At 33.2% G+C, this 61,442-nt stretch overlaps 8 protein-coding genes across 10 annotated transcripts; 4 read left to right on the top strand and 4 right to left on the bottom strand.

The window, feature by feature from the left end:
- Window positions 1–10,191: 10,191 nt before the first annotated feature.
- Window positions 10,192–14,588, bottom strand: LOC124541236. Of its 2 annotated transcripts, none has more exons than XM_047119117.1 (6): window positions 14,202–14,588; window positions 13,934–14,113; window positions 13,294–13,381; window positions 11,782–12,116; window positions 10,915–11,370; window positions 10,192–10,363 (listed from the first exon to the last, which is right to left on the bottom strand). In XM_047119117.1, exons 1-6 carry the CDS (start codon window positions 14,483–14,485, stop codon window positions 10,306–10,308), a joined length of 1,401 nt encoding a protein of 466 aa, XP_046975073.1. In that variant the 5' UTR covers window positions 14,486–14,588; the 3' UTR covers window positions 10,192–10,305. The 2 variants fall into 2 exon arrangements, with proteins under 2 accessions (XP_046975073.1, XP_046975072.1); XM_047119116.1 differs by having other exon boundaries at window positions 10,194–10,363; window positions 13,934–14,122; window positions 14,202–14,573.
- Window positions 14,589–17,935: 3,347 nt separating this feature from the next.
- Window positions 17,936–20,968, bottom strand: LOC124541235 (NADH dehydrogenase [ubiquinone] 1 alpha subcomplex subunit 8). Its single transcript, XM_047119115.1, has 4 exons — window positions 20,669–20,968; window positions 19,819–19,994; window positions 18,696–18,803; window positions 17,936–18,304 (listed from the first exon to the last, which is right to left on the bottom strand). The coding sequence occupies exons 1-4, from the start codon at window positions 20,795–20,797 to the stop codon at window positions 18,187–18,189; spliced, it is 531 nt and encodes a 176-aa protein (XP_046975071.1). The 5' UTR covers window positions 20,798–20,968; the 3' UTR covers window positions 17,936–18,186.
- A 245-nt stretch (window positions 20,969–21,213) lies between these two features.
- On the bottom strand, window positions 21,214–21,970 carry LOC124541233. Its single transcript, XM_047119113.1, has 3 exons — window positions 21,566–21,970; window positions 21,431–21,494; window positions 21,214–21,290 (listed from the first exon to the last, which is right to left on the bottom strand). Exons 1-3 carry the CDS (start codon window positions 21,770–21,772, stop codon window positions 21,235–21,237), a joined length of 327 nt encoding a protein of 108 aa, XP_046975069.1. The 5' UTR covers window positions 21,773–21,970; the 3' UTR covers window positions 21,214–21,234.
- A 1,438-nt stretch (window positions 21,971–23,408) lies between these two features.
- Window positions 23,409–29,254, bottom strand: LOC124541066. The gene is made up of 7 exons (XM_047118882.1): window positions 28,551–29,254; window positions 28,009–28,453; window positions 26,953–27,095; window positions 25,649–25,779; window positions 24,985–25,072; window positions 24,448–24,656; window positions 23,409–23,549 (listed from the first exon to the last, which is right to left on the bottom strand). Exons 1-7 carry the CDS (start codon window positions 28,764–28,766, stop codon window positions 23,429–23,431), a joined length of 1,353 nt encoding a protein of 450 aa, XP_046974838.1. The 5' UTR covers window positions 28,767–29,254; the 3' UTR covers window positions 23,409–23,428.
- Window positions 29,255–29,353: 99 nt separating this feature from the next.
- On the top strand, window positions 29,354–43,693 carry LOC124541064 (putative histone-lysine N-methyltransferase 1). Of its 2 annotated transcripts, none has more exons than XM_047118881.1 (12): window positions 29,354–29,630; window positions 29,720–29,990; window positions 30,338–30,391; window positions 30,498–30,902; window positions 31,658–31,714; window positions 32,055–32,177; window positions 33,134–33,700; window positions 34,929–35,120; window positions 38,502–38,589; window positions 39,892–40,205; window positions 40,634–41,029; window positions 42,280–43,693. In XM_047118881.1, the coding sequence occupies exons 2-12, from the start codon at window positions 29,725–29,727 to the stop codon at window positions 43,502–43,504; spliced, it is 3,687 nt and encodes a 1,228-aa protein (XP_046974837.1). In that variant the 5' UTR covers window positions 29,354–29,630; window positions 29,720–29,724; the 3' UTR covers window positions 43,505–43,693. The 2 variants fall into 2 exon arrangements, with proteins under 2 accessions (XP_046974837.1, XP_046974836.1); XM_047118880.1 differs by having other exon boundaries at window positions 30,495–30,902.
- A 3,382-nt stretch (window positions 43,694–47,075) lies between these two features.
- On the top strand, window positions 47,076–48,184 carry LOC124541077 (adenosine 5'-monophosphoramidase HINT1-like). Its single transcript, XM_047118900.1, has 3 exons — window positions 47,076–47,298; window positions 47,734–47,848; window positions 47,936–48,184. The coding sequence occupies exons 1-3, from the start codon at window positions 47,221–47,223 to the stop codon at window positions 48,106–48,108; spliced, it is 366 nt and encodes a 121-aa protein (XP_046974856.1). The 5' UTR covers window positions 47,076–47,220; the 3' UTR covers window positions 48,109–48,184.
- Window positions 48,185–48,506: 322 nt separating this feature from the next.
- LOC124541076 (adenosine 5'-monophosphoramidase HINT1-like) lies at window positions 48,507–49,543 on the top strand. Its single transcript, XM_047118899.1, has 3 exons — window positions 48,507–48,668; window positions 48,905–49,016; window positions 49,336–49,543. The coding sequence occupies exons 1-3, from the start codon at window positions 48,549–48,551 to the stop codon at window positions 49,494–49,496; spliced, it is 393 nt and encodes a 130-aa protein (XP_046974855.1). The 5' UTR covers window positions 48,507–48,548; the 3' UTR covers window positions 49,497–49,543.
- A 929-nt stretch (window positions 49,544–50,472) lies between these two features.
- LOC124541082 (translin) lies at window positions 50,473–60,821 on the top strand. The gene is made up of 7 exons (XM_047118907.1): window positions 50,473–50,684; window positions 50,876–50,963; window positions 51,380–51,476; window positions 52,874–52,989; window positions 58,337–58,419; window positions 59,098–59,189; window positions 60,643–60,821. Exons 1-7 carry the CDS (start codon window positions 50,607–50,609, stop codon window positions 60,782–60,784), a joined length of 696 nt encoding a protein of 231 aa, XP_046974863.1. The 5' UTR covers window positions 50,473–50,606; the 3' UTR covers window positions 60,785–60,821.
- The last annotated feature ends 621 nt before the right edge of the window (window positions 60,822–61,442 follow it).

Genomic DNA, 61,442 nt, shown 5'->3' with positions numbered 1-61,442 from the left:
CGGTGACAAACAATTAAATGATACTTATAAATTGGCAGCTAAACTGTATAAAAAAAGATGTAAATATTGTAATAAATTTAAAAGTTATTTAAATAAATTTTTGAAATTATTCTAACTGTCAACGGCTCGACTTATTAATTTTGTTTGTGGGTGATTTTTGAAACAATCGAATTTCCTATGGCATATACTGTACCCTAGAGTCAGTCATGTACCCATCTGAAAAGAGGGGGGGGTGGCCTAGTCGCCTTTTATAATAGTCATTCATTTATTACAACTTTTCCAAAGAAACTTGAAGAACTTACCATTAACATTATGCAAGTACTCTACTCATTATGTATAGTACGACACAACTTAGATGTAGCATCGGCAATATTCGTAAAACCGATCACATCCGAATTAAGTACGCTATCCCAAATTATCAATATTTATTTCTCATGTGAATATGATCTTTACACAAACGTAATAACTTGTAATATCATATGACCTAATGTATTCGTCAATTTGAGACGTCGATTTACACGCACTTGCTTTCTCTGATTGAAGTGACGCGAGAATCTATAGCGACGAATAGCGTCGAATGGCGCGATAGGGAGCTATTTCTATTGGTTGTGTCATCGGCAGTAATCGGTTTTATTGAAGTTGCCGATGCTACATCTAAGTTGTGTCGTACTATACTCTACTTATTAAGCACCTGTCTACTCTCTATTGAACGTATAATACGTTTTGTTCCTTAACTAACCGGTGCAATTTTTGTGTTAATCCACTGTTCATCTCCTTCTTTTAATTGTCAAATCAATAATGTCAGAAAGAGACAGATATCTGTTCATCAAGTCACCCACAAAGCATTTTTGATAAGCGAGACCGTTCATTAGGCTTAAATTAAATCTTCCTCCAATGTAAAAATGTAACCGTGTTGTGATTACATGTTTATAATATTCAAAAGATCCTATAGATTGAAACATTTCGACTCGGAATAGTTTAACGATTAAATAAATATGTAATTAACTAAATAGTCATTTTGCTAATCAAATCTTGTACTATTCATATATCTAGGCTGTTGAATTAGTTGCGTCTTTGTCTAGCTGATGGGGAATCCCCGTCGAATTTAAACGATGACAAAGTATACTGTCATGATCATTGTGTAAATTTTTTTGTTATGATTTATTAGTTACGTAACGTACGGCTTGGTGTCATTTCCCTTGGCTAAAATCTGCGGCTCCAAATGTTTGTAAATAAAGAAAAATAAATGATTTTTTTTAATACAAATTAACAGGAATTGAAAACGTTTTCTGTAGCGGTTTCATTCTGTGGAAGTCCCAGGATATTTTTTTATATGGGTAGGTGGAGGGCAGGTGCCACCTGATGTAAAGTCACCCCTGCCCATAGACAATGGTGCTGTAAGTAATATTAACCATTCCTTACATCGCCAATGAACCACCAACCTTGGGAACTAAGATGAGAGGGAACGGAGATATCCCTTGTGTCCGTAGTTAAACTTGCTTTATCACCCTTCAAACTGGAACATAGTAAAACTAAATCTTTCTTGTTGGTGGTAGGATGTCTGATGAAGGGGTAGGGTACCACCAAGTAGCTGATGTTGCCCTCCTCCTAATTCGGCCCTGAAAATATTAGTTGTTTATTTGCAAAAGTCGTATTTATCTAATCATTTCTTTCCTTTTAAAAGATATTTATTTATATCATTTTTAATTAAGATCTCAACAATCGAAGTCATTTAAAATAAGAATTTAGGAAACGAAAAGTCTTGTCATTTTGTATAGAGGAAACAAATAAGACAAATTTATAATTACGTAACGGTTTTGTATTTATTATCTGTACAGTTTTTGAGCTGAAGGTATAGTACGACACAACTTAGATGTACCATCGGCAAAATTCGTAAAACCGATCACCTCCGAATTAAGTACGCTCCCAAATTATCAATGTTTATTTCTTATGTGAATATGATCTTTACACAAACGTAACAACTTGTAATATCATATGACCCGATATATTCGTCAATTTCACGCGTCGATTTACATGCACTTGCTTTCTCGGGTTGAACTGACGCGAGAATCTATAGCGACGAATAGCGTCGAATGGCGCGATAGGGAGCTATTTCTATTGATTGTATAAATCAGCAGTAATCGGTTTTATTGAATATGCCGATGCTACATCTGAGTTATGTCGTATTATACATTTAAAAAAATTATTAAAAGCTGTTTCTGGACCAAATTCACTTGACATTAAAAAGGGTTTCAAACGGTAATTAAATGAAGTATATTTATATTAAATTATTTGGTGTGTACATTTCTTTTTTATGTTTAAAAATGTATATTTTGTTTTTTTAAAGAACTCCTTTAACGGTTAATTTTATATGAAATGGAAAATGTGTTAGTATGGTGTTAAGACTCCAGCGTGTATTGGGTCAGCATTTACACTAATATATTTGAAGACCAGGTTATAAAAATAAACATAACTGAAATTACATTCAATTTTGTAAAATATTTTTTTAATCTGTTTCAACAAAAAATAATGATGAAAAATTTATTATACTAACTATGATTTACTTAATTCAATATGCGTTGCAAGGTCTTGATTCGTAAAACTAAATCTAATACGATTGATGTTGATGGTACAACGCGACCGTCAGCAAAATAATACTACATGATTTTCGAAATGGTAAGAAATACGAGATAAAAATAAAAATTTTGATATATACGTTATTCAATGAAATCAATAAACGAACAAATTCACGTATAAATTTTGTATAAATAAAAAATAATTAACATCACAATAAATGTAGTCAGTGTAATTAAAAGTAGTATAAAAATAACGTTATAAAATGTTTATTGATAATAATAAATGTCTGATTGTGTGGGATGTTTTAAGTGTAAGGAAATGACTGCGTCTTGTAAAGGAAATGCCAAAAGCAGTCGGTGTGTGATTTGTTTCAGTAAAATTTGTACAAAATTTGATCGAGAGTGTCGGTAAATCTATGAAAAAACCTAAAAAATATCATTTTCTTTATATTAATTTGAAAAATATTATACATATATATTCAATATTTGCCTAATCGAAAATCGTTAAAAAAACTATATACATGTCAAAGAATAATTTTCCTACGGCGGCCATTTTGAATTTCGATTTGTTTTGTTTTGATTTCCCTCTGATCTGATTGGTCGATAGCACCAGATGACGCACTTAGTAACCAATGAGAGTTCTTCATTCAATTACATTATATAGTCTAATAGGCGGTTATCAAGAATATAATTATTTATAAAAAAGCCGTTATATTGTTCATATCACACTATTATATATAAAGCTAGCTTACAGTACAGATTCTACTGATAAGAACACGCAAGAAAATCAGTAGATAGTCGTTTTCCACATATTTAGATGCTAATTTGATTCAAATTTTGTTCCAAGATTTAAGTCAGGCATGCAGGTTATGTGTGCGGTCATTTCAACTTTATACATGAAAATATTTTCGATCTTCGATTGATCAATCGTTGTAATACTTTTGTTTCACAATTTTCCTGTCAAATAAACAAATACTAATGAAACGAATAAACATAAATAAATTAAAAATAAATGTAACCTAAAGCGGTTTTTTCAAGAGAATTTGCTCGGACATTTTCATGGAGCTTTATTTTTTTTTATTTACAAATTCTCTTGAAACGGACAAATAAGATTGTAATGTATTTAATGGAATAAATATTTGATTTTAGTGAGTATCGTTTGTTAAGGCTGAACATATCGTGACGGTTTGGAGACATGGTTGTTATTATTTTGTATAATGAATTTTGTTTTACGAGAAATTTCAACTGTTTTCAAGTTAAATTTAAATATAGAACAAGATTTTACTCGCAAGTAATATGCGCCCAAAATTAAAAGACGGATTTTTTTAAAGCCACACTTAGCGCACACGATATTTTAAATTCCATGTATAATATCGTATGGCAAAAGATGTCAACTCTATAAATGACAAATCACAAGGCTGAGAATATGCTCCCAAAATTAAAAGACAGTTTTTTTTAAAGCCGCAATTAGCGCAAACGACATTTTAAATTCCACGTATAATATTGTATGGCAAAAGGAGTCAACTCTATAAATGAAAAATCACAAGGCTGAGAATATGCTCCCAAAATTGAAAGATAGATTGTTTTAAAGCAACACATAAATCAAATGACGATTTAAATTCCACGTATAATATTGTATGGCAAAACGAGTCAATTTTATAAAGCATAGTTAAAACGCAATTCTTAATTCAAATCTTTGTATGCTTGAATTATAACGTCGAATGAGGTAATTGGATGATTTACGGAAGGGGGGAGGGTTATATAATATTAACGTAAAATAAACTTTATTCCAATGTAATAGAGTCTCATTCTCAAGTATATATTATAGTTGAAATTTTTCGTAAAATATTCATGTATGTTTAGAAGTAGATAAATTAAAGTAGTGAAGCCATATCTGTTATAAGTGATATTCATATAGACTGCTTTTATTTACTAGATACTGAAAAGACATTATTTCCATACGAATCAACTGCCATGGAATTTATCTGGTCTGGTAAATATCTATTCAAATTTAGTGTTGTCATTACAAAAAAATAATACCTAAATGGGGTAAAAAGTATCAACTCAAAATTTAAATTAAATATGAATTGTTCTATATTTTTTGTTGTATTTACAATTTGAGAGAATAATATCAGGTACATTTGAAAATGATATAAGACTACTCTTCCACCAGCCCAGATAATTTTATGGCGCCTTAGTTATTTTGCCATATTTTTTTTTATTTCGATTGGTGGATTTTGGCGCAAGATTCGATCTCAGGAAGACAAAATTTGACATTTAATGTAGTCATCGAAATATAACTTGCCATTCACAATACTCAGATTAATTTCATTGAAACGCCATCTTTCACCGTCGTATTATAGCATAAGTTTCTGATTTATTAAAAAAAAAACATATGCATTATTAAAAGATATCACAAATAGGGTTGTCAATGTAAGTTTTTTACGTTGCGTCGAGTGGTTATGTAAGTTTGAAAAAACAAGGAAGAATTTTAAAAATATTAATTAAAATCTTTGTCGGTGTCAACCCTATATTTCATAACATATTCTTCCTAGTCAATTTCTTTTTGTACTTTGTTAAATGAATTTGAGAAATTAGATAAAATAAATATTATTTGTAATGTCAATTTTCTATATTGTATCGGATTAGTATTTCCGGTTCAATTCTAAAAAACATATTTATGAAATTGTTATTAAAAATATAACGCTTACTGCGTTTTGAAAATAGAACGTGAAAAGGCGCGAAATTACAATTGTCATTTTTTTATTTTTTTTTATTTTATGCCTACGGTATTGATTATACATTTTTGAAACGCAGTTTTAAAAAAAGTTATTAACATATTAAATTAGTGGATAGAAGTATATTTACACGCATTTTATTTTAACGATTTTTTTTATTGATTAAACTGTAATGATATGGAAATGATTATTAATATACGCATATATTAATTAAAATTTTTGTCGAAATTTTTATTTATTATGCCAGTCATTTCGATTCTAAAATCAAATTATGACGTTTACTATAACGAACAATGGATGAGAAGACTTATAGCGCTTCAAACGAGATGGATTTGTTTAAAAAAATACATAATAGTTTATTAATATATGATAATAAATATGTAAGCCTCATTTGTGTGGTTTCATATTTATGTTACAATATAACAGCAAACATCTTGATTGAATTTAAATTACAGCAAAAACTTATTGGTATATCAACCAATCGCGTGCTTGAATCGATGTAACGCCATTCTGATCTGCCAATCGCGAGCGTTTTATTTTAATTTGACAATTGCTGTTGACAAACAAATTTCTTTCATACGAGTATATTTTATAAGAATAAATGTATACCTATATATACTACCTATGTATGTATACCAACGGTTCGGAGAATGTTTTTGGTCAAAAGTATTAAAATAAATTGATTATAATTAAAAATAATAAATTAAATGTTCTAATTCGCCATTTCTTTTATACATAAAATTTAACTAATGTGTATAAATACTATCTGTATGGTACACAGCCTTTTAAGGTTATAAAGTTAAATTCCCCTAATTTTAATTAACTAATACATAGATGATACAAATAATCAAGATGTTTGCCAGTTACTGTTATACTGTATTGTACTGGGATTTTTTTTAATTTAAATTAAGGCGAGATTTGGCGGCAGATTTTAAAATGTATAAAAAAATATATCGAAATTTATTTTAATTCTAAGTTAGGTGTATAATTGATTGATTATTATTTATATCATTTTACATATCGTTTAGTGTTTATTTACTTGAACTTTATTTAGTTTTTTTTTAATAAGTTGTGATGTTAAGGTTGAAACCCTTTAATCATTAACATCAAAATGTTATGATAGAAAAAAGATTTGTCTCACTTGAGCGATAAATAGCGAAACGACTACTGTTAAACTTTGATCATAGAATTATAAATAATAAACAGTGGTCACTTTTTTTCTATTAGTCGCAAAGTGTGTTCAGACCTTTATATTTCTTTTATATAATCTGTTATAAACAAATACTTATATACCTAATCTAGTTGAACAATAGCTTTTTAAAAATTCTTAATATTTTATATGAATATTTCAAGGCTTCATTTTATGTTGAGTAATGATTTTTTTTTGGTATCGAAAATGTATCTTATGTATTAGAGAATAAGATTCAATTTACAATGAACGTCAAAACAATAAACTTTAGAAACTATTGATGTGTCATTATTTCCTTATAATACAGAAGCAGATACAAATTAGAGTATTGCGTTACAGAACTGCCTCACTGACAGACAGACTGACTTGTTGAAGACTCGCCTGTAATGTAATAATAATAATCATTTACCTGAGATGGCTTAGTAGTTATAACATGCACATTGTAACAGATGACTGTGGTTTTTTTTATTCTATTTAATGTACTACATCCACAGGCTCGCAGATGCCCGTGCCTTTTTATACATTTTATATTAAATTACATTTTGGCGTTTTCTATTTTATACTAAACATCAGCAGATCTTCGCTGGAAATCATTTTTGTAGATGGATGTGGTATCAAACCCAGGCAAGCACCACTGAATTTTATTAGTGAGGAAACCTGCATGTGTCTCATATCAAAGAAATTTTGCCACATGGGAATCCACCAAAACGCATCGGAGCAGCGTGGTCGTAAAGGCAGAAGGTGGCGCGGCTAACAATGAATGTAATTTATACCTGAAGTCGAGAGAGGTAATGTAATGTAATGTCGTAAGGCTATAATGTAGCAACTCATCGACACGCCAAAATAAGTCTTACCGCCTTGAAATAAAGTTTGAAATTAAGTGGGTTTTATATATGTAACATGGTTCAAAATTTATTCATACTAGTTTTGGACGTGCTGCGGGTTGCGTACTAAATGGATAGAAAGTGTATCGATTGATACAACTCCTTACTTCGACATTTTAACATATTTTATTCCTGTAAGTTTTTTTTTCTCCCATATATATAACCACAAACATGATCAAAATTAAGACTTCATAAATAGTTCAGATAGACTCAAATTTTTTTTTTAAATATATATTCCAAGTGCTGGCTGATAGACAAATATTAGTACTGTGAGGAATTTTAATGATTCCTCATATCACAAACGCGCCACCAACCTTGGAAACGAAGTTATGTTCCTTGTGCCTGCAGTTGCACTCGCTCACTAGTACACAACACTACTAAGTATTTAAGATATTTAATGGTAAAATGACCTTAAAAAAAAATTCTTAATAAATATTTCATCTATTTATTTACATGGATTTCACATTTATAATCTATAATATGTATATATATTGTCTTCTTCGCTCGCATTTTGCGGACTGATTATGTGTAGTGTCGAGATGGCCCAGTGGTTAGAACGCGTACCTCTTAACCGATGATTGCGGGTTCAAATCCAGGCAAGCACCGCTGATTCATGTGCTTAATTTGTCTTTATAATTCATCTCGTGCTCAGCGGTGAAGGAAAACATCGTGAGGAAACCTGCATGTGACAAATTTCATAGAAATTCTGTCACATGTGTATTCCACCAACCCGCATTAGAACAGCGTGGTGGAATATTTTCCAAACCTTCTCCTCAAAGGGAGAGGAGGCCTTTAGCCCAACAGTGGGAATTTACAGGCTGTCGTTGTATGTGAAGTGTAATCAGAATTTAATGTCTTCACAATGAAATTTATGTAACCGTGAGATTACCAACATCGTTACAATATAGCGAAAAATAGTGCATTAAATTGCATTCATTTCACGGTTCACATTATTGAGACAGTTTACAATCTCACGAGATAGATTGTAATCTAAATATGTTTGTGACATATACAAATATAATATTCCTATAAGTCATATATATATAGAGTGTAAACTCGTTATAACGAAACTCAAGGGACTGAGCATTTTTTGTCGTTATAGAGTCCAAAATAAAACAAAATCGAATCGAAATCCAAATAGAAAAAATTACTTATAAATTATTGTTACACATATAGTCCGCTAACTTTGTGTGACGTTTTGTGCTATGCCAGTACTTTTTATGTATTATTTTATGTATTCTATTCATATCTAATGTATGTGGTGGAATCGTCTTGATTAAACAACAAAAAAATTCTACAAACTTAGTAACAATTGGTGGTGATTCGGTTTCGTCCACTTGATCATCTTAATTAAAAAGATACTGATAGTTTTAGCAGCGAAAATTCTCGCTCTATGCTTCGATGATTAGATATGATTGGGTGATAGTAAATAGTTACTGTCTAAAATTATGAACACATTTCTTCGTAATAGAGAATGGCTGTATCGCTATAAAGAGTGTATACGTTATAAAGAGTTTACACTGTATATATATACTGATATAGGGGGCAGATTTATTGGAAGGCAGCAAACTCTCCAATATAGTAGTAGAACAGCTCCCCCCAACAGACACCCCCAACTACAAGTAAAATATTTTCAAACAGCTGTTAACATTGCTGTTATTTACAAATAAATTATATAAAATTAAGTTCATAAATATACATAACTTATTTACATTATATGATGTGTTTTTTTATCTAATTAATGTGTCAGCTTAATTCCTATAGACTATTTTAACTACATTTTTACATACAAGACTTTTACATTTTTTAATTACAAGAAGACAAAAACCTTTTAGACAACATTTGACGGATTTCAGTACTTAAGTGCAGTGTTGTGTTATGTATAAATATATATTAATCAAGAACTGTTAGTATTACACATCTGGGTTTAACTTCTTTCCTTCTTGAATTGAAATAGACTGTAGAAGGGATAGTATTGTAGTGTCTGTCGATGGTGTTGTTGATGATGATGACGGGGATTATGATGATGATTATGTTGATAATGATGGTGATTATGATGATGATGAGGATGGTGATGATGATGAGGATTATGTTGATAATAATGTTGTTGATGAGGATTATGATGATGATTATGTTGATAATGATGTTGTTGATGATGATGATCAGATATTGAATCTGTCTTTATTATACAAAAGAGAGCAATCCGGTTTATTTATAATCTCTCTTCGGGATGTTTTTAACAAAGTGGGAATACTCACTGTTGCCGCAATATATTTACAACAATATTATGTATATTCACAGTAACATTGATCACTTTGATAAAATCATTGTATGTGCACTAGGAGTAAGTTTCCGACTCGGCAAAGTCAATAAATCCTTCTTGGAGCAAGGTTTCTGTAATAAAATTCCGTAGACATTTTTAACTTTGCCGTTTAGTAAATTCAAATCGTTTGTAAAAAATACATTGGTAGAAAAAGCATATTATTCGATACAAGATTTTATAGATGATAAATAAGCGCGGTTTGTATTTTTTAAATGTTAAAAAAGAGTAACTACTGAGTTTCTTGCCGGTTCTTCTATCTACTTTCCGAACCGGTGGTAGCTTCACTTAATTGTAAAATGACGATTCAAAAGTGCTTATAAAAGCCTACTTGAATAAAATTTATTTTGATTTTGATTTGATGATGATGACGATGGTGATGATGATGAGGATTATGATAATGATTATGTTGATAATGATGATGATGATGACGATGGTTTTGTTGATGATGGTTTATTTCTATAAATATATAGATCACCACTTTTAGATCGTAGCATATATAGTAGCCCAGATCCTCTTGGCAGACACTGTTTGTATTTTCTTTACCAGATCAGTATAAATTAATATTTAATACTAATAGTAACTTTAAATTAAATTTTTAAACAAACATCACTTCTTGTGGCTGTAATTGATGAGTCCTTTCGTGCTTGAATATTCTGGAAAAAAAAAAAACATTAAATTTTTAATACCATAACCTGGGCTAAATAAGCTGAAGTCTCTTTTCTTTGCTTCTCTTATTAAGTAGATTACCTCTCAATTATGAGCACATATGTATAAGTTCTTATCGCCATTAAAAGGGAACCATTATTGAGACGCAAATTGACTGCACCACCACATTTTACTTGCTAATATCTTGTAACAGTGGCCATTATCGCCCTTACAAATTGGCACTGCAGAAATATATCCCCATGGCAAACCACACTTACAAGAGCTGAGATGTCCCAGTGATTAGAATTACAGGACCACTAAATATTCATGTGTTTAAATTGTGTCAATTCATCTCATGCTCGGCGGTAAAGGAAAACATTGTGAGGAAACCTGCATGTGTCTAATTTCATTGCCACATGTGCATTTCACCAATCGCATTGGAACAGAGTGGTGGAATATGATCCAAACCCTCTCCTTAGTGGGTGAGGAGGTCTTAGCCCAGCAGTGGGATATTAACAGGCTGTTACTGTACCACACATAAATAACAAGTACTACTCACACAAGTCGATCCCGATCTTCTTTAACTTCAAACTCCAAGAGAGCATTGTTCAGCGCCTCCAATAACTCCTCTCTTTCTTCACATCGTGCCGTCTCTTTCTTTAAACATATTTCGAAAAATAACCTTATAGCATCAACTTCCTCGTTATCGAACGGCCCTAATAACCTATATTCTGTATAATTCGTGTTTTCCGCGAATTCCTTGAAATAATCCACCAATTTACGGAGTATGCATCTCGGGGTATCTGTTTCAGATTTTGTTTGTTCATTTGATATTATTTCGTCGTTTTTAACTTCGAGGGCTTTCACTTGCTTTGTGAATTGTTCGATGTCAGATTCCTTTTTTGGTACTTTAACGTATTTCTTTTTGCTTTTCTCATCGACTATCACGTCTTTCAGATCGTCCGGTACTATGAGGTAAATATGCGCAGGCGCATCTTTAAATACACATAATTGTCTGAAATAAAATACAATATATTAAAATCTAAGTATTGTTATTAATTATATTATACAAAGTAATGAATGTTAAGACGTTTCCGAGGACAGGAGAAAAGTAAGAACATGTATATAAACAAATTTGACCTTGAAATGAATTGACATAATTGGTCGAGATCTAGATAATCTATGGTCTTCATCTTAGTGCCAATACTTGTTGACTTCCAAGCAGGACATATTATATACATATGTAATTGTGTTCAGCTAACATAACTTATTTTAAATATTTGAAAGAGTATCTACTGAGTACCTTGGCGGTTCTACTATTTAAACTTATCTAACTTAGATTATTCGGTCAAATTCCTCTACCTTATCCCAAACTGGTAGATAGACTTCACAAATGTATCATACTAACAAAAATAAATCAGCTCACCGATTGGGTGCCTTCCCGGCGCTCTTAGTGACCAACAGATACATATTATGCCTTATAATATCGCCGGCTATTGCCGTATCGATGGGGTTATCATACGCCAATTCCTCCACATCTTCACACTTTCGTAATTCCTGAACGATATTATGCACTCGTTTCCTTTCACACCTCCATAACGCGACGTCGAATAATAGATCAACTTCTAGATCGTTCTTAATAAATTCCAATATGTGTAGGAGTACATTCGTTCGGAAATAGTTATTGAATTCCAAATCGTCATCTCGTTCTTCAACCTGTTCTGGTACCGTAACGTGACCGAGGCCAAATGATTTTGTCGCCTGGGAATTATTTTCAAATGAGTTCCTTATCTTATTGCTTTTGATCGGTAATATTTTTTTTTTTTTTATGTTATAGGTTGGCGGTCGAGCATATGGGCCACCTGATGGAAAGTGGTCACCATCACCCATAGACAATGACACTGTAAGATATATTACCTTACATCGTCAATGGGCCACCAATCTTGGGAACTAAGATGTTATGTCCCTTGTGCCTGTAGTTACACTGGCTCACTCACCCTTAAAACCGGAACACAACAATATTGAGTACTGTTATTTGGCGGTAGAATAACTGATGAGTGGGTGGTACCTACCCAGACGGGCTTGCACAAAGCCCTACCACCAAGTAATAACTCGTTATCTAGATTTAAAGCTAGAGTGAAGTTATGGGGGCAAAACCCAGGTAAGGCCGATGCAACAATATGGACAATTTTTCCACTGGTGACAGGAGGGCTGGTTCGTTTTTTACCCAGAGGATCGGAATTGCGATTCGACGGGGAAATTCTGCTAGCATTCTTGCCACCATTGTACGCGGTCAAGGTTTATATAGTAACTAGTTTTAGTTCATATTTGTATATATGTTAGCATTTGTTATTAATTCTTATTTCTGACGGAAAATTATTCGTAACAGTCCCAAGTTTAGAAGTTTGAAGTGTGTACGTAGTTTACACACTTGCCTCAAAAGTAACGAAATGTTTTATTAAGACACGGCATACATAAAAAAGAAAAATAATAACATGTAAATCCATTGATATTGCATCTGAACTCCGATCGTGTCGGGTTTGCCCTCCCATCGGATCAACATGGTAGTAAGTGCACCTGTGTTTCCCCGTTCACTTGTGCACTTTAATATGTCCTGTGTTATCTGATCTCCCTTGAGATTAGTCGGTTAGAAAAACATCATCATTATAGATGTCCATCTACATAACCAAATATGAAATTTAACATCTATAATGATTATGAAATTATGAACTTGTCTATTTATTTGTATATTTTAAACTTATTTCAGATATTGTTTCAGAAAATAAATTAATTCAGTTATTGCTAATCATTTTATCAGCATTTCACCCTTGATTTCTACATACACTAGCTATTTGTATAATTAGTCAAAATAAATAACTATCTCATCTAAATATTGTATGCAAATATACATAATATTATTAAGAAAGTAAAAACTCACATAGGTTGCCTTTGGTATTATTGGTTCCAACATTCCTGCTCCATCTTTACCGAGGCCTCCACCTTTCCATCCCATTTTCTCCAACATACTGACAAAGGATATAAGATGAAAATAAACATAACAATCTGTATATTTCTAATTGGTGGGTTCAAATCTTCCTTTAAGAGGAAAAGGCTTGGAGCTTTCACTTCACTGCTCCAATATGAGTTGGTGGATAAATGTTTCTGTTATTTAGGAATATTTCAGTTTTGGACAGTCAAGAATATTCTGTATTAATTGCCAAGCACAAGTAAAGTGGTTGTCTATTTATATGCAATATTTGATTAAGATTCACATTTATCTTGTTCAAATCAAAGTATTTGTTATTCAAGTTGATAAAATCACTTTTGAATCATTAGTTATAGTGTTGAATTATCATCACTAAAGTTATCATCGCTTTTGAAAGTTGATTCTACTGAACAATAATTCAGTTGAACTACATATAAAAATAACATACTATACATATCCAAAAATATACATTTAATGATGGTAAGTGTGCCTTTCAGAGTTCCTTTATTACTTTAGCAATGTGATATATATATTTTAACTTTTTAACATCTGCATAATATATAAAATAAAATAATAATAATTATATTCATACCTTTTACCCTTGCTTATTTCGGCTGGTTTCGCGAGCATTTTATTTAATTTCTTTTCAAATTCATTCTTCCTTTTATCATTCTTTTTTCTTGACTTTCCTTTCTCCAGCACTTCTGAAGGGAGTTGCATTTCTTCTTTTCTCCAATACTTCATATCATTTTTTAAATTACTCAATTTATAACTGAGAAATCTGAAAATTTATTAACCAGTTAATTTTTTATTTTTAACGAAAATAATAATCAACATACTAATATTTGTTTAATAAGTACTTATTATGATGTATATATGATTGTACTTCTGGATTTCTATACAGATCTTCCCTTTTTATCGTCCTTATTTCATTGTTGTCTTCCGGCGTAATATTTACTGCGACATTTTTATTACCTTGACTTTCTTTGACCACGCAAGATGACAGTGGGATTGGATCATTATAATATTGGGAGTAATCAAAATTCTGACCATAGTTGAATGGTTCAGGGTCATAATAGCGTATTTGAAAGCCATCTATTTGATTACGTGATTTCCACTTTTGATTTTTACGATGTTTCGGCATTGTGTTGAAAATGACTAAAGATTAATTTAAAAAAAAAGCAAAAGCACTGATTTTTTTAAGTTCGTACTTATTATAAATTGATGTCCTCAAGATTTTGTACTCTAAGGTCAGACAAATAAATATATACAATAACTGAATTTGATGCTTTTAAATTTAATCTTATTTATTTGTTAAACAAAATAAATTTTCACTTTTTATCCGAGGACAAACAGAAATGTCTCTTAGAAGAAGTACATAAGAATACGAAGAAATACATAAGAAAACACCAAATGTTCAATTTGTTATTTAATAATATAAACATCAATGACAACAATCTGACTATTTTGACAGAATTATCCTTTATCAAGAAGTAGGTACCAAAGAGAATCGAAATTCAAAGCACTGCGTTTAGTATTTCAATTCAGGTCATGACACAATTTACAGAATCAATAAATCTGAAATATCTTAGTGCTTTTATAATCAAACTTTATATCTCAAAAAAAAATATATTAATTGGTTATAACAAATTTTATTTCTGCAATTTTATTCTTACGATTATTATTGTTTAATTTAACCAATTATTTATTTTGATCTGCATATTAGAATCCCGTCCGTAAATTGCCTAATTAAAAAAAAAAAAAAACATTTAAAAAAAATGTTTTGTTTTGTAATTTCCGTTTTTTACTTGTTATACCCTTAAACTTTTAATAAAGCCACTTTCAAATTGCTTTCAAAAACTGAAATCTATAAGTCGCGTCAGACACAGTTTTTGAGACCTCTGTGACCATCTTCTTCATTCTAGAGATAGGGAAAGTCTACTATTTACAAGCTTTTATCGTTAATTTTTATTTGAAGGTCATACAAGAGTATATTGAGTGAGAGCTAACAGAGTCTGTTTTGTGTCAATTTTATACAATCAAATGTGTAAATCTGAAATGTCTAGCAAAATCTTTAAAATAAAACAGAATGAACACTCATTCATAAAATTAAAGAACTTCAACAACATAAAACGATAGACAACAATTAACTCCAAGGCGCGTTATTTATTTCGTACACCTAAAACGACTTGAAAATAATATAAAAATAGAAAAGTTCTATCCGATTTAGATAAGAATACAATTGTTGCTGAAATCTATAAGTCGCGTCAGACACAGTTTTTGAGACCTCTGTGACCATCTTCTTCATTCTAGAGATAGGGAAAGTCTACTATTTACAAGCTTTTATCGTTAATTTTTATTTGAAGGTCATACAAGAGTATATTGAGTGAGAGCTAACAGAGTCTGTTTTGTGTCAATTTTATACAATCAAATGTGTAAATCTGAAATGTCTAGCAAAATCTTTAAAATAAAACAGAATGAACACTCATTCATAAAATTAAAGAACTTCAACAACATAAAACGATAGACAACAATTAACTCCAAGGCGCGTTATTTATTTCGTACACCTAAAACGACTTGAAAATAATATAAAAATAGAAAAGTTCTATCCGATTTAGATAAGAATACAATTGTTGCTGAAAATATCCACGATATTTTAGCCAAAACTTCGATTCAAATTTTAACCAAAAACCAATGACATTATTACAAAAATTCTATTTCGAACAATACGTTACCTACGCCCCAAATTATAAAATGTCAGTTTCGTAAATAAATTAATTGGTGATTTGTAATTTGCCTGAGTTGTCGAATGATGTAGATCAACTAAGTCTAGGTCAAACATATCTTTATGGGATATCTTATGCTGTATCAATCGGTTCCTGGTCTCTTGAGCTGGCAAACCGACATGAAAAGTGGTACTATCGAGATGACTCTCTACAGCTAAATATTTACTTACTGTTCCGAGTACTATTAATTCTTCAAAACTTTGCTGTAAATACGTTAAAGTATAAGCAATATTTGGTAAGAAGCAAGTTAATTAATTTAAGCAAATTGATTCAGATAATCAAGCGAAAGATATTCTTTAAGGAAATCTTGAGGATCTGTTTGGATACACGTATCTAGAAAACCTATCTACTAATCAGTATACTTATTGTTTGATGATAGAGTCTGGAGACCAAATTCAGCATAATAACAAAGAATAAGAAATAGCTGAACGCTGTGAAAACTAAGCATCATCATCATTGGCCTTTTCATATATTACAGATGATTTAAGACAGTGTTTGATTATTATGGACAATTTGGTTGGTGGCTATGCAGACCGATTCTGGAACGGCAAGACCGGCCGCATCTGGAACAGGCGTATAACGCGACGGATGCGCCTGCTGGCATGTTATCGCTGTCCGGCTGTTTGGCTCTTTTGGTGGCGAGTTTTTCAAACCACACTGTTTCGTGTAGCTGGACCCCTTGTGCAATCCGAAGCTTCCATCGATCCCTGTCTTCCGCGAGTTTCTCCCATTCCCTATGCTCGATACCAAAGGAAGTGAGATCTCGCTTGATACAATCTTTAAAACGTAGCAACGGACTTATCGTTAAACTACCAAAAAATATTGTATCTGCTAGACATGACGCTGATATTATTTTGTACAGCGGTGCTGTAGCATCATTATCAGTGGTTACAGCACACCCGGTTCTTATTCATAGACATATTTGTAATGATTAATGATCTTCAAATAAAAATTAACGATAAAAGCTTGTAAATAGTAGACTTTCCCTATCTCTAGAATGATTAGTGTGTTTTTTAAGAAACCGAAAGCACGAAGGACTTGATGCACATCCCGTAGCCCGAAGTTCACTGAATTTTGAAATTTATCAATGAACAACGTGACTTGCGGTTACAATTATAAGATTCATGTTTGCCAATATATCAGGAACGCAGCAAATTCACATGATGGGAATGGTACCCGGGGAATGGGGATAGGGAGAATACCTACAGCCCTGCTAGCATCCCCTCCTGCGACAGATTACTAAAACGCAACTATACTAAAATTATAAATGTAACAACTCACACTCGTTGTCTGTTGCTCTTTTACTGCTGTTGTTATGGACGTGAAAGTGAGCCGAATTTTATGAAATTTGTTATGAATCGAGTTTGAATTAAAAGAAACAACAAACAACAACAGCCTGTAAATTCCCACTGCTGGGTTAAATGGCTCTCCCTTAGAGGAGAAGGTTTGGAACATGTGGAATACACATGTGGCAGAATTTCTATGAAATTTATCACATGCAGGTTTCCTCACGATGTTTTCCTTCACCGCCGAGCACGAGATGAATTATAAAGACAAATTAAGCACATGAATCAGCGGTGCTTGCCTGGGTTTGAACCCGCAACCATCGGTTAAGATGTACGTTCTAACCACTGGGCCATCTCGACTCAAAAAGAAACGACATGGGCTTTTTTATGTCTAACGATGGCAACATCAGATCTAACGATAAATTCGATTATTATGTTTGTATAATATATTTGGTATGTAAGTAAAAACTAAGGAAATTTTTTCACAACTCTAATTATACGAAATTAAATAAAAAAATAAACATATTGCCAACATTTTATTACACTACAAATTATTTAAATTGCTAACACGAATAAAAAGTAAAACAGCAGATGTATGAAACATTTAAATACCTTAAAAAAATCTTTTATTTCTTGATTATATGATTTGAAACAAGAAAAATAAAAGAACTTAAAAACTTTTTGGATGTTATTTTACTTTTTTTTTTGTAATAGAGCGAAAAACTTCGCTTTTTCTAGTATGCTGTCTCACTGGCGTGACTAAAATGCTGCAATTATTCGGTCATCCAGTACAGACGGGAACCGAAGCGCGCGGGTTTCCTCTCAGCGTCTTCAGGCAGAGTTGGGGTTGCGTCTGGATAGACTGCCTTTTCTTCAACTGCTGGTTTAGGTCTGCAAAAACATTTACATTAAGAGATGTGTATTTTTTTCATACAAAGACAAATCTGTTCTATAGCCTCATTTTATATTCAAATATAGAATATAAAAAAAAAATCAATTGGTAAGGTAATTATGTCCACTACCCACATGTACACCAACACAAAATTAATTAATCAAATTATGATAAAATAACACAAATATTAACCAAAAATAATATCATCATAATTTGAGACTTGTGAAGAATGTCCATTGAGCCATTTTTTAGCAAATTCCCCTCTGAATATTCACCTATAAAACATTTCTCACATTGCAAATACTGAGCTAACTATAGGATGCAATACTTTTTCTATCTATATTTAAAAAAAAACATATGAATATCATTTGTGAAAATAATAAACCTTACCTTTTAGTGTCGTGAACTCTCGCCTCACAGAAGTAGCCGAATGGAGGACGTTCCAGATTTAAATTTTCAAGCATACATTTATCAAATACACCCTGAGTCTTACGGCAGCTGTAAATTGTTTTTTTTTTTTATTAATAAAAAACACAGGATAGCAAAGGAATTTATAGTGTTAAATTTAAACTTGGATTTAGCACTGATAAGTATAAAATGTAATAAATTAAATTTGTGCATAACACAAAATTTTTCAAAATGTCCTTTACCGTACAGGCTATCCAACTGTGGAATGCTTTGCCCATTAACATTAAGCAAGCGCAAACGCTATTGTCTTTTAAGAGGTTGGTAAAAGAGCACTATCTGGCTATGGAAACTTAGTCACTATATGGTCTTGTATAGTTTTTATGTTTTGTTTGTTAATTTTATTTTGTTTCTCCTTTTTTTTTACTTACTGTGACTTATTTAAATTTTTGTGTTTACATAATTAAATTTGAGACGACTTATATATTATATATTTAATATATTCATTTATATTTATATGTGTAATTGTTCATTTATTTTATTAGTATATATATTTATGTATATATGTATGTATGTTTATTTATATATGTATTATTGTATATATAAGGCACCACCTACCTTTTCGCTGCACAATTTCCCTAAATCAAAGGTTGTCTGGCAGAAATCGCTACTTAGCGATAAGACCGCCTTTTTGTACATTTTAATTTATTATTTTTTTGTTCCATGTAAAGTTTATTGTTTGTGGTGTACAATAAAGTATATTCTATCTATCTATCTATCTATAAATTAAATTTAGCCAAATTTTTTACAGAATCTTACTAATAAAATTTCATTGTAATCTACTAAGCAATAACAAAGTTTTTTAATGTAATTTTGAAAGTGATCCATAGATGTTTAAGACAAGAATTTACATTCTCATTACATTAGTAAATTGAAATACACAATTTCTTACTGGTTCTTTTCAGTAGTGCCTACTTTCCAAACCAGATGTAACTATAAATTTCATTTAACACTACTTGAATACAGAATATTCTGATCTATGATTTAATTTAAAACTACTTTGTTTCAGTTGTCTGCTCAAACTTAAAAAATATATTTATATACTCACTGTTGTAAGCCAAAGTCTCCAGAGCTCTTGTCAAGGCAATTAGCATATTGATTAAATTCAGCTACACAAGCCTTTTTCACCTTCCGGAAGAAATCCAACGTACAAGCTGTGACGACTTTACCTTCATTGATACACTTACGGGGATCTTGTTCTTCGATACGGCAGAGCATAAATTCCTAAAAGAAATGTTTTAGATATCATAGTACTCACTCATCACATATAAAAATCCATCATATCTGATCTACAATCTCAACAACTACTAAATAAATTTTTAAACTCTTTTCACTAATGGATGTAGTAAGGTAGGTTTATATGTGTAATTTTTCAATATTTAGTCGATTAAATATATATAATCAATTTTAAGATTTGCCCGAAATATAATAGTGATTGTTGAAGTAGACAGAAATAAAAATGCTAACCAATGCAAAATTTATACATGGTAAAAATGTTTTCTGTAGGTTTATATTCTTCTAGTGCGACACAGTGAGAGGAAGCTAGAATTATAAAAATAGTTTAATACTTGATTTTGTTTGAAATTGATCATTTGGTTCATAATAAACTATAATTTAAAAAAAATATATTGTTGTATATGAAATAGTTTAATACAAGGTAGTGCCTGTAATTTTAATATTAAAATTATACAAATTACGAAAAGAAAGACAAATTAAATTAAAATAAGTTGTTTTTTATTTTTAAAAGCTATTATTTCGTTAGCAATCATTATTGATATCAAAACATAACCTACTTTGGATCTGATTATGCAATCAATTAAATATTAAATATACTGTAACCGCAAGTTCGTGAAGCAAAGACATTTAATAATTAATTATAAAACAGCAGTTTCACTTACATTATTCGCTTTTTCACAATATTTTCCCAAATGGAACGAGCCAGCTCTCAAAGTAGCCGTTGATAAATTAACTTCCTCCACGGTCAGTTCCGACTCTTCCGGCAAAACAACATCGTTCGTCAACACCATTTTGTCCTTTATCAATTACACTACGAATTTATCTTTTTAAATATATTAAACTATTAAAATTTCTTCCACGAAACCATGGAAGAAAATAGAGATTGTAAGGAAAGTAAAAATGGTACGTATGTAAATATTGATAAAGAGAGACAGTTGCAAACAACAGCTATAGAAATAGAAAGAGACAAAGGCAAATTTTGCGACTTTCGAATATGGCCAGGTAATACAACTAAGTTGACATTGACTTTTTAGCAAATATTCCGTTTTATGCAATTATAATGTCTAAAGAAATATGAACTTATTATTGAATTTATTAATTATGAAATAAAAGAAGCAAAGTTGCATGCATTATTTATTCTCAAAGTTTATATAGTTAACAGTGACTAGAAAAAAAAAAACAAATATATCATTCCATCGTTTTCCTGCCCGGATTGTGTTGAAATTTTTCAATGATTTCCATAATAATCTTCTTGCTCAGCTGTCAGTTTAGAAATATTTTCATCTGAAAGTTATTAATTAATACAATATTAAAATAAGAACACTTCCATTCATTGATAAGTGTAACAATATTTTATACTTATCCACACGAAACAGAAAAATCTGTTTCTTCTGTTTCATGTTTATCAAATATTTAATATTTACCTTCATAAAATTCTGAGTTTTCGGATGGAACTTGATATAATTTCGGAATATCAAAACGATTTGCCTAAAAAAGAAACAATTTAAAAAAAATATATACTAATTCATATTTTAAAAGAGTTTCACATAATATCTTACCGAATCATAATTTCTACGACCCATTCGTGGAATATTTTTACTGGGAATAGTTTTAATAACGTATCCCATCATACTTTGATCAAATGGACCATCAGCTTCATTGCTTCTTCCTACCCTCGGTACGTTGTTAGGCTTTATAAAAGAACTTTCAACTAAAACGTAAACTAGGCAGAGTGCAGCTAGGGTAAACGTCAATTTTGACACCATTTTAAAAAAAAATTACCAATCGTGGCGCGAAAATTCGTTAGCTTCACACTGTGAGTTAGTAGCGTATAGTTATTTTGCAAATCTATAGACCTTATATACTAAAAAGTTTCGATCTATCCCTCATCATAATAAGATAGCATCATTAACCCGTATGGTGTAGTTTTAAGAATACTAATTGATCAAAGATGTATATCTGTCGACATGTGGGCAGAGATTAAAATCTTCGTAACTATATTCATCCAACTATTTTCCATGCCTGCTAAACGAAATTTATTTAAACAGAGAAATGGTTATTTAAAAATATTCTTTCTAGATATGGTTATAAAATGTTTCGTAAGTCGATTGTACTATGCGAATAAGAAATAAATAAATGAAAAGCCGTATTTTTTATGACATTATTTTTGTCTGTTTATTATCTAATAAATCAACATTTATTCGATAATATCTAGACGCGGTAGCGTGTCAAGCCAACTACTAGTAAGAGAACTGGCGAGCAGCACCGTGTGTAATTTTACACGAACCATTTGGAGCCACTTTTAACCCCCTTATAACTAAAAAACTATTTGACATAAACGTATTAAATTTGGCTCATATATTTAGATTTGCAAAATACATATGTACTCCATATTTCATAAACATATCTCCATAACTTGGCTAAAGGCTGACTTGGCTATTCTCATATACGAATTATATTATAGCCTTCGAGGTTCTAATTCCGTAACTTGTCGGTTCTCATTTTATTATTTAGAAAATTTGGCTTGCCGGTAGCAAGCTAAACTAGCCATCGAAAATAATAATTCGTATATGAGGACTAGCCAAGTCAGCCTTTAGACTACAATATATTACCCAAGTTATGGAAATAAATTATATTTTCAGTACTCATAAATATGTTCAGGACTGGCCATTCTACTTGGCACCCATTTAGTTCTCACTTCTTTTGTCGTTGAAGTCAACAACCAAGGCCTATACATTTTTATTGTACTTGGCTCTCATTTTACACTTATGTTTTTGATGGGATTGTAAATAAATACAGTCATACGAAACGTATAGGCGTTATGTAAAGTAAAGCCATCATTCGCTATTTAAACCACAATTTTCTATCTATTTGTATCTTAATCACAAAGTATAAACATCACATAGATGTTATATGTATATTGGCTGAGTAGAAATACCAGTCTCTCATTTTAAGCAGATCCGACCATATTCTATTGTGTATTAAAACATCGAAACACTACTTGGTTTTACAATAATTATGGAAGTCTGGAAAATTGACCATAAACATTATTGGTTGAAAATTTGAGAAATACCAACTTCATCAATAGTTACTAAACAAGAGAACTAATTGTTCACAAACGTGAAAATATTTTAATTATCTATGTTATTATCAAAAAAATTGCATCAAGCTCAAATTGGCTAATTGAGAGTTACTAAAAACAATTTTTAATTTTCACAATATAATCACAGACCATAATTAGGAAAATTAAAAAAAATCGCCATTTTGTTTATTATAGTTTTATGTAACGACTGCAAAAAAAAAATTGAATGGAAAAAAAATCACTTATGTCATTTACATATTTGAAGGCAAAGGTCTAAAATATTAGGTAAAAAATAAAATAAATAAAACACAATTAAGAAATAGTGTATATTTAAAATATATTATCTTTTCTGGCCAAGTGAAATCGGTAAAAAAACTTGATATTTCGGGGTGTTCCCTCCCTTCGCTATCACAGCTCGAACGATCGAAAACGGGTCCAATTTCTTCTTCACAACTAAAAATCTGTGAAAATAAAAATATTTCATTTAAGAACTGGTTATATATTTTTAGTTTATTATTTTTACCATAGCTAATCTATTTAATTTTAAAAATAGTATGGAGGCAATCTGTGCACCAGTTTAGAGGACACCATTACTAATAATTACACCTTACATTGTCAATGATCCAGTAACATTAGGAAATAAGATGTTATCATCTCAATAAATAATATATTTGGCGGTGGAGTTTGATGGCATATGGGCAAATGGGACTCCTGATAGTTAATGGTACCTAATACTCATAGTTATTAGGTTCATATGAAATTTCAACCATTTCTTATCAACGACCTTGGATTTGGAGATATCATATCCCTTGTGCCTTTTGTTACAATGATTTACTTTCTTCAAACCGGAACACAAATATACTAATTATTGATACTTCGCACTAGAATATATGAGTGGTTGGTACCTACCCAGAAGAGAACAGTTCTACCAGCAAGTTTTCTCACTACGCTGCCTTAATTACTATAGGAACAAATAATATGTATGCTGATAAACTTTCCTCTTTGTAAAAGTCAGGACAATTTCCTCTTCTATTAAAGGGGATTTGAAGTTTATCAGACATACAATCAAAGAGGCAGACAGACTCACAGACCCCAGCAAAAAGGCTTACATGTTACAATAACAACAACAACAGCCTGTAAATTCCCACTGCTGGGCTAAAGGCCTCCTCTCCCTTTGAGGAGAAGGTTTGGAACATATTCCACCACGCTGTTCCAGTTGTGGGTTGGTGGAATACACATGTGGCAGCGGTGCTTGCCTGGGTTTGAACCCGCAATCATCGGTTAAGATGCACGCGTTCTAACCACTGGGCCATCTTAACTCTCATACATGTTAAGTGCTTCCTTAAATATAACATTTACCTTTCAGCATCACCCCCATAACTCTTGGAAGCCAATCCAATCCGTTGCGCGGTCTGATGAAGGACAGCACGTTCCTCTTTACTGAACTCGTTGCTGAAAACCAGGTCCACGTCGATGGCGTCCGAGGCTATGAACCTCGTCATCAGCTGCTGACCGGCACGTCTCAGCTGGCGAATGTCCACGTTACAGCCGAGACCGGCGCGGTTTACCTGAAATAATATATATAATGAAGGATAATTTTTACATGATCAAAATCATTCAAGTAGGCTTTTACAAGCACTTTTGAATCGTCATTTTACAATTAAGTGAAGCTACCAGCTCGGAAAGTAGACTCTACCGAGAAGAACCGGCAAGAAAATCAGTAGTTACTCTTATTTAACATTTAAAAACTACAAAGTCATGTTAATTAAATACAATTATTTAAATAAGAGAAAGAGAGGTACGTAATGATTTCTGGCAGTACTGTCGCTTAAAAAAACTTCTTCCCAAACAAATTGTATTGAATTGTTTACAGTGGAAAAATGACAAAGATAATACCATTTGCAAATGAGGTTTGATCGGCTCTTCTATCCCTTGGGAATCCGCCCCCAGCCCTCCACCCTTCCAACCCATCAGCTTCATCATCCTGAAAACAAGATGCATTATATAAATATACATGACAGCATAATAGCTTTAGAGGTTATTTCTTCCAAAGTAGAATAGTGGCTCCAAGTTTTCTGACGACGAAAAACAGGGATCGAACACTAAAAATACTCGAAATGTTATATTTAAAACTAGCAACCCACCCCGACTTGGCTCAGGTGCAATACTGATACTAAATTTACTACAGAATTTGTTTATCCATGACATCACATTGCAAACTTCTAAAATTATCTGTGTTTTTTTAGTATATTGTTCATGTATTATATACAAAAACCTTCCTCTCGAATTACTCTATCTATTAAAAAAAAACGCATCAAAATCCGTTGCGTAGTTTTAAACATTTAAGCATACAAAGGGACATAGGGACAGAAAATGCGACTTTGTTTTATACTATGTAAAGATGTATCTGAGTAGTCACTCACTAATCCAATAGTACTATTGAAAATGACCACGACCCATGTTCCAGAAATATGTAACAGAAGTCTGGAGTCCAATACAAAGGAGGTATTTTGAGATTTCAGCAAAAAGGTTTTAGTCAAAAATAATAATGTATACTTACTTGACAGCAACACTTGTTTCGACTGGTTTCCCAAATTCCGTCACTTTGCTAACGTCGCCGACCGACACTCGGTCCCCTTGCGCTAGCCACAGCTCCTTAATGATAACGCTTACCATTTGTTCCCGTAATCTCTGAAAATAATAAGTTTTAACATACTATCTATGTATACAACAACAACAACAACAGCCTGTAAATTCCCACTGCTGGGCTAAAGGCCTCCTCTCCCTTTGAGGAGAAGGTTTTTGGAACATATTCCACCACGCTGTTCCAACGCGGGTTGGTGGAATACACATGTGGCAGAATTTCTATTAAATTTGTCACATGCAGGTTTCCTCACGATGTTTTCCTTCACCGCTGAGCACGAGATTAATTATAAAGACAAATTAAGCACATGACATCAGCGGTGCTTGCCTGGTTTTGAACTTGCAATCATCGGTTAAGATGCACGCGTTCTAACCACTGGGCCATCTCGACTCTATGTATATCGATTATGAGGTTCATAATGCAATTATGTACAGGGAGGTACATTAATTTAGAATACATATATTTTTATAGCAAAAAAAAAAAAAAACTATCCTTCAAATATCAACACTTAGTTATACGGCATATTAATTTAAAGGGTCAATGACCCATTGACATAAAATTCTAGCTTACTAAGTACGGCAACATTACCGATGCAATGAATGGTTAATATTTCTTACAGCACCAATCTAGTCTAGGTTGGTGACCACAGAAAACAACAATACTAAGCATTAATAGGCTATTTGACAATGCCAAAATTAAATTGTGAATTATTGTAATCCGTGTATATTATGAGTGTAAAAATGGTTATTTACTAACGACAGTTGAAAATAATACTTAATTTATTCAAAAATCCATAAATAAAAATGCTAATTTTTAAATGTTTGTCATGTGATACAAAACGCTCCTGATTGGCCGGGCTTATGATGAAGTCACATTCTTGTAAACTTTGCTTTTCTACTATATGTACCACAGATTAAAATACAGAAAAGTGAAGTCACCGACCCCATTGCAGCGCCATATTGTTCAAGTAGCGTTTTTGCGCGCTATTTAAATATGGAATTTTTAATGTGATATTTTTCGTAAATATGTACTACAAATTAAAACACAACATTTACTGGGTTCCTTAACTTCTACTAAATAATATAAAATGGATTTTAAAAACCAGTCAAATAGCCTATTGTTCATAGAAAATGTTGAGTGCATATAACAGACAAGATTGTACAAATCCTTATGTTTTAACAATAAAAATAAAATGTATAGTATATAATTCACATACATACATTCCATGCCATCGTTTCAACAACACTCTTTGCCTCAAGTTTCAATCCAGTCGCTTGAGCAACTAGAATCCCTTTTATAAAAAGAGAGAAACAGTTGTCCTTATATGTTGTAATTATCGGCAAGTGACAAGCTTGGCAGCTGGCTGAAATGTTAAAAAAATTATGTATATATATATATATATATATATATATATATTATACATAACAAGGAGTTGTTGCCTGAGGCTTCACTAGTGTTTTAGAGGATAGTTGTCATGTGTTAGGTTAGGTTAGGTTAGGTTAGGTTAGGCAAAAAAGTAGCCTATGCCCTTTCTTGAAGTTTTAAATTTGCTTAATACCAAATTAATTCAAATTCAGTTCAGAGGTTTGTTAGTGAAAGAGCGACAGACAGACAGAGTTACTTTCACATTTATAATATTTAGCATAGATAATAAATAACTATACTAATACTTTAAATGCGAGAGTAACTTTGTCTAAACAGTGTGCAGTTTATATTCACTGACTTTCATACTTATTGTACTTTTGTTGCCTAACTGATAAAACTACTTATAAAAATTTACACAAAAGATTATATTCCATGGAGGTTTTAGTACATAAAACTGGCAATGGTTTCCAGCATATTAAGTATACATTTTTATACCTCGACTATTTATTTTCAAGGTACTCGCTATAGGTAATTGTATATAAAGATATATAAATCAAAAGTTGTTTGAAGTATATTTTACAGCTGAGCTATTATCACATTGTATAGAAAAAATCAATCTTAAGTTTTTTATCCTTACTCCTTATTCAATTAGAATATTTAAAATTTATTTACTTATATAGTTAACCAATACTAAAATTATAAATACGAAAGTTACTCTGTATGTTAGTTAGTTCTTGACATTAAAACATCTGAACTAATTAAAACAAAATTTTGAAGGGAGATAGTTTGAATCCTGAGATAACATTGTCTGTTTTTTTATTTCGAGAACGTAAACTGTTTGTGTGCTATAGGTAAGGTAAATTTCGCATGGGTAAAATTGCAGTTTCAGCTAGTATAAAATAAAAACTTACATTGAATATTACTTAGTTTACTAGCCCATGGCCTTATCAAAAGTACCATTTTACCAAATTCTGTATCGAACATTCTATCTGAAAATCTACTAACATTCAAACATTTTAATGCTAACATTTCATTCATATAGTCATTTGAATAATCAGGTTTTCTATCTGTTTTAGTTTCATCAACAGTTGGTACATCATTATCATTATATTCAGGTGTATTTTCATTATCGTTATTTATACTTTTAGTTATTACTTCTTCTGTGTTCTGTACAGGATCAGCGTCATCCTTTGATTGAGGCACAAAGAGGATTTTCATATTTTTACTATTTGGACCATCTTTAATGACACCACCTTCTCGTTTCACACCTCTTGCTCTATCTTCTGCTGCGTCAGATGCTGATACAAATGTTCTTTGTAATTTGGTTTTTTTTGACTTCCTATACTGTTGTGTGACCTAAAATTTTTAATTATAGGTATTTGTGAATATTATTTTAACGTTAGAATACTTTAAAATAATATAAAAAGAAGTTACGTATTTAGGTTATACTAACATCGTAAGACATTCTAGCAACTTCCTTCATTACTTCCGTAGGGTATCTGCATCCCATAAATTCTATGTTTGCAAATACTTGAGCCAAACAAACCAATCTCTCTTCGGGATAATCGTTTTTCCATCTTTCCATGAAAGCTTTTCTTAACAGCCAGTGTTCTTCGCTTTCATGTTCTTCCTTGTATTTATCCACTTCCCAACTCACGTCGAAAGACATTTTTAATTTATTTTTATTTAAATTAACTGTTGATCCATTTACATTTAGACAAAAATGAAGAAATCAAAATAACAATGGAATGATTATTGTTTATTATTCAATGTGACAGAAACATTCTGTACTGCCATTTAAGAATTTAAGATAGAATAGAAATTGTGCTATTACAATTTTTAAATCTCCGTTTTTCTCCAATTTTTTACAGACTTTTCGCAGACACACAAATTTTTATCGGAATTTAAAGTCCCAATTGGTACATTTTGAACATTCCAAAGAAATCTGAAATAAATTTGAAATAATACGATATGTCGGTCATTTCAAGTCATTTTGAAGTTTGACCAGAGATCACTAAATTTTCATGGAGTTCATTCTGTTCAGAAATTTTCAGTAACAGCCTGGAGTCTGGATTTTGCCAATATTAAGTTTAGTGTGATTAAACGTAATCCAGTATAACACTATTTTATTCTGTAATTAGAACACGAATAAGATAAAGGTAGGATAAATCCGGACTATATTAACTATAGAATGTGGCAACAGAATATTAATATATATATGTATGAAAATAGCAACACATAACTTCTATCAAAATTTTATAACTTATTAGCCGGTAAACCCAGATCTTCGGGGGAAGTATTTTTTAATTTTATCTTGTGGAGAACAAGATAAAATTCAAGCAGTGACTTTGCTCACAGACATTTAATAAAAGATTGATCTCTTCAAAGTGTCTTCAGTAAAATTCATTTAATAGAAAAAATAATATTTGCAAACCGTGCAAAAACTTTTGTTTTCGCATCACTTAAACAAAATAAAGTCTTACGGTGCAAGTTTAAGTTTCAAATAACAATTTGTTGCTTACGAATATATCTGGTATGTATTTTATATTTAAATATTTGAGTTTATTCTTTTTATTATAAATTTTTGTGTCATTGAAATATCTCGATATTTTTTTTTTTCAGAAAAAATGAGCGATGGTATCTCTCAATCATTCAAAGTGGAATGGTTAAATACAACATTAAAATTTATAAAAAATGATAACCAGATGATAATGGCATTCCCTGAAATGCCTACATCTCATGTAGAATATCTACACAATTTAATTTGGCAACGTAAAAATGATGTTGGTCTCGGGTTTAAGTCACTGTACGCACCGCTCTGGGAAGCTATGAGGATTTACAGCTTAAAGTACAGATTTAAAGTATCTGTTTTGAAATCCACTGATGATATGGGGTATGTATGCAAGACATAGACATTAGAATCATAAGAAATTATAACCAATCCTTAAACCTCATTTTTGTTTTCTTTTTTGAACAATTGACATTGGATCACAACATTAGTGCTTAGCTTTAGCTTAGTGCTAAAAATATGAGGAGTAACAATTTATATTCTATATTGTTATTTTTTGATCCAGTTTTAATCATTCTTTTATATCTATAATCAATATACTTTTTTTTATATTTAAAGTTCATTGTGGATGTTGATTAATAATAACTATACATTTAATCTGTAAATATGCTGAAAAATAAAGAAATATTGTGATTTGTAGATATTTAAACTAGGTGTACATTTTATTACAGGCATTTAGTCATTGAGAAAATAAAGAAAGCAGACAAAGAAGAGGATAGGTCTGAGTAAGTTTGTAAAATGAATACAACTATTTTTTAAAATATTAAGGAAATTTTCTTACTGTTATATTTATCAAATTTTTTTATCATCAATGTTAAATATTTTCAGTAGTAACAAAGAAGAGTCTGTAACAGATGTGGTGAAAGTCTCAAAACCCAAAGCTGACAAGCAGATTAAAAAAAAGAAGCAAACTAAAAGTGAAAAATATTTGATAGAAAAGAGTAAAATCATTGAATCCATATCTCCGTCGTTTCTCCGAACATCTTTACAAAAAATTCTTGACTTTATCAAAGATGAAAAAGAAGCAAGTCTCTTATTTACCGACCTAGCGCCAGTTGAAGCTAAGTTCCTGGAGAATTTCCTAGGTATATATAACAGACGATATATGTTTGAGGACATGATGTCGCCGGCTTGTAATAATATTTTTAATGAAATGTGGAAATGTTTTAACCGTTTCGATAAAACATGCAAATTGGAAGTGGATGCTTCCAAAACAAATATAAAGACAAAAAAGAGGTATGTAATATTTTAAACACTTACTAATTTAATTAATTTGAAAATTCAGTAGTGCCTCGGGAATCCATTCCATGATGAAAGTAAATTTCAGGCTAAAGAACTTTACTATTTATAAAGAACCTTACAGTTTACTTGTAAAATGAGCAATACATAAAACTTATATATACATACATTTCAATGGCAGAATCTGTGGCAGTACATGCCCATAATGACCCCAAAAAAAGGATTTGTAAATATATATGCTTACTTAATATTTTTAGCATCATTCATTTTAAATATAGAATAATATTTTTTAATTTTATTCACATACATTATACCTTACAAAGATGTCCTATTCCTTTGTTAAGGTAGTCAATTAGTCATATTATTATATTCATAAACAACCGATAAGTGACCAGGCTAACACAATCGAGGGACTCCCCGTAAAACGTAAATGAAAAGGGTTGCCAGTTTGGGAGTTCTGATTCCCTCATTTTTTATTTAAAAAAAAAATCATGTTTCATAATGTGTTGTAAAAAAGACCTCCTGCCACTATAACGCATCGTAACGTTTTACAAGACACGCCCTCCTCCCAAATTGCGTTACGTAATATTCAAACGCCCCCTTATCTGTATTTTAATTGGATTCATAAGTTGGTAAAATTATCAAACTAAAACATTATTTAGTATTAAAATTAAATTACAGGAAAGGTCACTATTTTTATTCAAAATTAAATTAATAACAAAGTAATATTATCGAGTAATGGTTTTTTTCAGGGAGGTGTCTTTTTTGAAAGTACCAAGATATGTTAGACCTACTATGACAAGGGCTATGTAAGTAAAATAAATTAATATATCTTCTGTTTCTTAGTCAGATTTTCTATAGCATATATTTTACCAGATACCCTCAATCACATAGGAGCCGACATGGCCCAGTGGTTAAAACGCTTGCATCTTAACCGATGATTACGGGTTCAAACCCAGGCAAGCACGACTATAGATATGTGCTTAATTTGGGTTCGTAATTCATCTCGTGCTCGGCGGTGAAGATAAACATCTCTCTCCCTAATAGAAGAGGAGGCCTTATCTCAGCAGTGGGAAATTTACAGGCTGTTTTTCAGGCTGACTTTACTTACACATTTATAATTTTAATATAAATATTTTATTATTTCAGGTTAAGACAAGAAAAAGAAAAAAATGATGCTGAAAATTCTTCCACGGCTGATAAAAGTGATGTTGACCCGAGAAGCAAATTCTTAAAAGCTTTGTCGGTGAATAAGGACTTAAGTAATGAAATGTAAGTTTCGTTTTAATAATAGATGATACACACACATGCAAGATGTCTTAGTGTGAGACGTTTAGTTTTTAGCCGACTTCAAAAAAAAGGAGGTTCTCAGTTCGATTGTTTGTATGTATGTTTGTCCGCGATTATCTCGCGTTTGTCTAAAGCTATTTGGTTGCGGTTTTCAGAAAAGTATTTGTTACATTCAGGAGAAGGTTTTAGTGCCTTTTTCGACTCGAAAAAAAAGAGGTTCTTAGTTTGACCCATAACTGTTAAAAATTATTTCATTTAAAGGGGCATAAACATTACCTTGGTGAGTTTAATATTTATGTTCTATATAAACAAAGCTTTGACGACCTCCGTAGTCGAGTAGTGTGTACACCGGATTTCATGGGTACGCCACTCTGAGGTCCCAGGTTCGATCCCCTGCCGAGTCAATATAGAAAATTCAATACTTTTCGATGTTGTCTTGGGTCTGGGTGTTTTTTAAGCAAGGAGTGGGGAGGCTTCTATTTGTCCTGTAAACCAGCACTAATTTCAATTGACGATTTCATGTCCTTATGAATCCATTATTAATATTATACACTTAACAATTCTATCCAACGCCCATACTCTATAGTCGCAGGAATCCCTACTTCAATTACAAGGAGAAGTTAATTACTACATATTGAGACACATTCTTATTCGTAATGCGGTTGGTTGAACGTGAAATTTGAAATTCGCGATTTAGTAAAACCTCGCGTACCGATAGCTGTAATCTTCTTTGATTGGATTATTCTTTACGCGTATATTTATGTATAATAGATCTGATTTATAATATAGCTTGTAATTAAATCTAAGGCTTGTCTAATTTTATTCTTTCTTTGATTGTAATTCATTATATAAAACGAAATTAAACGCTCCATATACAATCACTGTATATAATTTCAAAATATTAAGATGTAGTCTTGACAAAGCATATTTTTTTACAGAAATTCACCGCCAGTTAACATTGATATTCGCAGCAATATTAGAACAGTAAGCAATACCTCAGAGATCAAATCTCAAAATGACAATTCCAAAAATACACCAGCCACAGATAATCAAAACATGCCCAATACCATAAACAATAGTTTAATAGACAAGAATAAAACAGAGTTTAACGGTAATAATTCTACAAAGATAAGTGATAAAATAGATAAAAAACTCACAACCATAAACAATGCAATCATAGACAATATAAATAAAACTAAAAGCAATCTTGTGGGTGATGAAAAATATAAAGAATGTTCTAAGAGAGAAATTAAAGATGATCAAGATAAAGAAACCACTTCTGTTACATATTATGTACTGCAATCCGAAGAAAAATGCAGTATTGATATGAAAAATTCAAATAAAGAACGCTACAAAAGTAGTAGTCAAGAAAAAAACGCTTCAAGCAACTCGGCTGCTGGCAACACTTTATCGGAGAAAAATAATTTATCAAAATCATGCACATCTAGCGCAAATGAAATTATAAGCAAGGAAGCTTCGAAATTCTTAAAGGATCCCAGTCAGAAGTAATATTTTTTTCTATATATGGTTACAATAGGCTATTTGACTGGTTTTTAAAATCAATTTTATACTATTTAGTAGATGTAAGGAACCCAGTAAAAGTTGATTTTTTTATTTCTAGTACAAATTTGCCGAAAAATATCATATTAAAAATTCCATATTTAAATAACGCGCGAAAACGCTACTTGGACAATATGGCGCTGCAGTGGGATCTGTGACGTCACTTTCCTGTAATTTAATCTGTGGTACATATAGTAGAAAAGCAAGGTTTACAAGAAAGTGACTTCATTATAAGCCCGGCCAATCAGGAGCGTTTTGTGTCACGTGACAAACGGTTGAAAAAATGCATTTTTATTCATTGATTTTTGAATAAATTAAGTATTATTTTCCAGTTTCGTTAGTAAACAACCATTTCTAAACTCATAATATACACGGATTACAATAATTCACAATTTATTTTTCGCATTGTCAAATAGCCTATTGTTTCTATACAAGTATTATAAATGTTTGTTAATAATTGTCTGTCTGTTATGCTTTGACTCGTTAGTGACCAGAATTTGTTGGAGGACGTAGGCTTTTTTTAATCATTACACAGTATAAAACAAAGTCGCTTACCACAGTCTGTTCCTATGTATGCTTAGATCTCTAAAATTACACAATTGATTTTGATGCGGTTTTTTTTCATAGATAGATTGATTCAAGAGCAGTGGCGTAGCTAGGAGGAAGGGCTCCAGTGTATAGAAAAAGAATCGGGCCCTCACTCCCCCCATTTTTTTTTATGGTATAGGTTGGCGACGAGCATATGGGCCACCTGATGGTAAGTGGTCACTATCACCCATAGACAATGACGCTGTAAGAAAAATTAACTATTCCTTACATCGTCAATGTGCCACCAACCTTGGGAACTAAGATGTCATGTCCCTTGTGCCTGTAGTTACACTGGCTCACTCACCCTTCAAACCGGAACACAACAATACTGAGTACTGACGGGATTGCACAAAGCCCTACCACCAAGTAAGTAACCCTTTAAAATTATAGATACCAAATAAGAAATCTTGTGCGCTGTGTTGTGATTTTCTAGCTACAGAAGCTTAAGGTATATTTTATAGGGCCCCCTGAACTCCGGGGCCCTAGCGCACTGAATCTCCTCCCCTACGAGAGCTATGCCACTGTTCATGGGGAAGGTTTATATTGATTGCACCCAAATACAAATAAATGTTTCTAATTTCACAGGAAATTGCCGCCAAAGAAATCCATAACATTCGAGAAGTCTACAGAGTTAGACACTACGAGTGAGATCGGAGTGCAGGATATAAACAGCTACATAGAGAAGAGAGCCAAGCAGAGGAAGAAGGAGAGTTGTCCCAGGAAGAACAAACTTCTAGAAGCAATGTCGACACCTTTGGAAAGCGATAAAGGGTTGAGGTGAGTTTTTGTCCTACTAATATTATCAATGCGAAAGTTTGTGAGGATGTATGTATGTATGTTACTCTTTCACAAAAGTAATAGATGGTTTTGGATAAAACTTTTACAGTGGTAGTGCCACACTGCATACCTCTCGGTTGCAGTCGAATGGGCCGGCACGCCCGGGAAAGTACCACTCTCTCACTTAAAATCGGCGTAAATTGGTAGCTATGCTACCGCGTTTCGTCCGGTCAGTGAGAGTTCCGGCCAAATCCCTAGTTCGGACGTTTCTGTAAAACGGCTTCACGCCGAAAATGGGAACGCTAACAAAACTGGGCTTTTTTTTCTTTCTCGCTGGAAAAACGCATTACGCGCTTCCCCCACGTGATGGAAAGTGGGGGGGGGGGGTGGTACTCCCCGTAGCCCTGAACGTAGTACGCCCTGATATATTTATGTAGAAAAAAGCAAACAAAAATGTAACGATGTCAAAGGATTTTATTATCGTACTGACTTATTCTAGACCATTCTAGTTTACAAGTAAACTCGTTTTACACACAAACGAAAAAGGAACAAAAATCTATATAGCCAGTAAAACATTATTAAAGACCTATTTATTCATAAGTCATTTCGTAAGACCTTATGACATCGTGCCCAAGCACACCGGGTTTACCTACTAAAAACCAGCGGTACCCTCTCTGTCTTTCGGCGGACGCCACGGGATCGCTTACGCATGTTACCGTAAGAAACAAAACTGGGCTAACGCATTGGCGTCTCATGATGCAAACACCAGCACATTCAGAAAGGAATATAACTCTGCCTCTAGGTCCTTAAAAAACGTGATAGCTGAGACAAAGTAGAAGTACATTGGCAGATTTGGCGAGACTGGTGCGTTTCCCTTCAGGGACACGTTCGTTCTGGTCTCTCGCTAAGGCTGTCCTAGGGATTTTCTGTCAGCCTTCCTTTCCATCTCTGCACAGGGACGGTGAGTCTATGGCTCATACCGTGGAGAAGGCCGATCTTTTAGGCTCTCTTTTCGCGTCGAACTCGACTCTGGATGACCAAGGAAAATCTCCACCAACAATTCCGCAGTGTGATACATTGATGTCGGAGTTAAAATTTCAGTAAAGTGCAGTTTGCAAGCACTTCTTTCCTTGGACATTCACAAGTCGAGTGGACCCGATGGCATCCCTCCAATCGTGCTACGGACATGTGCTCCCGAGTTGGCACCGGTCCTAACGCGTCTTTTCCGGCAATCCTACATTAGGCGTCGTCCTGAACGTCTGGAAGACTGCGCTTTGGTGCATCTGATCCCTAATAAGGGCAACTGCTTAGATCCTTCCAAGTTTATAGGCCTATAGCCATCACCTTGCTCTCCAAGATAATGGAGTCCCTTATAAACTGCCAGCTCCTGCGGTATCAAGAGGAGAACCAGCTCATTAGCGACCGCCAGTACGGTTTCCGTCAGGGTCGGTCGGCCGGTGATCTTCTAGTTTACCTTACTCATAAATGGGCTGAAGCAGTTGAGAGCAAGGGTGAGGCATTAGCAGCCAGCTTGGATATAGCGAAGGCCTTCGATCGCGTCTGGCACAAAGCGCTTCTTTTGAAGCTTCTTTCCTATGGGATTCCCGGGAAATTATGCAATTGGATTACCAGCTTTTTGGCAGATCGGAGCATCAAGGTCGTTGTCGACGGTGCATGCTCTGACTTAAAATTCGTCAATGCTGGTGTTCCACAAGGCTGCGTTCTATCACCCACTCTGTTTCTTCTGCATATCAATGATTTGTTGCAAATCGGGAACATTCATTGCTATGCAGACGACAGTACCGTTGACACCTTATACACCGGCCGCGCTAATATTTCTCGGGAAAACGTCCAAGAAAACCGGAACAAACTTGTGTCTGAAATCGAGTCTTCCTGAAACGAAGTCTCGAACTGGAGCCGGCTAAATTTAGTCCATTTCAACCCCAAAAAGACGCAAGTTTGCGCGTTAACCGCTAAAAAAACACCATTTTTCGTAACTCCACGATTTGAGAACATTCCGATAGCCGCTACAGGTAGTATCGTAAAACTTGGCGTTGATATTTCGAGCCTCGTTCAGTTCCGCGGTCAGTTGGAAGGCAAAGCCAAGTTGGCTTCAAAAAAGCTGGGCGTGCTCAGCAAGGCGAGACAGTATTTCACGTCGGCCCATCGCCTTAAACTTTACAAGGCGCAAATTCGGCCTCACATGGAGTACTGCTCTCACCTCTGGGCGGGTGCTCTCCAGTACCAGCTCCTTCCATTTGACCGCATCCAACGTAGAGCGGCTCGAGTTATCGATGATCAAGCCCTTTCCGATCTCCTTGATCCTTTGGCTTTGCGTAGAGATGTCGGATCACTCTGCATCTTTTACCATATTTTTCACGGGGAATGTTCCGAGGAATTGTTCGGATTAATCCCGGCTGCTGAATTTCACCTTCGGACATCTCGTCAAAATTCGAAGTTTCACCCGCACCACCTTGATGTCCGAAAATCCACAACAGCGCGATTTCTTAGACATTTTCTGCCTCGCACAACCACTCTGTGGAACCAGTTCTTGGTGGTAGGGCCTTGTGCAAGCCCGTCTGGGTAGGCACCATCCACTCATCAGTTATTCTACCGCCAGATAACAGTACTCAGTATTGTTGTGATCTGGTCTGAAGGGTGAGTGAGCCAGTGTAACTACAGGCACACGGACATAACATCTTAGTTCCCAAGGTTGGTGGCACATTGACGATGTAAGGAATAGTTAATATTTCTTCCAGCGTCATTGTCTATGGGCGATGGTGACTACTTACCATCAGGTGGCCCATATGCTCGTCCGCCAACCTATACCATAAAAAAAACCCCTTCGAAGCCGCTCTCTATGGTTCGGATCCACGCATTCTAACCACTGGGCCATCTTGGTTCCAGATTGATGTAGTTAAGGTGTAAAAGCGTAACGTACAAATAAACTAGTTTGTTTATTTTTAACTTACATCATACTAAATAATTTAATGAAAAATTACCTGTTGCCTGTAAAGTCGGTATACGGGCGAAAGTTTTACGTGACAACGACTTTGAGTGGTAAAATAATTTTAATGTGAATATTCATTCGTATAGTAAGAAGAAGGATGAAATAATAGTAACAATTTAAAACATTTATTTAATTAAATTCAAAAACAACGACTTTTTATGTCTGTCTCTCTCGCTCTTAGGCGGGCTAACCATGCCCGAGTGGAAGGGACGCGTGCCTCTCACTCGCTCTCATTGTGAGCGCATAACGTGAGCGGAGCGTAACGCAGTTTCTTGAAGTGTCACCCGGCAAACCAATTTATAAGACGTTGTCACGTCAAAAGTATGTTAGATTTTATGTATCTAATGAATGCGTATATTTAAATTAATAAGGATGATGCAACTGATGGGCTGGGAGGGCGGAGCGCTAGGAATCCGTCGTGAGGGCATCACGGAACCAATCATACCGATGCTATATCTTGTAAGTTATATTTTCTATACATAGTCGAATCATTTTTTTTTTAATAATATACAACGTCACATATATTACTCTGATCCAAATGTAAGTAGCTAAAGCACTTGTGTTATGGAAATCAGAAGTAACGACGGTACCACAAACACCCAGACACAAGACAACATAGACAACCAATGATAATCTACATCGACTCGGCCGGGAATCGAACCCGGAACCTCGGAGTGATGTACCCATGAAAACCGGTGTACACACTACTCGATCACGGAGGTCGTCGCTAATATTGTTATATTCTGTTCAAATAAAAATCAAATTATACTTTATTCAAGTTGACTTACACAAATTTTTGTATCGTCATTTAACAACTATATTAAGTGAAGCTACCACCGGTTCGGAATGTAGATTCTGCAATAATCGTTTAAGATATACGCGCTCTAACTCATCAGTTATTCTACCGCCAAACAACAGTACTCAGTATTTTTGTGTTCCGGTTTGAAGGGTGAGTGAGCCAGTGTAACTACAGGCACAAGGGACATAACAACTTAGTTCCCAAGGTTGGTGGCACATTGACGATGTAAGGAATAGTTAATATTTCTTACAGCCTCATTGTCTATGGGTGATGCTGACCACTTACCATCAGGTGGCCCATATGCTCGTCCGCGAAACTATATCATAAAAAAAAATTCTTTAACAATTGATAGAACACTTTTAAACTATTTATCCCTTTGTATAAAATACCTTCTCAATGATATTTACCAAATAGTATAAGTACGACAACTTAGATGTCGCATCGGCGAAATTCGTAAAACCGATCACATCCGATTTAAGTACGCTATCCCAAATTATCAATGTTTATTTCTTATGCGAATATGATCTTTTCGCAAACGTAATAACTCGTAATATCATAGGACCTAATATATTCGTCAATTTGACATGTCGATTTACATGCACTTGCTTTCTCGGGTTGAAATGACGCGAGAATCTGTAGCGTCGAATAGCGTCGAATGGCGCGATAGGGAGCTATTTCTGTTGGTTGTGTAAATCGGCAGTAATCGGTTTTATTGAATTTGCCGCTGCAACATCTAGTTATCGTCTGTTATTTCGAAATAACTAACAATTGTTTACTGTGTCTTGTTATTATGAGAAGTTCCCAAAACTATTGGTTAGGTAGTTAATTATTCTAGGTGGTAAGGCATTGTGTCTTTGGGGGTGGGGTGTATACCCTCTGATGATATATTAACAAATTATTGTACTATAAGTTCGTAAAATTTCATAAAAAAATACACATAGTAAATATAATATCACTCGCAGGCACCAGGGGCAGGTTTGGGGCATATAACGGAAAAATCTTTAATAAAACAAGCAAAAGTCGATTTCCGTATAGATATATTGGAAAAGATTCTAAATCTACTCGATAAGGATACTCCTGATATTGTAATCAATTACAAAAACGAGTTATCTAAGAAAGAAAAGAGGTTCCTGCGGTCGGCTTTGCTGAGTTTCAATAAGAGGAAGAGGATTTCCCTCCCGAATGGCGTCGAAAATGACCTCGGACAGAAGATATTGGACAAAATGATCATGGAATCTAATCTGTATATTGGAATGACGATTTCCACAAGCAATAGGTAAGTGCCAATGATGTTCTAGTAAACAGATATGTCATTAACGCGCAAAAAGTGAAGACTAGAAAACGTTCTAATTAGGACGTTTGCCTTTAGTCGTTTTCATCATAATTATGTAGTAATACGTTTTGCGTATTTAAAACATCTAGTTATCCCTTTTACTTATTGTTTTTATCTTTAGCTATCCTTTTTACTTTTAACGAAATGTATAAATAAACTAAAATAAACGGTCCCCGGCGCGGCACACTTTTTTCTGTTGTTTAGTATGGATATAACATATCTGTTTATTAGAATATCATTGGGCTATATATAAAATAGGTCGTAGAATTACAACTGCCTTATACTCACCTTGCTTTTGTTTAAGATGACTTCGAAAAACTATATCAGCATGGCTCAGATATAAAAATAATAATAATAAATGTTTGTTTCAGAGAAATACTAATAAAGAAAATATACCATGACGATGATGAAAATAAATCAAAACCAACTAACAAAAAGGATATTAATGCAGTCTCCAAAAATAGTCCGGCAGATAATAATATAAATTCGAATATAATCAAGCTACCTGGGAAGAAGAGAGATTTTAAAATATTAATTCTGACTAAAATACTAGAACTAGTTAAAAGCGAGGATCAACATATTGGGATCGATTTCGATAGTGCTCTGCTGTCGAGATACTGTGATTGTGTGGAGAAGACCTGTTCGAGTATAAATAGAAGGCAAAAGATTTACGGTAAAGTTGTCAAAGTTATAGCTGAAGAAGTAAATAAAGTAATTGATAGTATCGGTGATATGTGCTTGAATGTCGAGTATGGTACGAACATGATGTGAGTATTGATGTTTATTTTCCTGCTAATATTATAAATGAGAATGAAGAGTCGAGATGGCCCAGTGGTTAGAACGCGTGCATCTTAACCGATGATTGCGGGTTCAAACCCAGGCAAGCACCGCTGATTCAAGTGCTTAATTTGTCTTTATAATTCATCTCGTGCTCAGCGGTGAAGGAAAACATCGTGAGGAAACCTGCATGTGACAAATATAGAAATTCTGCCACATGTGTATTCCACCAACCCGCATTGGAACAGCGTGGTGGAATATGTTCCAAACCTTCTCCTCAAAGGGAGAGGAGGCCTTTAGCCCAGCAGTGGGAATTTACAGGCTGTTGTTGTAATTATAAATGGGAAAGTTTGTGAGGATTTTTATGGTGTAGGTTGGCGGACGATCGAACCACCTGTTGGTAAGTGGTCACCATCACCCATAGACAATGAGAAATATTAACTATTCCTTACATTGTCAATGCGCCACCAACCTTGGTAACTAAGATGTTATGTCCATAGGATGTATGTTTGTTTAACGAAAAAACTACTGGACTGATTTGGATGTAATTTTACAGTAATATAGGTTACACATCAGAATAACACATAGGCTACAATTCGTAATGATTTTATGTAATTTGGCCATAATATAACGATAAATATATAGTACCCGTGAGAAGCCGGGCGGGTCGCTTGTTACTGATACATTTATGATATCAAGTTGCGGCATTGTTCATTTGTTCCTCTAATTTCAAGTTTTTGTTTATTTATTAATTTTTTATTGGCTCGTTTAAGGGTAAGACCCAGACTTTAGCCATCACGTCGAACGATATAATTGGAAGTTAGTTTATTATGAATCACATTCAATAAAAAACAAATGACGCTCAATAAAAAAAGACAGGATTTGTTTAAATGTGTCTCTTAGAACTAGCGCGCACTGTTAACTTTTGTCACGGTGACTGTTTCGTCACTCTTGTCGAGTCCGTGAATATGTATGGAGGTGCGCGCACGTTACGACGTGACATTTGTGTCTGCATCTGTACATATTCACGGACTCGACAAGAGTGACGAAACAGTCACCGTGACAAAAGTTACCAGTGCGCGCTAGCTCTTAAATAGCGTAGTGAATAGACTTTTTCTCTAACCACAGATTATGGTAATGGTAGCCATAGCCAATGATATTAAACCGCCATATTTATTAGCACAGTTTGAATTTATTGAATGGTAAGTTAGACAATAATATTAATTTATAACCCTTCTAGGTCTTTGATTCTAAGAAAAAACAATAACGAAAAGCGTTTTATAAACAGCGCCACTAATGCTTTAACTATTAGAAATAACTCTGAGAAAAATAATGATAATGCAACAATGTGCACAAAAGCAGATGTCGGAAATGATATAACTTTAGCTAAAGATATAAAGGATAATGAATTATTAGTAACAAATGAGAATGATGAACTTGACAAAGATAAGCATGGAGTTTCAAATAATAAAAGTCATCAAAACTTTGATAATAAGAAACTAAATGTGCTTGAATATTACGATGTTATAAATCAAAACAGTTTGAATATAGAATCCAATGATAATATACGTGATGGAAATAATACAGACAAGTCTGTGGCAAACGACTGTGATAAAGATAGTGCTAAAATAAATACAGATAACATAGACAATGTAGAAGTGAAAATAGATACAGACACATTCCAGAGTAATGATGCAAATAATAACAGAACTAACTTAGTTACATTAAGAAAACTATTACAAATTAAATCTGATCTGACAAGTAAGAAAATATCAACAGAGAATAATTATGATAAAAATGTTGAACTTAATACTTTAGATGGTGTTAAAGAAACAAAACCTTCCAAAGAGGTCAGAAGCAAAGAGTTTGACATTAATAGTGATAAATTAAAAGAAAATATTAGCGATGACATGAATTCTTCAAGAGAATCAAAGAAATCATTGATTAAACAAAAAGTATCAACATTTATTAATTCAAATAGTACGTGTCGAAAAAGTGTATTAATAGCAAAAAGCAATGATATGAGTTGTACACAGTTTTTAAAAGTGATTCAAAATTTAGTAGCGACTAATATCAGTGACAATTTTCTACCCCAATTAAAGTGCCATGGTATTGATAATCGTGGTGTTATATACAGTTGTTATAATGAAGGTACATTCGATTGGTTGAAAGAGGTTTTAAGTGATTATAAAATCATAGACTATAATGATACCATAGATAATAAGTTTACAGTACAAATAAAAATAAACGCAGTGTTCGAAGCGAAAAGAGTTTTAAGATTATTAGAACTGTGTAATATCGGGCTGTGTTGTGATAATTGGAATATTTTAGAAGAAAATACTAATGACTTTTCGGTCTTTATTGTTGATATAGATCGGGATTCATTTAATTATGTTTGTGATAATAATTTTAAGTTATCAATCGGTGTTGATGAAGCGCTATTTAGTATATATTGTTATTTGTAAGCAAAGTACTAAAGTTTGTTCATTATTCTCTTGGAATAATGATATACGCTATGATATCTATTGGACCATGACAAATTATAAGAATACTCCTTTCAAATAATAAATAAGCATAAAATATACTTCATAATATGTTTTATAAAAATTTATAAACTATCAGTTAGATTTTAAAGATAAAGTTACCCGACATATGCCTTCATATATTCTATAAGGGACTGTCAGCATCATTCTTAAGTGTGATTGAGATATACAAATTACTTAAGCATTTTATGAATTATCTTTTGTTATATTTTTTCATAAATATCAATTCATATTAATGATTAAACTTGCAACTCTGTTATATGTATGTGTGAGAGCTGAGATGGCCCAGTGGTTAGAACGAGTGCATCTTAACCGATGATTGCGCGTTCAAACCCAGGCAAGCACCACTAATTATATGTGCTTAATTTGCGTTTATAATTCATCTCGTGCTCGGAGGTGACGGAAAACATCGTGAGGAAACCTGCATGTGTCTAATGTCATCGAAATTTTGCCACATATGCATTCTACCAACCCGCATTGGAACAGCGTGATGGAACATGCTCCAAGCCCTCTCCTTAATGGAAGAGGAGGCCTTATCCCAGCAGTGGGAAATTTACAGGCTTTTACTATTTTTATGATGCAAAGTTATTTCTCCAATCGTTTGAAGATTTGAACCACCCCTAATATGTCAATACAAGGTTTCTTCATATACATATATTGCTCAAATATAAAGTAAGTAAGTAACAGCATGTAAATTTCCCACAGCTGGGAAATTTACTATACTCCTCTCCCTAAGAGAGGGCTTGGAACATATTCCATAAAGAAACCTGCAAATAGCTCTAATATGTTATACACCACAATGTACTAGATAAATAAACGTCGTTGTGTTACTTTTCTTTAAAATAAAGCATTAGTCCCATAACTTACTAATATTATCTGTTATTTTACTTTTAAAGTTGCAAAAAATTTGCCGTTTTGCAAAACGCCATTTTATCACGAATCCACAGTGAATATTATAGACGTCAAGTTTCGACGAATGATATCGCGTCATTTCAGTGTAACGATTGTTAATTTGTCTCATTGGTTGGAAAAGCTGACAAACGGCGTAATATATGAACTCCATCTGCTTTTGGATATTTACTCGAACACGGGCGACGGTTTTCATCATCATGGGTTCGGTTCGATTCCCGCCCGAGTCGAAGTGTAATTGGTTTTCTATGCTGTCTTGGGTCTGTGTGTTTGTGGTACCGTCGCTACTTTTGATTTTCCATAACACACAGGGCCGTTTTTAGGGGAGGGCAACCGGGGCAACTGCCCTGGGGCCTCCACATGAGAGGGGGCCACAGTTTTCAGCAAGTTAACAAATACTGAGATATACTCAAATTATAATAATGTTACTATTTAATATTTTAAAAGTTACCGATACAAATACGGAAATCATAGCTTACTGAAATAAAAAGAAATAATTAATTCATAATAATATAATTATTAGGGTGTTCACGCTTCTGTTTATCTAGGGCCCTCACTTCTTTGTGGCCCCGGGGCCTCCAGACCTTTAAATCCGACTCTGATAACACAAGTGCTTTAGCTACTTACATTGGGATCCGAGTATTGTACGTTATGTTGTCCAATACTTATAAAAAGAAACCTTTCTTCTACTAAGGGTGCTATCATAATTCATAGTCCATGTTGTTCTATTAAAGTATCTTGTATTATATCTTCTCTGGATTTATTCAAATCTTAAGTCTTCAATTTGGTTTACGAAGACGAAAATTCCCGCTTTCATTAAATATAACCTAATATTTTCCAGCCAGGTGTGGTAAGTTCTAAAATCCTTAAGGCGTATTGTGCGGTCTCTTATCATTAACAGACTTTTATATAGTTATGAAATACATTCATATTTGTGCCAAAAAAATAAATGAAAAATGACGTAGATTTTATTTTCCAAGCCTCATGAAGAAATACTTTTTAAGTAGTAAGTCGTTGTTGTCTGTATACCCTGTACAACATCTTGTATTATTATTTCAATTACTTTGTAAGAATTGTTTTGTTTTTCTTTTTTGTTTTTGTTTTTGTTTGATTTATTAAATATATTGAATAATGATTGTTTGTTTTTTTTTTCTTTAACTTTGCTTAACGAAGGCACAGGCGAGCTGAGATGAACCAGTGGTTAGAACGCGTGCATCTTAACCGATGATTGCGGGTTCAAGCCCAGGCAAGCACCGCTATATACATGTGCTTAATTGTGTTTATAATGCATCTCATGCTGCATGAAACCTGCACGTGTTTAATTTCTTCGAAATTCTGCCACATGTGCATTGCACCAAGCCACAGTGGAACAGCGTGGTTAAATATGTTCCAAACCTTCTCCTTAGTGGGAGAGGAGGCCTTAGCCCAGCAGTGGGAAATTTACAGGCTGTTACTGTTAACGAAGGCAAAAAATTTGATGTCAAGTAGACCTTCATTTAGATTCAGATCCTTCTATTTAAAAGTAACAGAACTGAGGAGATTTGGAGCTTATTGTACCACGCTGCTGCGGGCTGGTGGATGCATATGACAGAATCTCATTGAAATTAGACACACGCAGGTTTCCTCACGAGGCTTGCACGAGCATGAGAATGAGATTAAATTTCAGTGCTGCTAAAGTTGAGCCAGCAATCATTATCCAATGCGGGTTGGTGAATGCAACTGTGACAGAAATTAGACATATGCAGATTTCCCAGGGATATTTGCACGACATGTTTTAACTGACAACATTTGGAATTAAAATTACTCAAGAAATCGTAAGCACTAAAATTTAGTATCTGGACAAACGACTTTAATATTAAAAGTTTTTTTTTATGGTATAGGTTGGCGGACGAGCATATAGGCCACCTGATGGTAAGTAGTCACCTTCACCTATAGACAATGACGCTGTAAGAAATATTAATTATTCCTTACATCGTCAATGTGCCACCAATCTTGGGAACTAAGATGTTATGTCCCTTGTGCCTGTAGTTACTCTGGCTCACTCACCCTTCAAACCGGAACACAACAATACTGAGTACCGTTATTTGGCGATAGAATAACTGATAAGTGGGTGGTAAACCTCATTCGTAAAAGTAAAGTTTTTATTTTTTAATCACTAAATGCAATAGATTACATTTACTTCAGGAATTTATTTTGATTCGTGTGCCATTTTATTTTCTATAGAATTGAAAATAAAGCAAATATATAACGAGACTTAATTATAACATATGTATAGCGAGTATAATGTCTTTACAATTTCGATATGGAAATTAGCATATTGAGCAGCGTAATTATCTGCCACCGTCGATATGCTTTTAACAATGTTTAAATAAATACCTACTGATATTCTTTATACACAACTTTTTAGTATTGTAATTTTTTATAGCCTCGTTTCCAGGTATAAGGTCCATTTTATTCTGCCAGATTTTAAAGAAATTATAAAATTATATGCACAAGATATGTCATACTTGTAACGTAGTTAGCATTACAATTATTAAATTCTTAATGCCAGATGCCAGTCATAATACAATGCAATTATTTATGGTGAAGTATGAAACGATACAAATCAGTTTCATACGAATGATTCAATCGATAAATACGTTAGCACTTTAAAGATAATAAGTATATAGTAGCTCAAAACAAGATAAGTCCTTATCGTATTATGTTAAATAAAAATTAACGTCTTTAAAATGTTAGACGGAACGATAAGTAAAAAATTGGGTAATGTTTTTGTTAGTAAACCAGCATTTATTCACGAAGACGACAAGGTAAGTCTTGATTTCTTTGAACTGTTTACCGGGTTTAAGTATGTTTATGTTTTAATAATTAGATAATTGCCTTGTGTTTATAATGATTTGATTGAAGCTTTGTTTGATGTTTGCACAACAAGTTCCTAAACTTACATGAATTTTAAAACAAATCACCTATTTTTCTAAGATGAATTTATTACACGTTGACATATTATTATAGATTAAAAAAAACTCTAGTACAACGAAATATTACAACATTATTGGTTCAAATAATTCTAAATGAAATATTTTTTTTCTTTAATAATATACATATATGTAACTAGGCAATGAGACTGTTTATCCAAACTAAAATTAGTTACAAATGAAAATATTCAGTCACTCAGACTCATTAACACAGTAAAATACTTAATTGTTATTATTTTACATAATTACAATTTTATCAAAATATTTTAGTGTATGGTTTTTGAAGAACAGTTCAACCCACAAGCTCCCATTCACTTTCTTGTTGTGCCTAAACGAATGATATCACACTTCACAACAGCCTCAGGCGAGGATGAAAAATTATTAGGTAAAACTAATATTGTTTTTTTTTTTGTATTTAAATGTTAGTAAAAGCGTTTTCCCTAACATACTCATTTAACAATTTTATCTTCAGGGCATTTAATCTTGATAGCTGGAAAAATTGCTGCAGAAAAGGGACTGCCACAAAATGGTTTCCATATGATGGTTGATGAAGATCACAAGACATCGAGATTTAAATGCTTGCATGTTTTTGGTAGAGCGCTTCAGCATATGATATGGCCAATTGGACCCGCAAGTAGGCTTTAAGATAAAGAGAACATGACTGTTTCAAAAGATCGTTTAAGGTTTTGGATTTCAAATAAATATTAAAATAAAACCTCTTATTTGTAAAATAAGACCTGCCTATCCTTATCTACAAACGTTATTAATTTAAACATATTATAAAATGGAGAAATGTAATGCAAGGTAATATATATTGCTTTTTTTTGGTTTATTTATAGAAGTTAAAACAAAATATATTGAATAGCACTTAATTACTTATATAAGCACTTTTGAATTGTCGTATAGAATTTAAATTAAAAGTAAAGTATGTTTTTATAATAACTCATAAGCAGACGTTGCAACTGACGCAGTAAAGCGACGCGACAAAATTATCTAGTAGTGAATGGAGTTCTTTACATTCGCATTTTAAGAACTGTAATGACATTATAAGTTAAAATGTCAAGTGAAAATAAAAAACATAATCCATGAACATGGCGGGCGGTGAAGTGGAACTTGCTCAAACTGCTTCTGAAGGAGGCGATACTATATTTGGAAAGATATTGAGGAAAGAAATCCCAGCTAAATTCGTTTACGAAGACGACCAGGTACTAAGATTAACATATTTCAATGCATAACTATGAAAAAATAGTAGCCGGTTTTTTCACGAACAGCTGATATAACCAACGAAAAACAAAGATAATTTTTTATAAGCTATTCATTACTTTATTTTCCAGTTCATATGAATCAGTCAGTATTATTATTTTTTAATTAATTAACAAAAAGGTTTTTAATAACCCTCTAAGAAAATGGTGCAGAATGATCAATAATTAGCATATTTCAGTGTGTCGCATTCAACGATGTGAACCCGCAAGCTCCAACCCATATCCTCGTCATTCCCAGGAAACCGATCTCTCAGCTTTCAAAAGCAGAAGATGCTGATGAACAACTCTTAGGTAACTAGATTAAATTTTTAAAATTCTTGATCCTATTGTGTAAATATGGCTTAAGGGGAGACCTGATGATAAGTGCTTTCCACTGCTATTAGACATTGTAATAAATATTAATCATACCTTACTTATACAAGTGTTATGTTCCCCGTGGCTGTTATTACATTAACCATTTACCATTCATACCCGAACACAACAATACCAAATATTGCTCTCAATATAGAATATAAAATAATAAAATGACAACTATCTAGAATGTTTATATAGTGGAAATTAAACAAGGAATAAAATATGTTTTTTTTTTAATTTGAAAAAATATTTTCAGGTCATTTGTTGATCGCAGCTCGCAAGGTTGCAGCTCAACAAGGTCTGGACAAATCTGGCTTCCGTTTGGTAATCAATGATGGAAAGAATGGTGCTCAAAGTGTTTACCATTTGCATATTCACATTTTAGGAGGACGCCAAATGCAATGGCCCCCTGGTTAAAAAATATATGTTATAGTCTGTGATTAATAAATCAAATTGTTAAATGAGTATTTCTTTTATTTCATGTATGTGGATCTTAGAGACCTTCGGTTATAATTAGAAAAATAGAAAAATGCTTAAGTTCATAAATTTCATAATAAATATATTGACGAAAAGTAAATTTAGTTATGGCAACACTGGCGTGAGGCTACATTATATAGATAAATGTTGTTATGAAGTGAAATTGAGGTGTTTTTTTTATTTTGGTAATGAACACATTGATATTCGAAGAGCTTACTCGTCTATTCCAACCATAAGAAGAGACAAGCTAAATAAACAACATTTGACAGCAGATTACAACAATAGCATTGGTCAAGAGCTTGATTAATCTACGATATTTACTACTACTATTATCGGAATTTTGGAAGTAAAATTAATGTGGACATGTGTGAAATAAATAACTACATGTAATACTATTAGATTATAATAAAGATATGTATTATGTATATTAACCAAGAACTGTATCAATATAGATGTTATACTTATAAGTAATTCTCATGAAATACGTAAATTGAGGTATCTTTATCGTTATTCCTTCTTCGATTGGAATAGGCTAAGTCTTGATAGTAGCAATATTCGATGGACTGATACTCGTTTCATGAGAATAGACGCTAAAAGAAATGTAGATTTCTAAACTTTAACGACGCTCTTTTCGCTAGTAAATTATAATAAAAACGAAACCAAAATAATTTTATTTTAGTAGACACGATTATTATTTTGTACGATTAATTTAAATGTAAAGTTATCACCGGTTTTGAATTTAGTTTTCGCTGATTGTAGAATCGGCAAAAACTGACAGTTATTTTTTTCCGTAGTATCTCTTATTATTAATTTATATAAATACGGTATAATTTTTATTTATTGCAGAATAAATGTATGTCAAACTAAGACTAACTCAATATCGATGTTTTCAAATTATCGATTATCGAAACACAACCTTATCGTTGACTTACAGCCGAGTGCCGACTGCCGACTGCTGATTACTGAGAGTATACAATCACTATTGAATTGAGAATTAATAAATAAACAAACAGATTGATATTGTAAAGATATTAAGATAAATAAAGGAAAATGAGTGGAAATCATGTAGTCAATACCATATTCAGCGAATTCCAGAAAAGTTTAGACGAAGAACAAGAATTACGCGAAGTGAGTACAAAATAATAACATATGCATTATTCCGCAATAACAGGATTTATAAACATGTCTTGTTAATATTCGCTATTTAAATATATTGAAGCTTAAAAAAAAGTGTTTCATGGTATTTTGAAGAAAAATAACAAAATTTTAATATGTTTTTAATTGTACTTCCAGTGATATTTAATATTTAAAATTTTTAGGTTATTCGTAATATTTGTAAAGATGTCGACCAAATATCCCGTAAAATAACGACAGTTTTGCAAGTTATACATCACAATGAAGCTGAGAGTAAGTAGTATTAACCAAATAAGATAATTCGTAAAGTATACCTTATATTAACTTTATTTCTTACAAATATGACTCGTAAAATAAAATGTTTCTAATATATTATTAATTTTTAATATATCTCGATAGGTCTTTTTGTACAAACTTACAATATTAGTACACACTGTAAATGTTAATATATAATTTTATTCGCAATAGGTAATTGTCATTGCCTATAGATATTGGCGCGGTAAAAACAAAATATTTTTTTAAATTAGCCAATAACTTTGGGAATTAGTAAATTATGCCAAATTATTATAAAAAAATAAGTTTTTTATTTACATTAATATGAATATATTAAGATATATTTTTTAATAAGATTATAATTTATAGGGAAGAATTAAATGTATTTACCTCAAATTGAATTATTTTCATTCCAGTTGGTCAAGCATGCTTGCAAGCACGTGAATTATTTGAGAAAGCCAGTGAGGGTTATGGAAAGCTCAAAGAGGCTGTGCCATCAACAGATTATTATAAGTATGGTATACTTACACATTTTTAATTAATTACTCCTGTACCTTAGTACAAACATGTATTGTATATAATGATATAAAATTGTATCCAATCATAAAATAAAGAATAAAACACTCAATTTACATATTCCAATAGTTACTAATAACTCTGCTGTATTTACATTACATATTACTATTACATACATTTGCTGTATTGTTATTATATACATTTCTTACTTTTTTTTTACTACAGACATTTTTATGAACCTTTTATTAACTAATAGTTTTTGAGCTTATTTCACAACATGGGTCCTATGCTAGTTGGCACATAGTTAGCAGATTATTATCAGAATCATGCAGATTTCCTTAAGATGTTGCCCTTCACAACGGAGTATGAATTATAAACACAAATTAAGCTTATGCTAATTCAGTGATGCTTGACTAGGTATCTTCAATTATCAGTCATATTTAATTAGTCTATCAATTTTATTTATATTTATATTAAAAACTTTATTTCTCCAAACCCAAATTCAACCACCTTTATTCAATAAAGAAGCATTATACTACTTATTATTTGTCAAATTGAAAATCGCAAATATAAAATTGTTTTCTATGGTATGTTATTTTTTAATATGTTTATCCTTTATACGTGGCTAATGACCTATATTGGTGCAAAATTTGAAGTTTCTAAGTCTCCTAGAAGTACCATAGATTTTTGATGATCGGTCAGTGAGTCAGGGAGTGACAAAATGGTGTAACTTTGATTGACCGTAACTTCTAAACCATTATGGTTTTGAATTAATTCAATTGGCTTTTAATTTCGAACTTAAGCTTTTTCTAATGCCTACTATTATTCACTGAAAACCCAAACTCCTAGCTTTGTTCACGTCGAAGATATAGGGGAAGGGGAAGATACAGTCTCGAATCGCTTCGAGATAAGATGGTACGGCCGTGCCCGTTTTGCTCGAGACTTGGCTGGGGCACTACCGTGCCCCCAGATCCTGACCTGACTTCTTTTCAGAACTAACAAAAGAAACTCAGCGTGATTTTTATCTGTCAATTTATATATAAGTTATTCTACCGCCAAATAACAATACTCAGTATTGTTGTGTTCCGGTCTGAAGAGTGAGTGAGCCAGTGTAACTACAGGCACAAGGGACATAACATCTTAGTTCCCAAGGTTAGTGGCACATTGACGATGTAAGGAATAGTTAATATTCCGTACAGCGTCATTGTCTATGGGCGATGGTGACCACTTATCATCAGGTGGCACATATGCTTGTCTGCCAACCTATACTATAAAAAAAAAAAATTAAAGTTTAACATTTCAACTCTTCATCCATACTGTACATATACCTGTATGTATAATAAAGATGCGTTAAATATAGGAACTGGACATTATTGGTTATCATTCTGTTTCAGATATCAGGATCATTGGCGTTTCATGACACAGCGGTATTGCTTTCTCATCTCATTGACGATCTGGTTGGAGAAGGGTATCCTAGCGCCACACGATACTGTTGCATCTGTTTTAGGCAGTGAGTATTATCAATTTTTTATTTTAACTGTTGATGGTCTTAACGACCACATCATAACCTCATCTAAAATTCGGTTCATATTATTACCCCTGGTGGTATGGCTCCGTGGTGGTAGGGCTTTGTGCAAGCTCGTCTGGGTAGGCACCACCCACTCATCAGTTATTCTACCGCCAAATAACAATACTCAGAATTGTTGTGTTCCGGTTTGAGGGTGAGTGAGCCAGTGTAACTACAGGCACAAGGGACATAACATCTTAGTTCCCAAGGTTGGGGGCGCATTGACGATGTAAGGAATAGTTAATATTTCTTGCAGCGTCATTGTCTATGGTTCATGATGACCACTTACTATCAGCCCTATCAGGTGACTCATATACCCGTCTGCCAACCTATACAATAAGAAAAAAAAAAATTTGAGATTACATTTAGTTACAAAGTATGATATTATATAGACACTTATATAGTACAACCTGTGCCCGCGAATTTGTACGCGTTTGAATTTAACAAAAAAATATATATTGTAGCCTAAGTTACTCTTTATTTTATATAAAATCAGTCCAGCCGTTTCAGAGATTAGGCAGATCAAACAGACAGTCAGACAAAAATTGTAATAAATGTTATTTCGGTATACTTACATATACCTAAATAACATTTATTACCGTGTACATACATATGTATTGAGTCAAAAAAGGGATATTTTTAATATTACAAACAGACGCTCCAATTTTATTATATGTATAGACTAGTTCGTTCTCGTTTTAGTGGTTCGTAGAAGTTCAAGCTTGCCTCACACCAATTTTCGTCAAATTTGGTTCATTGGTTTGGTCGTGAAAGAGCAACAGACCGACAGACTTATTTTCACATTTATAAAATTAATATAAATTGGATACATATAGCTGATATTAAAAAAAAAAACTTTCCAAAAATTATAATCAAAATATAGTTTATTCAAGTAGGCTTTTACAAGCACTTTTGTTTCGTCATTTATATGTATTTTTTACAAATAATTTAAATTTATGAAACGGCAAAGTTAAAAACGTCTGTGAAATTTTATTATTGACACGAATACGACGACGTATGGGGCATTTCATTTCATTCCATTCTTAAAAAGTGGTAAGACTTTACTAATTTTAACAGGAAATGAACCCGTGTCCAAACTCTTATTAAATATTACTGCTATATACGGAGCAATATCGTGTATGATGTTATTTATGAATTTTACTGAAATGCCCCATACGTCGTTAGTTTTTTTAATATTGAGTGTTTTAAATACTTATTGAATAAATTAAGTATTATTTTCAACTTTCGTTAGTAAATAATCATTATTAAACTCATAATATACACTGAGTACAATAATCCACAATTTATTTTTCGCATTGTGAAATAGCCTATTGTAACCGGTAGCTGGTACCCGCAAGACAGGCTAGCCTAGTGCGGGACCACTGGATGTTTTGCGACTATGTTAACTTTTCATGTCAGTAAATTTATTTTTATTATAACAACAGCCTGTAAATTCCCACTGCTGGCTAAAGGCCTCCTCTCCCTTTGAGGAGAGGGTTTGGAATCTATTCCACCACGCTGTTCCAATGCGGGTTGGTGGAATACACATGTGGCACAATTTCTATGAAATTTGTCACATGCAGGTTTCCTCACGATGTTTTCTTTCACCGCTGAGCACGAGATGAATTATAATGTCAAATTAAGCACATGAATTAGCAGTGCTTGCCTGGGTTTGAACCCGCAATCATCGGTTAAGATGCACGCGTTCTAATCACTGGGCCATCTCGACTCAAATCATCTCCGACACCAAAATCCGGTCAGGTCATAATTCCAACAGTTCTCCAGACTCCAAACACAAATATATACAATTAAAGAAATTAGTAGCAATAGGTTATTTTACAAAGCGTAAAATAAAGTGTCATTGATTGTAATCAGTATATATCATGAGTTTTAAAATAATTGTTTATTAATGAAAGTTGAAAATAGTAAATAATTTATTCATAAATCCATAAATAAAAATGATTTTTTTAAACGTGACACTAAAAGCTTCTAATTGGTCTAGTTAATGATGACATCACTTGCTTGTTTACCTCGTTTGCCTACTGTATCTGTATTATATGTACCACAGATTGCTATACAGGCAAGTGACGTCACCGACCCCATTACAGCGCCATATTATCCAAGTAGCGTTTTCGCGCGCTATTTAAATATTTTAATATGATATTTTTCGGCAAATATGTACATAAAATAAAAAAAAAACAACTTTTACTTGGTTCCTTAACCTCTACTAGATAATATAAAATAATTTATAAACTAGTCAAATAGTTATTACGTCACAAAAGCTAACATACCAGACAGACATTTTGTATGAATAATCACGACAGAAAGAAATGATAAAATTTATCAAAAGCTGATCGAATTAACACACCATTTACGCAGTAATTTATCAAGAATTTTTTAATATCGAATGACGAAACCAACACCTGATTTTCTGAGCGCTTATAATGAATTAGTACGAGATTTTTAAAGGGATTAGTAAGCAAGTTAGTAACAGTCTGTAAAGTTCCCACTGCTGGGCTAAGGCCTCCTCTTCCATTAAGGAGAGTGCTTGGAACATATTCCACCACGCTCTTCCAATGCGGGTTGTTGGAATGCACATGTGGCAGACTTTCGATTAAATTAGGGACATGCGGGTTTCCTCGCGATGGTTTTCTTTACCGCCGTGCACGAGATGAATTATAAACACACATTAAGCACATGAATATTCAGTGGTGCTTGCCTGGATTTGAACCCGCAATCATCGGTTAAGATGCACGCGTTCTCACCACTGGGCCATCTCGTCTCATTGTCCATGTATTATATACAAAAACCTTCTCGAATCACTTTATGTCTTAAAAAAACCGCATCAATATCCGTTGCGTCATTTGAAAGATCTCATCATGTCTACATAGGGACAGACAGCGGTAAGCGGCTTTGTTTTATACTGTGTAATTAATTATATTACACAATATAACTTTCTTAGAAGCACCAACATTAAGGCACCTCTGAAAGGCTAATACTTAATAAAAAAATTGGTAATGTTTTAGATGGTTTTGTGGATTAGTGTTGGTAACATAAAATTAAAATGTCTTAATAACAGCTTAAATACACTTACTACTTTACTGTAATACTTCAACGTGGCCTAAAATTGCGCTGAGGCAGCAGTACTTTAATTTTCAAGGTAAATCATAATTATTATTATCACTTATTACGATACTATCACAACATATATAATCGATTTGGTCTTAATATTAGTGGCCTTGACTCGGCTAATTATATTTTGTATCCGATAACAACAGTCTAGTACAATGATTTTACTTTGATATCATATATTTTTAAGACTAAATTACAGTGTAAACTCTTTATAACATTATCCTTTATAACGATAAACTCTCTATAAAGTGGAAGTGAGCACGACTTGGTTGGTTTGCGTTAAAACCCACATATTGATACACTCTGTATAGCGATACAGCCATTCTCTATTACGAAGAAATGTGTTCATAATTTTAGACAGTAACTATTTATTATCACCTAATCATATCTAATCTTCTAAGCATAGAGCGAGAATTTTCGCTGCTAAAACTACCAGTATCTTTTTAATTAAGATGATCAAGTGGACAAAACCGAATCACCAACAATTGTTACTAAGTTGTTAGAATTTTTTTGTTGTTTAATCAAGACGATTCCACCACATACACTAGATATGAATAGAATACATAAAATAATGCATAAAAAGTACTGGCATAGCAAAAAACGTCACACAAAGTTAGCGGACTATATGTGTAAACAATAATTTATAAGCAAATTTTTCTATTTCGATTTCGATTCGATCGATGTGTTTTTTTTGGTTACTCCATATAACGACAAAAAATGCTCATTCCCTTGAGTTTCGTTATAACGAGTTTACACTGTATTCATAGTTAAATAGACTTTGACCACCGTTTCACTGATTATAATATGTTTCTATATGTCATGTATGTATTGCAAGGAATGTTTTAAGACGATACTGTAATTCGCCGTTAGATAGCCTTGTAGCACATCAACAGCAGCCTGTATATTTCCCATTGCTGGGCAAAGGCCTCGTCTCTTTTTGAGCAGAAGGTTTGGAACATATACCATCACGCTGTTCCAATGCGAATTGCTGGAATACACATGTGGCAGAATTTCTATGAAATAATACGCATGCAGTTTTCCTTCACCGCCGAGCATGAGATGAATTATAAACACAAAATAAGCACATGAATATTTAGTGGTGCTTGCTTGCGTTTGAACCCGAAGTCATCGTTTAAGAAGCACGAGTTCTTACCACAAGGCCATATAGAATAAATAAAACCGTATCCAATCATAAAATAAAGATAATAAGATACTTAATATTTAATAATTAACTCTCCATTATAATGTTCTACAACATTTCCTAATTAATATATCTTTATTTACAATACAACACAATAGTGTTGAAGTAAAGTTTGTTTAATAATTCATTGATTAAGATGCAGGCGTTCTAACCACTGGACCATCTCTGCAAGCGTAGTAGCACATTAGCTTGAAGTGTTTTCAAATCTTTTCCTTGTCGAACCGCCAACAAATGGAAATCTTCCAGCACACATGTTCACCCCTTACAACCTCTTGACTCTTGCCTCTTGTTGACTGTACTGGTCGTCTTGATAGGACTCCACTTCCACTTATCATCAGGTGGAGTGACCTCATATGCCTACTCGAGTCGTATTTTTCAATTAATAACAGTGGCTTGCATTTGGAGAGCGTTATGTCCAACAGTGGACGAATATGGGCTCATGATGATGATGATAGTTTAATAGGTCTTAATGATTATATTTCACGTCCTCACTCACGACAATGTCCCCCACCATACATACACATGGCTGAGATGGGCCAGTGGTTAGAACGCATGCATCTTAACCGATGATCGCGAGTTCAAAGGCAAGCACCACTATATATATGTGCTTAATTTGTGTTTATAATTCATCTCGTGCTAGGCGGTGAAGGAAAACATCGTGAGGAAACGTGCATGTGTCTAATTTCATCGAAATTCTGCCACATGTGCATTACACCAACCCGCATTGGAACAGCGTGGTGGAATATTCTTAACGGAAGAGGACGCCTTATCCCAGAAGTGGGAAATTTACGGGCTGTTACTTTACTTTATACATACACATACACAAAATGTGTGTCTGTAAACATGGAGTTACAAAACTGGATATATAATATACATATGTTTTGATCGTCAAAGATTCAGAGCGCCTGGTCGCTGACCAATTGTGACGTTATATCTAAGTCGTACGATTTGTTACAGTAAGCGCGGTGGAGGAGAAGGAAGGTTTTCATCTCGACATCGAGGACTATCTCGTTGGACTGTTACACCTCTGCTCTGAACTGGTAAGTAGTTATCAAAGGGAAAATGAAACATGGTGAAAAGAAACTCCTTTCTATTGTCCTATTTGGTTGTGGTGACCTCTTTACATCAGATGGTATGCATTCATAATACCAACAATTGCTTAACAATAATTATGTTTAGTACTAGCAGACTTTAACAAAACATTTTGATGTAGCCTAAGTTACTCCTTATTATATCAGCTATCTGCCAGTGAAAGTTTTGTCAAAATCGGTCCAGCCGTTCTAGAGATTAGTAGGACAATTTAATCGAAATCATTTCAATCTTTCTTGAGTTGCACAGTTACATACGTACAGAAGATCTTCATATATACATATATACTATGTTGTATTTAATTCAAAGGATATTTTCAGTCGCGAGCTGAGATGGTCCAGTGGTTAGAACGCGTCCATCTTAACCGATGATTGCGGGTTCAAACCCAGGCAAGCACCGCTGATTCATGTGCTTAATTTGTCTTTATAATTCATCTCGTGCTCAGCGGTGAAGGAAAACATCGTGAGGAAACCTGCATGTGACATATTTCATAGAAATTCTGCCACATGTGTATTCCACCAACCCGCATTGGAACAGCATGGTGGAATATGTTCCAAACCTTCTCCTCAAAGGGAGAGGAGGCATTTAGCCCAGCACTGGGAACTTACAGGCTGTTGTTGTTGTTTCAGTCGCGTCTCGCAGTCAACTCGGTGACGCGAGGCGATTACGAAAAACCTTTACAGATTTCGAAGTTCGTAATGGAACTCAACGCCGGTTTCAGGTGAGTTGGCTAACGAGAATCATCATCATTATTATTATAAAATAAAGTCGTTTACCCCTGTCTGTCTGTCTGTTCGCTATAAACTCCAAAACTACTGTACTGTACTGTCTGACATATGCTATTTTTATATATATTTTTTCTCTTTTTATTTGTAAACTATTTATTTTAGTATCAAATTTAATTTTTTTATTGATTTAAGCATTTAATAAATAATATAATAATAAATATGAAACAACATCACATACATTACTCTGATCCCAATGTAAGTAGCTGAAGCACTTGTGTTATGGAAATCAGAAGTAACGACGGTACCACAAACACCCAGACCCAGGACAATATAGAAAACTAATGGTAATCTACATCGACTCGGCCGGGAATCGAATCCGGGACCTCAGAGTGGCGTACCCATGATAACCGGTGTACACGCCACTCGACCACGGAGGTCGTCAAATTAAGCATCGATTTAAGCGTAAATTTAAGCATTAAATTTAAAGTTGAACTAAAACATTGATTGGGAAGTCACTGGTCCCTAAGGTACGGGTTTTTCCTAGTTTAGGGGTACAGGGCCTCTTTGAGATATGTATTTTGATATAAGAACAATAAATATATTATAATGTTGATTTAAGAGAATTATGCGAGTTTAATCATATTTGTTCAAGCTTTTAGAAAGGGTAAGGATAGCCAAATAAATTAATACTGTAACTGTGATGAATTACTTCCAACTTAAAGATTAAATATATTAACTTTTACACTGACCAGATTTTCATGCGGTTTTCACTTATCGACAGACTGATTCATTAGGAAGGTTTAGGTGTATAATTTATTAAGGATTCTGTCTAATTGAAATGGAACGACAATTGTTAAACATGTCGAAATAAAAGAATATATATATATATATATATATATATATATATATATAAGTATATTCACTCGTGCGAAGCCGGGAAAAAAACAAAGTAGAAAAGGGTTTGAAAAGCCTTTATCATATTGGTGCATACTACGTTGATGCATATTTAATTATTTAATGAGTAAGAGGTTTTGGACACACGGGACACAGTGTCATAGACCCTACTCAGTTCTTCTCCATTAATAATAGTCAAGGACTAAAATCTTTATTCTAAATGAAAAGGGGTTAAACAGATGCCTGAATCTGTAGCGACGAATGGCGTCGAATGGCGTGATAGGGAGCTATTTCTATTGGGTGTGTAAATCGGCAGTAATCGGTTTTATTGAATTTGCCGATGCTACATCTGAGTTGTGTCGTACTTTATTAATATTATGAATACGAAAGTATTTTTCTGTACTAATTGTCGCTATTTCACGAAATGAATTTGATAAAATTTGCTATGAAAAAAGCTTAAAGATTTTTTTATGCCTGACGATTAATTAATACTCGAGAAAATCCGGAGGCGAAAACTAGTGGTATATGAATATAATAATGTATTATTTACAGGTTATTAAATCTAAAGAACGATCACCTACGGAAGAGGTTCGATGCGCTGAAGTATGATGTCAAGAAAATAGAGGAGGTTGTCTATGATCTGAGCATTCGGGGACTTTTGCCCAAAGCGCAGCCGAGTACAGAGGAGGCTTAGACTGATAATAATTTTTTTAATAAAAAATAAAAAAATATCATTATTGTTTTATTGTTTTTATAAGGATTATCTTATATAGGAGTGTTATTATGTAATACAGAAGTATTTAAAGTAGTAAGCCTTTTAGCTTTTTGCCGCAATGATAGCTATTATAATTAATGAATGGTTAGATAACGAGCATCTATATGTATGTGCTTAATTTGTGTTTATAATTCATCTCGTGCTCGGCGGTGAAGGAAAACATCGCCAGGAAACCAGCTTGTGTCTAATTTCATCGAAATTCAGCCACATGTGCATTCCACCAACCCGCATTGGAACAGCGTGGTGGAATATGTTCCAAACCCTCTCCTTAATGGGAGAGGAGGCCTTAGCCCAGCATTAAGAAATCTACAGGCTGTTACTTTTTTTTCCTATTTTTAAAATATCATATTTTTTGTCTTATATATTGACATTTTCAATAGTTTTGTGAGTGAAATAATTTACACATCGTAATTTATCTCTATGAAAATGATTAGTAATGTTAAATTGATACAAATACAACAACACACTTAAGGAAATTATTCAATTTTTTTTAATTTTTTTATTATGGCGTATGGACGAGCATATGGGCCACCTGATGGTAAGTGTTCACCATCACCCATAGACAATGACGCTGTAA

The sequence above is a fragment of the Vanessa cardui genome, chromosome 27 (genome assembly GCF_905220365.1).
Source record: "Vanessa cardui chromosome 27, ilVanCard2.1, whole genome shotgun sequence".
NCBI lineage: Eukaryota > Metazoa > Arthropoda > Insecta > Lepidoptera > Nymphalidae > Vanessa > Vanessa cardui.
The sequence above is the reverse complement of the archived record's forward strand: the minus strand, read 5'-3'. Positions and strand labels throughout refer to the sequence as shown.

Bases quoted from the DNA above. Each gene is read 5' to 3' on its own strand.
- LOC124541077 (XM_047118900.1), top strand. From the start codon at position 47,221: ATGTTAGACGGAACGATAAGTAAAAAATTGGGTAATGTTTTTGTTAGT. The intron at 47,299-47,733 runs GTAAGTCTTGAT...AAAATATTTTAG, and splicing joins TTATTCACGAAGACGACAAG to TGTATGGTTTTTGAAGAACA. The intron at 47,849-47,935 runs GTAAAACTAATA...TTTTATCTTCAG, and splicing joins CGAGGATGAAAAATTATTAG to GGCATTTAATCTTGATAGCT.
- LOC124541233 (XM_047119113.1), bottom strand. From the start codon at position 21,772: ATGGTGTCAAAATTGACGTTTACCCTAGCTGCACTCTGCCTAGTTTAC. The intron at 21,495-21,565 runs GTAAGATATTAT...TTTCTTTTTTAG, and splicing joins GTCGTAGAAATTATGATTCG to GCAAATCGTTTTGATATTCC. The intron at 21,291-21,430 runs GTAAATATTAAA...AATAACTTTCAG, and splicing joins AAACTCAGAATTTTATGAAG to ATGAAAATATTTCTAAACTG.
- LOC124541066 (XM_047118882.1), bottom strand. From the start codon at position 28,766: ATGTCTTTCGACGTGAGTTGGGAAGTGGATAAATACAAGGAAGAACAT. The intron at 25,780-26,952 runs GTATGTATGTGA...TATTATTTTCAG, and splicing joins TTGAAACGATGGCATGGAAT to AGATTACGGGAACAAATGGT. The intron at 25,073-25,648 runs GTAAGTATACAT...TCTTGTTTTCAG, and splicing joins GAAACAAGTGTTGCTGTCAA to GATGATGAAGCTGATGGGTT.
- LOC124541076 (XM_047118899.1), top strand. From the start codon at position 48,549: ATGAACATGGCGGGCGGTGAAGTGGAACTTGCTCAAACTGCTTCTGAA. The intron at 48,669-48,904 runs GTACTAAGATTA...AGCATATTTCAG, and splicing joins TCGTTTACGAAGACGACCAG to TGTGTCGCATTCAACGATGT. The intron at 49,017-49,335 runs GTAACTAGATTA...AAATATTTTCAG, and splicing joins TGCTGATGAACAACTCTTAG to GTCATTTGTTGATCGCAGCT.
- LOC124541082 (XM_047118907.1), top strand. From the start codon at position 50,607: ATGAGTGGAAATCATGTAGTCAATACCATATTCAGCGAATTCCAGAAA. The intron at 50,964-51,379 runs GTAAGTAGTATT...TTTTCATTCCAG, and splicing joins ACATCACAATGAAGCTGAGA to TTGGTCAAGCATGCTTGCAA. The intron at 51,477-52,873 runs GTATGGTATACT...ATTCTGTTTCAG, and splicing joins CCATCAACAGATTATTATAA to ATATCAGGATCATTGGCGTT.
- LOC124541236 (XM_047119116.1), bottom strand. From the start codon at position 14,485: ATGCCGAAACATCGTAAAAATCAAAAGTGGAAATCACGTAATCAAATA. The intron at 12,117-13,293 runs GTGAGTTTTTAC...AATAATTCCCAG, and splicing joins TAATACCAAAGGCAACCTAT to GCGACAAAATCATTTGGCCT. The intron at 10,364-10,914 runs GTGAGTAGTACT...TTTTTTTTCCAG, and splicing joins GAAGATCGGGATCGACTTGT to AATATTCAAGCACGAAAGGA.
- LOC124541235 (XM_047119115.1), bottom strand. From the start codon at position 20,797: ATGGTGTTGACGAACGATGTTGTTTTGCCGGAAGAGTCGGAACTGACC. The intron at 18,804-19,818 runs GTGAGTATATAA...AACAATTTACAG, and splicing joins GGAGACTTTGGCTTACAACA to CTGCCGTAAGACTCAGGGTG. The intron at 18,305-18,695 runs GTAAGGTTTATT...ATGTTTTTGCAG, and splicing joins AGAGTTCACGACACTAAAAG to ACCTAAACCAGCAGTTGAAG.
- LOC124541064 (XM_047118880.1), top strand. From the start codon at position 29,725: ATGAGCGATGGTATCTCTCAATCATTCAAAGTGGAATGGTTAAATACA. The intron at 38,590-39,891 runs GTAAGTTATATT...TATCACTCGCAG, and splicing joins TCATACCGATGCTATATCTT to GCACCAGGGGCAGGTTTGGG. The intron at 41,030-42,279 runs GTGAGTATTGAT...TAACCCTTCTAG, and splicing joins GAGTATGGTACGAACATGAT to GTCTTTGATTCTAAGAAAAA.